Raw genomic sequence first — 72089 nt, 5'->3', positions numbered from 1 at the left:
ATCCTAGGGTTGATGCTAACCCTAAACCTAACACTATCCTATGGCTGATGCTAACCCTAACCCTAACCCTAACACTATCCTAGGGTTGATGCTAACCCTAACCCTAACACTATCCTAGGGCTGATGCTAACCCTAACCCTAACCCTAACACTATCCTAGGGCTGATGCTAACCCTAACCCTAACACTAACCTAGGGCTAATGCTAACCCTAACCCTAACCCTAACACTATCCTAAGTCTGATGCTAACCCTAGCCCTCACACTATCCTAGGCCTGATGATAACCCTAACCCTAACCTTAACACTATCCTAGGGCTGATGCTAACCCTAACCCTAACCCTAACACTATCCTCTAGCTGATGCTAACCCTAACCCTAGCACTATCCTAGGCCTGATGATAACCCTAACCCTAACCCTAACACTATCCTAGGGCTGATGCTAACCCTAACCCTAACCCTAACACTATACTAGGGCTGATGCTAACCCTAACGCTAAGCCTAACACTATCCTTGAACTGATGCTAACCCTAACCCTAACCCTAACACTATCCTAGGCCTGATGATAACCGTAACCTAACCCTAACACTATCCTAGGGTTTATGTTAACCCTAACCCTAACACTATCCTAGGGCTGATGCTAACCCTAACCCTAACCCTAACGCTATCCTAGGGCGGATGCTAACCCTAACCCTAACCCTAACACTATCCTAGGGCTGATGTTAACCCTAACACTAACACTATGCTAGGGCTGATGCTAACCATAACCCTAACCCTAACACTTACCTAGGGCTGATGCTAACCCTAACCCTAACTCTAACACTATCTTAGGGCTGAGGCTAACCCTAACCCAAACACTATCCTACGGCTGATGCTAACCCTAACCCTAACCCTAACACTATCCTAAGGCTGATGCTAACCCTAACACTAACACTATCCTGGGCCTGGTGCTAACCCTAACCCTAACCCTAACAGTATCCTAGGGCTGATGCTAACCCTAACCCTAATACTATCCTAGGGCTGATGCTAACCCTAACGCTAACCCTAACACTATCCTAGGGCTGATGCTAACCCTAAACCTAACCCTAACACTATCCTAGGGCTGATGCTAACCCTAACCCTAACACTATCCTAGGCCTGATGCTAACCCTAACCCTAACACTTACACTATCCTAGGGCTGATGCTAACCCTAACCCTAACCCTAACACTCTCCTAGGGCTGATGCTAACCCTAACCCTAACACGGTCCTAGGCCTGATGCTAACCCTAACCCTAACAGTATCCTAGGGCTGATGCTAACCCTAACCCTAACCCTAACACTATCCTAGGCCTGATGCTAACCCTATCCCTAACCTTAACACTCTCCTAGGGCTGAGGCTAACCCTAACCCTAACACTATCCTAGGGCTGATGCTAACCCTAACCCTAACCCTAACCCTAACAGTATCCTAAGTCTGATGCTAACCCTAGCCCTCACACTATCCTAGGCCTGATGATAACCCTAACCCTAACCTTAACACTATCCTAGGGCTGATGCTAACCCTAACCCTAACTCTAACACTATCCTAGAGCTGTTGCTAACCCTAACCCTAACACTATCCTAGGCCTGATGATAACCCTAACCCTAACCCTAACACTATCCTAGGGCTGATGCTAACCCTAACCCTAATGCTATCCTAGGGCTGATGCTAACCCTAACCCTAACCCTAACACTATCCTAGGGCTGATGCTAACCCTAACGCTAAGCCTAACACTACCCTTGAACTGATGCTAACCCTAACCCTAACCCTAACACTATCCTAGGGCGGATGCTAACCCTAACCCTAACCCTAACACTATCCTAGGGCTGATGCTAACCCTAACACTAACACTATCCTAGGGATGACTCTAACCCTAACCCTAACCCTAACACTATCCTAGGGCTGATGCTAACCCTAACCCTAACTCTAACACTATCTTAGGGCTGAGGCTAACCCTAACCCAAACACTATCCTACGGCTGATGCTAACCCTAACCCTAACCCTAACACTATCCTAAGGCTGATGCTAACCCTAACACTAACACTATCCTAGGCCTGGTGCTAACCCTAACCCTAACCCTAACACTATCCTAGGGCTGATGCTAACCCTAACCCTAATACTATCCTAGGGCTGATGCTAACCCTAACCCTAACCCAAACACTATCCTAGGGCTGATGCTAACCCTATCCCTAACCCTAACACTATCCTAGGGCTGATGCTAACCCTAACTCTAACACTATCCTGGGCCTGATGCTAAACCTAACCCTAACACTTACACTATCCTAGGGCTGATGCTAACCCTAACCCTAACCTTAACACTATCCTAGGTCTGATGATAACCCTAAACCTAACACTATCCTAGGGCTGATGCTAACCCTAACCCTAACCCTAACACTATCCTAGGGCTGATGTTAACCCTAACCCTAACACTATCCTAGGGCTGATGCTAACCCTAACCCTAACCCTACCACTCTCCTAGGGCTGATGCTAACCGTAACCCTAACACTATCCTAGGCCTGATTCTAACCCTAACCCTAACACTATCATAGGGCTGATGCTAACCCTAACCCTAACCCTAACACTATCCTAGGGCTGATGATAACCCTAAACCTAACACTATCCTAGGGCTGATGCTAACCCTAACCCTAACTCTAACACTATCTTAGGGCTGAGGCTAACCCTAACCCAAACACTATCCTACGGCTGATGCTAACCCTAACGCTAACCCTAACACTATCCTAAGGCTGATGCTAACCCTAACACTAACACTATCCTAGGCCTGGTGCTAACCCTAACCCTAACCCTAACACTATCCTAGGGCTGATGCTAACCCTAACCCTAATACTATCCTAGGGCTGATGCTAACCCTAACCCTAACCCTAACACTATCCTAGGGCTGATGCTAACCCTATCCCTAACCCTAACACTATCCTAGGGCTGATGCTAACCCTAACCCTAACACTATCCTAGGCCTGATGCTAACCCTAACCCTAACACTTACACTATCCTAGGGCTGACGCTAACCCTAACCCTAACCCTAACACTATCCTAGGTCTGATGATAACCCTAAACCTAACACTATCATAGGGCTGATGCTAACCCTAACCCTAACCCTAACACTATCCTAGGGCTGATGTTAACCCTAACCCTAACACTATCCTAGGGCTGATGCTAACCCTAACCCTAACCCTAACACTATCCTAGGGCTGATGCTAACCCTATCCCTAACCCTAACACTATCCTAGGGCTGATGCTAACCCTAACTCTAACACTATCCTGGGCCTGATGCTAAACCTAACCCTAACACTTACACTATCCTAGGGCTGATGCTAACCCTAACCCTAACCTTAACACTATCCTAGGTCTGATGATAACCCTAAACCTAACACTATCCTAGGGCTGATGCTAACCCTAACCCTAACCCTAACACTATCCTAGGGCGGATGTTAACCCTAACCCTAACACTATCCTAGGGCTGATGCTAACCCTAACCCTAACCCTACCACTCTCCTAGGGCTGATGCTAACCGTAACCCTAACACTATCCTAGGCCTGATTCTAACCCTAACCGTAACACTATCATAGGGCTGATGCTAACCCTAACCCTAACCCTAACACTATCCTAGGGCTGATGATAACCCTAAACCTAACACTATCCTAGGGCTGATGCTAACCCTAACCCTAACTCTAACACTATCTTAGGGCTGAGGCTAACCCTAACCCAAACACTATCCTACGGCTGATGCTAACCCTAACGCTAACCCTAACACTATCCTAAGGCTGATGCTAACCCTAACACTAACACTATCCTAGGCCTGGTGCTAACCCTAACCCTAACCCTAACACTATCCTAGGGCTGATGCTAACCCTAACCCTAATACTATCCTAGGGCTGATGCTAACCCTAACCCTAACCCTAACACTATCCTAGGGCTGATGCTAACCCTATCCCTAACCCTAACACTATCATAGGGCTGATGCTAACCCTAACCCTAACACTATCCTAGGCCTGATGCTAACCCTAACCCTAACACTTACACTATCCTAGGGCTGACGCTAACCCTAACCCTAACCCTAACACTATCCTAGGTCTGATGATAACCCTAAACCTAACACTATCCTAGGGCTGATGCTAACCCTAACCCTAACCCTAACACTATCCTAGGGCTGATGTTAACCCTAACCCTAACACTATCCTAGGGCTGATGCTAACCCTAACCCTAACCCTAACACTCTCCTAGGGCTGATGCTAACCGTAACCCTAACACTCTCCTAGGGCTGAGGCTAACCCTAACCCTAACACTATCCTAGGGCTGATGCTAACCCTAACCCTAATCCTAACACTATCCTAGGGCTGATGCTAACCCTAACGCTAACCCTAACACTATCCTTGAACTGATGCTAACCCTAACCCTAACCCTAACCCTAACACTATCCTAGGCCTGATGATAACCCTAACCCTAACCCTAACACTATCCTAGGGTTTATGTTAACCCTAACCCTAACACTATCCTAGGGCTGATGCTAATCTTAACCCTAACCCTAAAACTATCCTAGGGCGGATGCTAACCCTAACCTTAACCCTAGCACTATCCTAGGGCTGAAGCTAACCCTAACCCAAACACTATCCTACGGCTGATGCTAACCCTAACCCTAACACTAACACTATCCTAAGGCTGATGCTAACCCTAACACTAACACTATCCTAGGCCTGGTGCTAACCGTAACCCTAACCCTAACACTATCCTAGGGCTGATGCTAACCCTATCCCTAACCCTAACACTATCCTAGGGCTGATGCTAACCCTAACCCTAACACTATCCTAGGCCTGATGCTAACCCTAACCCTAACACTTACACTATCCTAGGGCTGATGCTAACCCTAACCCTAACCCTAACACTATCCTAGGTCTGATGATAACCCTAAACCTAACACTATCCTAGGGCTGATGCTAACCCTAACCCTAACCCTAACACTATCCTAAGTCTGATGCTAACCCTAGCCCTCACACTATCCTAGGCCTGATGATAACCCTAACTCTAACCTTAACACTATCCTAGGGCTGATGCTAACCCTAACCCTATCCCTAACACTATCCTAGAGCTGATGCTAACCCTAACCCTAACACTATCCTAGGCCTGATGATAACCCTAACCCTAACCCTAACACTATCATAGGGCTGATGCTAACCCTAACCCTAACACTATCCTAGGGCTGATGCTAACCCTAACGCTAACCCTAACACTATCCTTGAACTGATGCTAACCCTAACCCTAACCCTAACCCTAACACTATCCTAGGCCTGATGATAACCCTAACCCTAACCCTAACACTATCCTAGGGTTTATGTTAACCCTAACCCTAACACTATCCTAGGGCTGATGCTAATCTTAACCCTAACCCTAACACTATCCTAGGGCGGATGCTAACCCTAACCCTAACCCTAACACTATCCTAGGGCTGAAGCTAACCCTAACACTAACACTATCCTAGGGCTGATCCTAACCCTAACCCTAACTCTAACACTATCTTAGGGCTGAGGCTAACCCTAACCCAAACACTATCCTACGGCTGATGCTAACCCTAACGCTAACCCTAACACTATCCTAAGGCTGATGCTAACCCTAACACTAACACTATCCTAGGCCTGGTGCTAACCCTAACCCTAACCCTAACACTATCCTAGGGCTGATGCTAACCCTAAACCTAATACTATCCTAGGGCTGATGCTAACCCTAACCCTAACTCTAACACTATCCTAGGGCTGATGCTAACCCTATCCCTAACCCTAACACTATCCTAGGGCTGATGCTAACCCTAACCCTAACACTATCCTAGGCCTGATGCTAACCCTAACCCTAACACTTACACTATCCTAGGGCTGACGCTAACCCTAACCCTAACCCTAACACTATCCTAGGTCTGATGATAACCGTAACCCTAACACTATCCTAGGCCTGATTCTAACCCTAACCCTAACACTATCCTAGGGCTGATGCTAACCCTAACCCTAACCCTAACACTATCCTAGGGCTGATGTTAACCCTAACCCTAACACTATCCTAGGGCTGATGCTAACCCTAACCCTAACCCTAACACTCTCCTAGGGCTGATGCTAACCGTAACCCTAACACTATCCTAGGCCTGATTCTAACCCTAACCCTAACACTATCATAGGGCTGATGCTAACCCTAACCCTAACCCTAACACTATCCTAGGCCTGATGCTAACCCTATCCCTAACCCTAACACTCTCCTAGGGCTGAGGCTAACCCTAACCCTAACACTATCCTAGGGCTGATGCTAACCCTAACCCTAACCCTAACACTATCCTAGGGATGATGCTAACCCTAAACCTAACACTATCCTAGGGCTGATGCTAACCCTAACCCTAACCCTAACACTATCCTAGGGTTGATGCTAACCCTAACCCTAACACTATCCTAGGGCTGATGCTAACCCTAACCCTAACAGTAACACTATCCTAGGGCTGATGCTAACCCTAACGCTAAGCCTAACACTATCCTTGAACTGATGCTAACCCTAACCCTAACCCTAACACTATCCTAGGCCTGATGATAACCCTAACCTAACCCTAACACTATCCTAGGGTTTATGTTAACCCTAACCCTAACACTATCCTAGGGCTGATGCTAACCCTAACCCTAACCCTAACGCTATCCTAGGGCGGATGCTAACCCTAACCCTAACCCTAACACTATCCTAGGGCTGATGCTAACCCTAACACTAACACTATCCTAGGGCTGATGCTAACCATAACCCTAACCCTAACACTTACCTAGGGCTGATGCTAACCCTAACCCTAACTCTAACACTATCTTAGGGCTGAGGCTAACCCTAACCCAAACACTATCCTACGGCTGATGCTAACCCTAACCCTAACCCTAACACTATCCTAAGGCTGATGCTAACCCTAACACTAACACTATCCTGGGCCTGGTGCTAACCCTAACCCTAACCCTAACAGTATCCTAGGGCTGATGCTAACCCTAACCCTAATACTATCCTAGGGCTGATGCTAACCCTAACGCTAACCCTAACACTATCCTAGGGCTGATGCTAACCCTAACCTTAACCCTAACACTATCCTAGGGCTGATGCTAACCCTAACCCTAACACTATCCTAGGCCTGATGCTAACCCTAACCCTAACACTTACACTATCCTAGGGCTGATGCTAACCCTAACCCTAACCCTAACACTCTCCTAGGGCTGATGCTAACCCTAACCCTAACACTGTCCTAGGCCTGATGCTAACCCTAACCCTAACAGTATCCTAGGGCTGATGCTAACCCTAACCCTAACCCTAACACTATCCTAGGCCTTATGCTAACCCTATCCTTAAACTTAACACTCTCCTAGGGCTGAGGCTAACCCTAACCCTAACACTATCCTAGGGCTGATGCTAACCCTAACCCTAACCCTAACCCTAACAGTATCCTAAGTCTGATGCTAACCCTAGCCCTCACACTATCCTAGGCCTGATGATAACCCTAACCCTAACATTAACACTATCCTAGGGCTGATGCTAACCCTAACCCTAACCCTAACACTATCCTAGGGCTGATGCTAACCCTAACCCTAATGCTATCCTAGGGCTGATGCTAACCCTAACCCTAACCCTAACACTATCCTAGGGCTGATGCTAACCCTAACGCTAAGCCTAACACTACCCTTGAACTGATGCTAACCCTAACCCTAACCCTAACACTATCCTAGGCCTGATGATAACCCTAACCCTAACCCTAACACTATCCTAGGGTTTATGTTAACCCTAACCCTAACACTATCCTAGGGCTGATGCTAACCCTAACCCTAACCCTAACACTATCCTAGGGCGGATGCTAACCCTAACCCTAACCCTAACACTATCCTAGGGCTGATGCTAACCCTGACACACTATCCTAGGGCTGATTCTAACCCTAACCCTAACCCTAACACTATCCTAGGGCTGATGCTAACCCTAACCCTAACTCTAACACTATCTTAGGGCTGAGGCTAACCCTAACCCAAAGACTATCCTACGGCTGATGCTAACCCTAACCCTAACCCTAACACTATCCTAAGGCTGATGCTAACCCTAACACTAACACTATCCTAGGCCTGGTGCTAACCCTAACCCTAACCCTAACACTATCATAGGGCTGATGCTAACCCTAACCCTAATACTATCCTAGGGCTGATGCTAACCCTAACCCTAACCCTAACACTATCCTAGGGCTGATGCTAACCCTATCCCTAACCCTAACACTATCCTAGGGCTGATGCTAACCCTAACTCTAACACTATCCTAGGCCTGATGCTAAACCTAACCCTAACACTTACACTATCCTAGGGCTGATGCTAACCCTAACCCTAACCTTAACACTATCCTAGGTCTGATGATAACCCTAAACCTAACACTATCCTAGGGCTGATGCTAACCCTAACCCTAACCCTAACACTATCCTAGGGCTGATGTTAACCCTAACCCTAACACTATCATAGGGCTGATGCTAACCCTAACCCTAACCCTAACACTCTCCTAGGGCTGATGCTAACCGTAACCCTAACACTATCCTAGGCCTGATTCTAACCCTAACCCTAACACTATCATAGGGCTGATGCTAACCCTAACCCTAACCCTAACACTATCCTAGGCCTGATGCTAACCCTATCCCTAACCCTAACACTCTCCTACGGCTGAGGCTAACCCTAACCCTAACACTATCCTAGGGCTGATGCTAACCCTAACCCTAACCCTAACACTATCCTAGGGTTGATGCTAACCCTAAACCTAACACTATTCTAGGGCTGATGCTAACCCTAAGCCTAACCCTAACACTATCCTAGGGCTGATGCTAACCCTAACCCTAACACTATCCTAGGGCTGATGCTAACCCTAACCCTAACTCTAACACTATCCTAGGGCTGATGCTAACCCTAACCCTAACATTATCCTAGGGCTGATGCTAACCCTAACCCTAACCCTAACACTATCCTAAGTCTGATGCTAACCCTAGCCCTCACACTATCCTAGGCCTGATGATAACCCTAACCCTAACCTTAACACTATCCTAGGGCTGATGCTAACCCTAACCCTAACCCTAACACTATCCTAGAGCTGATGCTAAACCTAACCCTAGCACTATCCTAGGCCTGATGATAACCCTAACCCTAACCCTAACACTATCCTTGGGTTTATGTTAACCCTAACCCTAACACTATCCTAGGGCGGATGCTAACCCTAACCCTAACCCTAACACTATCCTAGGGCTGAAGCTAACCCTAACACTAACAGTATCCTAGGGCTGATGCTAACCGTAACCCTAAACCTAACACTATCCTAGGGCTGATGCTAACCCTAACCCTACCTCTAACACTATCTTAGGGCTGAGGCTAACGCTAACCCAAACACTATCCTACGGCTGATGCTAACCCTAACGCTAACCCTAACACTATCCTAAGGTTAATGCTAACCCTAACACTAACACTATCCTAGGCCTGGTGCTAACCCTAACCCTAACCCTAACACTATCCTAGGGCTGATGCTAACCCTAACCCTAATACTATCCTAGGGCTGATGCTAACCCTAACCCTAACCCTAACACTATCCTAGGGGTGATGCTAACCCTACCCCTAACCCTAACACTATCCTAGGGCTGATGCTAACCCTAAACCTAACACTATCCTAGGCCTGATGCTAACCCTAACCCGAACACTTACACTATCCTAGGGCTGACGCTAACCCTAACCCTAACCCTAACACTATCCTAGGCCTGATGATAACCCTAAACCTAACACTATCCTAGGGCTGATGCTAACCCTAACCCTAACCCTAACACTATCCTAGGGCTGATGTTAACCCTAAACCTAACACTATCCTAGGGCTGACGCTAACCCTAACCCTAACCCTAACACTATCCTAGAGCTGATGCTAACCCTAACCCTAACACTATCCTAGGCCTGATGATAACCCTAACCCTAACCCTAACACTATCCTAGGGCTGATGCTAACCCTAACACTATCCTAGGGCTGATGCTAACCCTAACCCTAACCATAACACTCTCCTAGGGCTGATGCTAACCCTAACCCTAACACTATCCTAGGCCTGATGCTAACCCTAACCCTAACACTATCCTAGGCCTGATGCTAAACCTATCCCTAACCATAACACTCTCCTAGGGCTGATGCTAACCCTAAACCTAACACTATCCTAGGGCTGATGCTAACCCTAACCCTAACCCTAACACTATCCTAAGTCTGATGCTAACCCTAGCCTTCACACTATCCTAGGCCTGATGATAACCCTAACTCTAACCTTAACACTATCCTAGGGCTGATGCTAACCCTAACCCTAACACTATCCTAGGGCTGATGCTAACCCTAACGCTAACCCTAACACTATCCTTGAACTGATGCTAACCCTAACCCTAACCCTAACCCTAACACTATCCTAGGCATGATGATAACCCTAACCCTAACCCTAACACTATCCTTGGGTTTATGTTAACCCTAACCCTAACACTATTCTAGGGCTGATGCTAATCTTAACCCTAACCCTAACACTATCCTAGGGCGGATGCTAACCCTAACCCTAACCCTAACACTATCCTAGGGCTGAAGCTAACCCTAACCCAAACACTATCCTACGGCTGATGCTAACCCTAACCCTAACACTAACACTATCCTAAGGCTGATGCTAACCCTAACACTAACACTATCCTAGGCCTGGTGCTAACCCTAACCCTAACCCTAACACTATCCTAGGGCTGATGATAACCCTAAACCTAATACTATCCTAGGGCTGATGCTAACCCTAACCCTAACCCTAACACTATCCTAGGGCTGATGCTAACCCTATCCCTAACCCTAACACTATCCTAGGGCTGATGCTAACCCTAACCCTAACACTATCCTAGGCCTGATGCTAACCCTAACCCTAACACTTACACTATCCTAGGGCTGATGCTAACCCTAACCCTAAACCTAACACTATCCTAGGGCTGATGCTAACCCTAACCCTAACACTATCCTAGGGCTGATGCTAACCCTAACCCTAACCCTAACACTATCCTAAGTCTGATGCTAACCCTAGCCCTCACACTATCCTAGGCCTGATGATAACCCTAACTCTAACCTTAACACTATCCTAGGGCTGATGCTAACCCTAACCCTATCCCTAACACTATCCTAGAGCTGATGCTAACCCTAACACTAACACTATCCTAGGCCTGATGATAACCCTAACCCTAACCCTAACACTATCATAGGGCTGATGCTAACCCTAACCCTAACACTATCCTTGAACTGATGCTAACCCTAACCCTAACCCTAACCCTAACACTATCCTAGGCCTGATGATAACCCTAACCCTAACCCTAACACTATCCTAGGGTTTATGTTAACCCTAACCCTAACACTATCCTAGGGCTGATGCTAACCCTAACCCTAACCCTAACACTATCCTAGGGCTGATGTTAACCCTAACCCTAACACTATCCTAGGGCTGATGCTAACCCTAACGCTAACCCTAACACTCTCCTAGGGCTGATGCTAACCGTAACCCTAACACTATCCTAGGCCTGATTCTAACCCTAACCCTAACACTATCATAGGGCTGATGCTAACCCTAACCCTAACCCTAACACTATCCTAGGCCTGATGCTAACCCTAACCCTAACCCTAACACTCTCCTAGGGCTGAGGCTAACCCTAACCCTAACACTATCCTAGGGCTGATGCTAACCCTAACCCTAACCCTAACACTATCCTAGGGTTGATGCTAACCCTAAACCTAACACTATCCTAGGGCTGATGCTAACCCTAACCCTAACCCTAACACTATCCTAGGGCTGATGCTAACCCTAACCCTAACACTATCCTAGGGCTGATGCTAACCCTAACCCTAACCCTAACACTATCCTAGGGCTGATGCTAACCCTAACCCTAACACTAACCTAGGGCTAATGCTAACCCTAACCCTAACCCTAACACTATCCTAAGTCTGATGCTAACCCTAGCCGTCACACTATCCTAGGCCTGATGATAACCCTAACCCTAACCTTAACACTATCCTAGGGCTGATGCTAACCCTAACCCTAACCCTAACACTATCCTAGAGCTGATGCTAACCCTAACCCTAGCACTATCCTAGGCCTGATGATAACCCTATCCCTAACCCTAACACTATCCTAGGGCTGATGCTAACCCTAACCCTAACCCTAACACTATACTAGGGCTGATGCTAACCCTAACGCTAAGCCTAACACTATCCTTGAACTGATGCTAACCCTAACCCTAACCCTAACACTATCCTAGGCCTGATGATAACCCTAACCTAACCCTAACACTATCCTAGGGTTTATGTTAACCCTAACCCTAACACTATCCTAGGGCTGATGCTAACCCTAACCCTAACCGTAACGCTATCCTAGGTCGGATGCTAACCCTAACCCTAACCCTAACACTATCCTAGGGCTGATGCTAACCCTAACACTAACACTATCCTAGGGCTGATGCTAACCATAACCCTAACCCTAACACTTACCTAGGGCTGATGCTAACCCTAACCCTAACTCTAACACTATCTTAGGGCTGAGGCTAACCCTAACCCAAACACTATCCTACGGCTGATGCTAACCCTAACCCTAACCCTAACACTATCCTAAGGCTGATGCTAACCCTAACACTAACACTATCCTGGGCCTGGTGCTAACCCTAACCCTAACCCTAACACTATGCTAGGGCTGATGCTAACCCTAACCCTAATACTATCCTAGGGCGGATGCTAACCCTAACCCTAACCCTAACACTATCCTAGGGCTGAAGCTAACCCTAACACTAACAGTATCCTAGGGCTGATGCTAACCGTAACCCTAAACCTAACACTATCCTAGGGCTGATGCTAACCCTAACCCTACCTCTAACACTATCTTAGGGCTGAGGCTAACGCTAACCCAAACACTATCCTACGGCTGATGCTAACCCTAACGCTAACCCTAACACTATCCTAAGGTTAATGCTAACCCTAACACTAACACTATCCTAGGCCTGGTGCTAACCCTAACCCTAACCCTAACACTATCCTAGGGCTGATGCTAACCCTAACCCTAATACTATCCTAGGGCTGATGCTAACCCTAACCCTAACCCTAACACTATCCTAGGGGTGATGCTAACCCTACCCCTAACCCTAACACTATCCTAGGGCTGATGCTAACCCTAAACCTAACACTATCCTAGGCCTGATGCTAACCCTAACCCGAACACTTACACTATCCTAGGGCTGACGCTAACCCTAACCCTAACCCTAACACTATCCTAGGCCTGATGATAACCCTAAACCTAACACTATCCTAGGGCTGATGCTAACCCTAACCCTAACCCTAACACTATCCTAGGGCTGATGTTAACCCTAAACCTAACACTATCCTAGGGCTGACGCTAACCCTAACCCTAACCCTAACACTATCCTAGAGCTGATGCTAACCCTAACCCTAACACTATCCTAGGCCTGATGATAACCCTAACCCTAACCCTAACACTATCCTAGGGCTGATGCTAACCCTAACACTATCCTAGGGCTGATGCTAACCCTAACCCTAACCATAACACTCTCCTAGGGCTGATGCTAACCCTAACCCTAACACTATCCTAGGCCTGATGCTAACCCTAACCCTAACACTATCCTAGGCCTGATGCTAAACCTATCCCTAACCATAACACTCTCCTAGGGCTGATGCTAACCCTAAACCTAACACTATCCTAGGGCTGATGCTAACCCTAACCCTAACCCTAACACTATCCTAAGTCTGATGCTAACCCTAGCCTTCACACTATCCTAGGCCTGATGATAACCCTAACTCTAACCTTAACACTATCCTAGGGCTGATGCTAACCCTAACCCTAACACTATCCTAGGGCTGATGCTAACCCTAACGCTAACCCTAACACTATCCTTGAACTGATGCTAACCCTAACCCTAACCCTAACCCTAACACTATCCTAGGCATGATGATAACCCTAACCCTAACCCTAACACTATCCTTGGGTTTATGTTAACCCTAACCCTAACACTATTCTAGGGCTGATGCTAATCTTAACCCTAACCCTAACACTATCCTAGGGCGGATGCTAACCCTAACCCTAACCCTAACACTATCCTAGGGCTGAAGCTAACCCTAACCCAAACACTATCCTACGGCTGATGCTAACCCTAACCCTAACACTAACACTATCCTAAGGCTGATGCTAACCCTAACACTAACACTATCCTAGGCCTGGTGCTAACCCTAACCCTAACCCTAACACTATCCTAGGGCTGATGATAACCCTAAACCTAATACTATCCTAGGGCTGATGCTAACCCTAACCCTAACCCTAACACTATCCTAGGGCTGATGCTAACCCTATCCCTAACCCTAACACTATCCTAGGGCTGATGCTAACCCTAACCCTAACACTATCCTAGGCCTGATGCTAACCCTAACCCTAACACTTACACTATCCTAGGGCTGATGCTAACCCTAACCCTAAACCTAACACTATCCTAGGGCTGATGCTAACCCTAACCCTAACACTATCCTAGGGCTGATGCTAACCCTAACCCTAACCCTAACACTATCCTAAGTCTGATGCTAACCCTAGCCCTCACACTATCCTAGGCCTGATGATAACCCTAACTCTAACCTTAACACTATCCTAGGGCTGATGCTAACCCTAACCCTATCCCTAACACTATCCTAGAGCTGATGCTAACCCTAACACTAACACTATCCTAGGCCTGATGATAACCCTAACCCTAACCCTAACACTATCATAGGGCTGATGCTAACCCTAACCCTAACACTATCCTTGAACTGATGCTAACCCTAACCCTAACCCTAACCCTAACACTATCCTAGGCCTGATGATAACCCTAACCCTAACCCTAACACTATCCTAGGGTTTATGTTAACCCTAACCCTAACACTATCCTAGGGCTGATGCTAACCCTAACCCTAACCCTAACACTATCCTAGGGCTGATGTTAACCCTAACCCTAACACTATCCTAGGGCTGATGCTAACCCTAACGCTAACCCTAACACTCTCCTAGGGCTGATGCTAACCGTAACCCTAACACTATCCTAGGCCTGATTCTAACCCTAACCCTAACACTATCATAGGGCTGATGCTAACCCTAACCCTAACCCTAACACTATCCTAGGCCTGATGCTAACCCTAACCCTAACCCTAACACTCTCCTAGGGCTGAGGCTAACCCTAACCCTAACACTATCCTAGGGCTGATGCTAACCCTAACCCTAACCCTAACACTATCCTAGGGTTGATGCTAACCCTAAACCTAACACTATCCTAGGGCTGATGCTAACCCTAACCCTAACCCTAACACTATCCTAGGGCTGATGCTAACCCTAACCCTAACACTATCCTAGGGCTGATGCTAACCCTAACCCTAACCCTAACACTATCCTAGGGCTGATGCTAACCCTAACCCTAACACTAACCTAGGGCTAATGCTAACCCTAACCCTAACCCTAACACTATCCTAAGTCTGATGCTAACCCTAGCCGTCACACTATCCTAGGCCTGATGATAACCCTAACCCTAACCTTAACACTATCCTAGGGCTGATGCTAACCCTAACCCTAACCCTAACACTATCCTAGAGCTGATGCTAACCCTAACCCTAGCACTATCCTAGGCCTGATGATAACCCTATCCCTAACCCTAACACTATCCTAGGGCTGATGCTAACCCTAACCCTAACCCTAACACTATACTAGGGCTGATGCTAACCCTAACGCTAAGCCTAACACTATCCTTGAACTGATGCTAACCCTAACCCTAACCCTAACACTATCCTAGGCCTGATGATAACCCTAACCTAACCCTAACACTATCCTAGGGTTTATGTTAACCCTAACCCTAACACTATCCTAGGGCTGATGCTAACCCTAACCCTAACCGTAACGCTATCCTAGGTCGGATGCTAACCCTAACCCTAACCCTAACACTATCCTAGGGCTGATGCTAACCCTAACACTAACACTATCCTAGGGCTGATGCTAACCATAACCCTAACCCTAACACTTACCTAGGGCTGATGCTAACCCTAACCCTAACTCTAACACTATCTTAGGGCTGAGGCTAACCCTAACCCAAACACTATCCTACGGCTGATGCTAACCCTAACCCTAACCCTAACACTATCCTAAGGCTGATGCTAACCCTAACACTAACACTATCCTGGGCCTGGTGCTAACCCTAACCCTAACCCTAACACTATGCTAGGGCTGATGCTAACCCTAACCCTAATACTATCCTAGGGCTGATGCTAACCCTAACGCTAACCCTAACACTATCCTAGGGCTGATGCTAACCCTAACCCTAACCCTAACACTATCCTAGGGCTGATGCTAACCCTAACCCTAACACTATCCTAGGCCTGATGCTAACCCTAACCCTAACACTTACACTATCCTAGGGCTGATGCTAACCCTAACCCTAACCCTAACATTCTCCTAGGGCTGATGCTAACCCTAACCCTAACACTGTCCTAGGCCTGATGCTAACCCTAACCCTAACAGTATCCTAGGGCTGATGCTAACCCTAACCCTAACCCTAACACTATCCTAGGCCTGATGCTAACCCTATCCCTAACCTTAACACTCTCCTAGGGGTGAGGCTAACCCTAACCCTAACACTATCCTAGGGCTGATGCTAACCCTAACCCTAACCCTAACCCTAACAGTATCCTAAGTCTGATGCTAACCCTAGCCCTCACACTATCATAGGCCTGATGATAACCCTAACCCTAACCTTAACACTATCCTAGGGCTGATGCTAACCCTAACCCTAACCCTAACACTATCCTAGAGCTGATGCTAACCCTAACCCTAACACTATCCTAGGCCTGATGATAACCCTAACCCTAACCCTAACACTATCCTAGGGCTGATGCTAACCCTAACCCTAATGCTATCCTAGGGCTGATGCTAACCCTAACCCTAACCCTAACACTATCCTAGGGCTGATGCTAACCCTAACGCTAAGCCTAACACTACCCTTGAACTGATGCTAACCCTAACCCTAACCCTAACACTATCCTAGGCCTGATGATAACCCTAACCCTAACCCTAACACTATCCTAGGGTTTATGTTAACCCTAACCCTAACACTATCCTAGGGCTGATGCTAACCCTAACCCTAACCCTAACACTATCCTAGGGCGGATGCTAACCCTAACCCTAACCCTAACACTATCCTAGGGCTGATGCTAACCCTAACACTAACACTATCCTAGGGCTGATTCTAACCCTAACCCTAACCCTAACACTATCCTAGGGCTGATGCTAACCCTAACCCTAACTCTAACACTATCTTAGGGCTGAGGCTAACCCTAACCCAAACACTATCCTACGGCTGATGCTAACCCTAACCCTAACCCTAACACTATCCTAGGGCTGATGCTAACCCTAACCCTAACCCTAACACTCTCCTAGGGCTGATGCTAACCGTAACCCTAACACTATCCTAGGCCTGATTCTAACCCTAACCCTAACACTATCATAGGGCTGATGCTAACCCTAACCCTAACCCTAACACTATCCTAGGCCTGATGGTAACCCTAACCCTAACCCTAACACTCTCCTAGGGCTGAGGCTAACCCTAACCCTAACACTATCCTAGGGCTGATGCTAACCCTAACCCTAACCCTAACACTATCCTAGGGCTGATGCTAACCCTAACGCTAAGCCTAACACTATCCTTGAACTGATGCTAACCCTAACCCTAACCCTAACACTATCCTAGGCCTGATGATAACCCTAACCTAACCCTAACACTATCCTAGGGTTTATGTTAACCCTAACCCTAACACTATCCTTGGGCTGATGCTAACCCTAACCCTAACCCCAACGCTATCCTAGGGCGGATGCTAACCCTAACCCTAACCCTAACACTATCCTAGGGCTGATGCTAACCCTAACACTAACACTATCCTAGGGCTGATGCTAACCATAACCCTAACCCTAACACTTACCTAGGGCTGATGCTAACCCTAACCCTAACTCTAACACTATCTTAGGGCTGAGGCTAACCCTAACCCAAACACTATCCTACGGCTGATGCTAACCCTAACCCTAACCCTAACACTATGCTAAGGCTGATGCTAACCCTAACACTAACACTATCCAGGGCCTGGTGCTAACCCTAACCCTAACCCTAACACTATCCTAGGGCTGATGCTAACCCTAACCTTATACTATCCTAGGGCTGATGCTAACCCTAACGCTAACCCTAACACTATCCTAGGGCTGATGCTAACCCTAACCCTAACCCTAACACTATCCTAGGGCTGATGCTAACCCTAACCCTAACACTATCCTAGGCCTGATGCTAACCCTAACCCTAACACTTACACTATCCTAGGGCTGATGCTAACCCTAACCCTAACCCTAACAGTATCCTAGGGCTGATGCTAACCCTAACCCTAACCCTAACACTATCCTAGGCCTGATGCTAACCCTATCCCTAACCTTAACACTCTCCTAGGGCTGAGGCTAACCCTAACCCTAACACTATCCTAGGGCTGATGCTAACCCTAACCCTAACCCTAACCCTAACAGTATCCTAAGTCTGATGGTAACCCTAGCCCTCACACTATCCTAGGCCTGATAATAACCCTAACCCTAACCTTAACACTATCCTAGGGCTGATGCTAACCCTAACCCTAACCCTAACACTATCCTAGAGCTGATGCTAACCCTAACCCTAACACTATCCTAGGCCTGATGATAACCCTAACCCTAACCCTAACACTATCCTAGGGCTGATGCTAACCCTAACCCTAATGCTATCCTAGGGCTGATGCTAACCCTAACCCTAACCCTAACACTATCCTAGGGCTGATGCTAACCCTAACGCTAAGCCTAACACTACCCTTGAACTGATGCTAACCCTAACCCTAACCCTAACACTATCCTAGGCCTGATGATAACCCTAACCCTAACCCTAACACTATCCTAGGGTGTATGTTAACCCTAACCCTAACACTATCCTAGGGCTGATGCTAACCCTAACCCTAACCCTAACACTATCCTAGGGCGGATGCTAACCCTAACCCTAACCCTAACACTATCTTAGGGCTGATGCTAACCCTAACCCTAGCTCTAACACTATCTTAGGGCTGAGGCTAACCCTAACCCAAACACTATCCTACGGCTGATGCTAACCCTAACCCTAACCCTAACACTATCCTAAGGCTGATGCTAACCCTAACACTAACACTATCCTAGGCCTGGTGCTAACCCTAATCCTAACCCTAACACTATCCTAGGGCTGATGCTAACCCTAACCCTAATACTATCCTAGGGCTGATGCTAACCCTAACTCTAACCCTAACACTATCCTAGGGCGGATGCTAACCCTATCCCTAACCCTAACACTATCCTAGGGCTGATGCTAACCCTAACTCTAACACTATCCTAGGCCTGATGCTAAACCAAACCCTAACACTTACACTATCCTAGGGCTGATGCTAACCCTAACCGTAACCTTAACACTATCCTAGGTCTGATGATAACCCTAAACCTAACACTATCCTAGGGCTGATGCTAACCCTAACCCTAACCCTAACACTATCCTAGGGCTGATGTTAACCCTAACCCTAACACTATCCTAGGGCTGATGCTAACCCTAACCCTAACCCTAACACTCTCCTAGGGCTGATGCTAACCGTAACCCTAACACTATCCTAGGCCTGATTCTAACCCTAACCCTAACACTATCATAGGGCTGATGCTAACCCTAACCCTAACCCTAACACTATCCTAGGCCTGATGCTAACCCTATCCCTAACCCTAACACTCTCCGACGGCTGAGGCTAACCCTAACCCTAACACTATCCTAGGGTTGATGCTAACCCTAAACCTAACACTATCCTAGGGCTGATGCTAACCCTAAGCCTAACCTTAACACTATCCTAGGGCTGATGCTAACCCTAACCCTAACACTATCCTAGGGCTGATGCTAACCCTAACAATAACCCTAACACTATCCTAGGGCTGATGCTAACCCTAACCCTAACATTATCCTAGGGCTGATGCTAACCCTAACCCTAACCCTAACACTATCCTAGGGTTGATGCTAACCCTAAACCTAACACTATCCTAGGGCTGATGCTAACCCTAAGCCTAACCCTAACACTATCCTAGGGCTGATGCTATCCCTAACCCTAACACTATCCTAGGGCTGATGCTAACCCTAACCCTAACCCTAACACTATCCTAGGGCTGATGCTAACCCTAACCCTAACCCTAACACTCTCCTAGGGCTGATGCTAACCGTAACCCTAACACTATCCTAGGCCTGATTCTAACCCTAACCCTAACACTATCATAGGGCTGATGCTAACCCTAACCCTAACCCTAACACTATCCTAGGCCTGATGGTAACCCTAACCCTAACCCTAACACTCTCCTAGGGCTGAGGCTAACCCTAACCCTAACACTATCCTAGGGCTGATGCTAACCCTAACCCTAACCCTAACACTATCCTAGGGTTGATGCTAACCCTAAACCTAACACTATCCTAGGGCTGATGCTAACCCTAACCCTAACCCTAACACTATCCTAGGGCTGATGCTAACCCTAACCCTAACACTATCCTAGGGCTGATGCTAACCCTAACCCTAACCCTAACACTATCCTAGGACTCATGCTAACCCTAACCCTAACACTAACCTAGGGCTAATGCTAACCCTAACCCTAACCCTAACACTATCCTAAGTCTGATGCTAACCCTAGCCCTCACACTATCCTAGGCCTGATGATAACCCTAACCCTAACCTTAACACTATCCTAGGGCTGATGCTAACCCTAACCCTAACCCTAACACTATCCTAGAGCTGATGCTAACCCTAACCCTAGCACTATCCTAGGCCTGATGATAACCCTAACCCTAAACCTAACACTATCCTAGGGCTGATGCTAACCCTAACCCTAACCCTAACACTATACTAGGGCTGATGCTAACCCTAACGCTAAGCCTAACACTATCCTTGAACTGATGCTAACCCTAACCCTAACCCTAACACTATCCTAGGCCTGATGATAACCCTAACCTAACCCTAACACTATCCTAGGGTTTATGTTAACCCTAACGCTAACCCTAACACTATCCTAGGGCTGATGCTAACCCTAACACTAACACTATCCTGGGCCTGGTGCTAACCCTAACCCTAACCCTAACACTATCCTAGGGCTGATGCTAACCCTAACCCTAATACTATCCTAGGGCTGATGCTAACCCTAACGCTAACCCTAACACTATCCTAGGGCTGATGCTAACCCTAACCCTAACCCTAACACTATCCTAGGGCTGATGCTAACCCTAACCCTAACACTATCCTAGGCCTGATGCTAACCCTAACCCTAACACTTACACTATCCTAGGGCTGATGCTAACCCTAACCCTAACCCTAACATTCTCCTAGGGCTGATGCTAACCCTAACCCTAACACTGTCCTAGGCCTGATGCTAACCCTAACCCTAACAGTATCCTAGGGCTGATGCTAACCCTAACCCTAACCCTAACACTATCCTAGGCCTGATGCTAACCCTATCCCTAACCTTAACACTCTCCTAGGGCTGAGGCTAACCCTAACCCTAACACTATCCTAGGGCTGATGCTAACCCTAACCCTAACCCTAACCCTAACAGTATCCTAAGTCTGATGCTAACCCTAGCCCTCACACTATCCTAGGCCTGATAATAACCCTAACCCTAACCTTAACACTATCCTAGGGCTGATGCTAACCCTAACCCTAACCCTAACACTATCCTAGAGCTGATGCTAACCCTAACCCTAACACTATCCTAGGCCTGATGATAACCCTAACCCTAACCCTAACACTATCCTAGGGCTGATGCTAACCCTAACCCTAATGCTATCCTAGGGCTGATGCTAACCCTAACGCTAAGCCTAACACTACCCTTGAACTGATGCTAACCCTAACCCTAACCCTAACACTATCCTAGGCCTGATGATAACCCTAACAATAACCCTAACACTATCCTAGGGTGTATGTTAACCCTAACCCTAACACTATCCTAGGGCTGATGCTAACCCTAACCCTAACCCTAACACTATCCTAGGGCGGATGCTAACCCTAACCCTAACCCTAACACTATCTTAGGGCTGATGCTAACCCTAACCCTAACTCTAACACTATCTTAGGGCTGAGGCTAACCCTAACCCAAACACTATCCTACGGCTGATGCTAACCCTAACCCTAACCCTAACACTATCCTAAGGCTGATGCTAACCCTAACACTAACACTATCCTAGTCCTGGTGCTAACCCTAACCCTAACCCTAACACTATCCTAGGGCTGATGGTAACCCTAACCCTAATACTATCCTAGGGCTGATGCTAACCCTAACCCTAACACTAACACTATCCTAGGGCGGATGCTAACCCTATCCCTAACCCTAACACTATCCTAGGGCTGATGCTAACCCTAACTCTAACACTATCCTAGGCCTGATGCTAAACCAAACCCTAACACTTACACTATCCTAGGGCTGATGCTAACCCTAACCGTAACCTTAACACTATCCTAGGTCTGATGATAACCCTAAACCTAACACTATCCTAGGGCTGATGCTAACCCTAACCCTAACCCTAACACTATCCTAGGGCTGATGTTAACCCTAACCCTAACACTATCCTAGGGCTGATGCTAACCCTAACCCTAACCCTAACACTCTCCTAGGGCTGATGCTAACCGTAACCCTAACACTATCCTAGGCCTGATTCTAACCCTAACCCTAACACTATCCTAGGGCTGATGCTAACCCTAACCCTAACCCTAACACTATCCTAGGGTTGATGCTAACCCTAAACCTAACACTATCCTAGGGCTGATGCTAACCCTAAGCCTAACCTTAACACTATCCTAGGGCTGATGCTAACCCTAACCCTAACACTATCCTAGGGCTGATGCTAACCCTAACAATAACCCTAACACTATCCTAGGGCTGATGCTAACCCTAACCCTAACATTATCCTAGGGCTGATGCTAACCCTAACCCTAACCCGAACACTATCCTAAGTCTGATGCTAACCCTAGCCCTCACACTATCCTAGGCCTGATGATAACCCTAACCCTAACCTTAACACTATCCTAGGGCTGATGCTAACCCTAACCCAAACCCTGACACTATCCTAGAGCTGATGCTAACCCTAACCCTAGCACTATCCTAGGCCTGATGATAACCCTAACCCTAACCCTAACACTATCCTTGGGTTTATGTTAACCCTAACCCTAACACTATTCTAGGGCTGATGCTAATCTTAACCCTAACCCTAACACTATCCTAGGGCGGATGCTAACCCTAACCCTAACCCTAAAAGTATCCTAGGGCTGAAGCTAACCCTAACCCAAACACTATCCTACGGCTGATGCTAACCCTAACCCTAACACTAACACTATCCTAAGGCTGATGCTAACCCTAACACTAACACTATCCTAGGCCTGGTGCTAACCCTAACCCTAACCCTAACACTATCCTAGGGCTGATGCTAACCCTAACCCTAACTCTAACACTATCTTAGGGCTGAGGCTAACCCTAACCCAAACACTATCCTACGGCTGATGCTAACCCTAACGCTAACCCTAACACTATCCTAAGGCTGATGCTAACCCTAACACTAACACTATCATAGGCCTGGTGCTAACCCTAACCCTAACCCTAACACTATCCTAGGGCTGATGCTAACCCTAACCCTAATACTATCCTAGGGCTGATGCTAACCCTAACCCTAACCCTAACACTATCCTAGGGTTGATGCTAACCCTATCCCTAACCCTAACACTATCCTAGGGCTGATGCTAACCCTAACCCTAACACTATCCTAGGCCTGATGCTAACCCTAACCCTAACACTTACACTATCCTAGGGCTAACGCTAACCCTAACCCTAACCCTAACACTATCCTAGGTCTGATGATAACCCTAAACCTAACACTATCCTAGGGCTGATGCTAACCCTAACCCTAACACTATCCTAGGGCTGATGTTAACCCTAACCCTAACACTATCCTAGGGCTGATGCTAACCCTAACCCTAACCCTAACACTCTCCTAGGGCTGATGCTAACCGTAACCCTAACACTATCCTAGGCCTGATTCTAACCCTAACCCTAACACTATCATACGGCTGATGCTAACCCTAACCCTAACCCTAACACTATCCTAGGCCTGATGCTAACCCTATCCCTAACCCTAACACTCTCCTAGGGCTGAGGCTAACCCTAACCCTAACACTATCCTAGGGCTGATGCTAACCCTAACCCTAACCCTAACACTATCCTAGGGTTGATGCTAACCCTAAACCTAACACTATCCTAGGGCTGATGCTAACTCTAACCCTAACCCTAACACTATCCTAGGGCTGATGCTAACCCTAACCCTAACACTATCCTAGGGCTGATGCTAACCCTAACCCTAACCCTAACACTATCCTAGGGCTGATGCTAACCCTAACCCTAACACTAACCTAGGGCTAATGCTAACCCTAACCCTAACCCTAACACTATCCTAAGTCTGATGCTAACCCTAGCCCTCACACTATCCTAGGCCTGATGATAACCCTAACCCTAACCTTAACACTATCCTAGGGCTGATGCTAACCCTAACCCTAACCCTAACACTATCCTAGAGCTGATGCTAACCCTAACCCTAGCACTATCCTAGGCCTGATGATAACCCTAACCCTAACCCTAACACTATCCTAGGGCTGATGCTAACCCTAACCCTAACCCTAACACTATACTAGGGCTGATGCTAACCCTAACGCTAAGCCTAACACTATCCTTGAACTGATGCTAACCCTAACCCTAACCCTAACACTATCCTAGGCCTGATGATAACCCTAACCTAACCCTAACCCTATCCTAGGGTTTATGTTAACCCTAACCCTAACACTATCCTAGGGCTGATGCTAACCCTAACCCTAACCCTAACGCTATCCTAGGGCGGATGCTAACCCTAACCCTAACCCTAACACTATCCTAGGGCTGATGCTAACCCTAACACTAACACTATCCTAGGGCTGATGATAACCATAACCCTAACCCTAACACTTACCTAGGGCTGATGCTAACCCTAACCCTAACTCTAACACTATCTTAGGGCTGAGGCTAACCCTAACCCAAACACTATCCTACGGCTGATGCTAACCCTAACCCTAACCCTAACACTATCCTAGGGCTGATGCTAACCTTAACACTAACACTATCCTGGGCCTGGTGCTAACCCTAACCCTAACCCTTACACTATCCTAGGGCTGATGCTAACCCTAACCCTAATACTATCCTAGGGCTGATGCTAACCCTAACGCTAACCCTAACACTATCCTAGGGCTGATGCTAACCCTAACCCTAACCCTAACACTATCCTAGGGCTGATGCTAACCCTAACCCTAACACTATCCTAGGCCTGATGCTAACCCTAACCCTAACACTTACACTATCCTAGGGCTGACGCTAACCCTAACCCTAACCCTAACACTATCCTAGGGCTTATGCTAACCCTAACCCTAACACTGTCCTAGGCCTGATGCTAACCCTAACCCTAACAGTATCCTAGGGCTGATGCTAACACTAACCCTAACCCTAACACTATCCTAGGCCTGATGCTAACCTTATCCCTAACCTTAACACTCTCCTAGGGCTGAGGCTAACCCTAACCCTAACACTATCCTAGGGCTGATGCTAACCCTAACCCTAACCCTAACCCTAACAGTATCCTAAGTCTGATGCTAACAATAGCCCTCACACTATCCTAGGCCTGATGATAACCCTAACCCTAACCTTAACACTATCCTAGGGCTGATGCTAACCCTAACCCTAACCCTAACACTATCCTAGAGCTGATGCTAACCCTAACCCTAACCCTAACACTATCCTAGGCCTGATGATAACCCTAACCCTAACCCTAACACTATCCTAGGGGTTATGTTAACCCTAACCCTAACACTATCCTAGGGCTGATGCTAACCCTAACCCTAACCCTAACACTATCCTAGGGCGGATGCTAACCCTAACCCTAACCCTAACACTATCCTAGGGCTGATGCTAACCCTAACACTAACACTATCCTAGGGCTGATTCTAACCCTAACCCTAACCCTAACACTATCCTAGGCCTGGTGCTAACCCTAACCCTAACCCTAACACTATCCTAGGGCTGATGCTAACCCTAACCCTAATACTATCCTAGGGCTGATGCTAACCCTAACCCTAACACTAACACTATCCTAGGGCTGATACTAACCCTATCCCTAACCCTAACACTATCTTAGGGCTGATGCTAACCCTAACTCTAACACTATCCTAGGCCTGATGCTAAACCTAACCCTAACACTTACACTATCCTAGGGCTGATGCTAACCCCAACTCTAACCTTAACACTATCCTAGGTCTGATGTTAACCCTAACCCTAACACTATCCTAGGGCTGATGCTAACCCTAACGCTAACCCTAACACTCTCCTAGGGCTGATGCTAACCGTAACCCTAACACTATCCTAGGCCTGATTCTAACCCTAACCCTAACACTATCATAGGGCTGATGCTAACCCTAACCCTAACCCTAACACTATCCTAGGCCTGATGCTAACCCTATCCCTAACCCTAACACTCTCCTACGGCTGAGGCTAACCCTAACCCTAACACTATCCTAGGGCTGATGCTAACCCTAACCCTAACCCTAACACTATCCTAGGGCTGATGCTAACCCTAACCCTAACCCTAACACTATCCTAGGGCTGATGCTAACCCTAACCCTAACATTATCCTAGGGCTGATGCTAACCCTAACCCTAACCCTAACACTATCCTAGGGCTGATGCTAACCCTAACCCTAACACTATCCTAGGGCTGATGCTAACCCTAACCCTAACCCTAACGCTATCCTAGGGCGGATGCTAACCCTAACCCTAACCCTAACACTATCCTAGGGCTGATGCTAACCCTAACACTAACACTATCCTAGGGCTGATGCTAACCATAACGCTAACCCTAACACTTACCTAGGGCTGATGCTAACCCTAACCCTAACTCTAACACTATCTTACGGCTGAGGCTAACCCTAACCTAAACACTATCCTACGGCTGATGCTAACCCTAACCCTAACCCTAACACTATCCTAAGGCTGATGCTAACCCTAACACTAACACTATCCTGGGCCTGGTGCTAACCCTAACCCTAACCCTAACACTATCCTAGGGCTGATGCTAACCCTAACCCTAATACTATCCTAGGGCTGATGCTAACCCTAACGCTAATCCTAACACTATCCTAGGGCTGATGCTAACCCTAACCCTAACCCTAACACTATCCTAGGGCTGATGCTAACCCTAACCCTAACACTATCCTAGGCCTGATGCTAACCCTAACCCTAACACTTACACTATCCTAGGGCTGATGCTAACCCTAACCCTAACCCTAACACTCTCCTAGGGCTGATGCTAACCCTAACCCTAACACTGTCCTAGGCCTGATGCTAACCCTAACCCTAACAGTATCCTAGGGCTGATGCTAACCCTAACCCTAACCCTAACACTATCCTAGGCCTGATGCTAACCCTATCCCTAACCTTAACACTCTCCTAGGGCTGAGGCTAACCCTAACCCTAACACTATCCTAGGGCTGATGCTAACCCTAACCCTAACCCTAACAGTATCCTAAGTCTGATGCTAACCCTAGCCCTCACACTATCCTAGGCCTGATGATAACCCTAACCCTAACCCTAACACTATCCTAGGCCTGATGATAACCCTAACCCTAACCCTAACACTATCCTAGGGCTGATGCTAACCCTAACCCTAACCCTAACACTATCCTAGAGCTGATGCTAACCCTAACCCTAACCCTAACACTATCCTAGGCCTGATGATAACCCTAACCCTAACCCTAACACTATCCTAGGGGTTATGTTAACCCTAACCCTAACACTATCCTAGGGCTGATGCTAACCCTAACCCTAACCCTAACACTATCCTAGGGCGGATGCTAACCCTAACCCTAACCCTAACACTATCCTAGGGCTGATGCTAACCCTAACACTAACACTATCCTAGGGCTGATTCTAACCCTAACCCTAACCCTAACACTATCCTAGGCCTGGTGCTAACCCTAACCCTAACCCTAACACTATCCTAGGGCTGATGCTAACCCTAACCCTAATACTATCCTAGGGCTGATGCTAACCCTAACCCTAACCCTAACACTATCCTAGGGCTGATACTAACCCTATCCCTAACCCTAACACTATCTTAGGGCTGATGCTAACCCTAACTCTAACACTATCCTAGGCCTGATGCTAAACCTAACCCTAACACTTACACTATCCTAGGGCTGATGCTAACCCCAACTCTAACCTTAACACTATCCTAGGTCTGATGATAACCCTAAACCTAACACTATCCTATGGCTGCTGCTAACCCTAACCCTAACCCTAACACTATCCTAGGGCTGATGTTAACCCTAACCCTAACACTATCCTAGGGCTGATGCTAACCCTAACGCTAACCCTAACACTCTCCTAGGGCTGATGCTAACCGTAACCCTAACACTATCCTAGGCCTGATTCTAACCCTAACCCTAACACTATCATAGGGCTGATGCTAACCCTAACCCTAACCCTAACACTATCCTAGGCCTGATGCTAACCCTATCCCTAACCCTAACACTCTCCTACGGCTGAGGCTAACCCTAACCCTAACACTATCCTAGGGCTGATGCTAACCCTAACCCTAACCCTAACACTATCCTAGGGCTGATGCTAACCCTAACCCTAACCCTAACACTATCCTAGGGCTGATGCTAACCCTAACCCTAACGTTATCCTAGGGCTGATGCTAACCCTAACCCTAACCCTAACACTATCCTAGGGCTGATGCTAACCCTAACCCTAACACTATCCTAGGGCTGATGCTAACCCTAACCCTAACCCTAACGCTATCCTAGGGCGGATGCTAACCCTAACCCTAACCCTAACACTATCCTAGGGCTGATGCTAACCCTAACACTAACACTATCCTAGGGCTGATGCTAACCATAACGCTAACCCTAACACTTACCTAGGGCTGATGCTAACCCTAACCCTAAATCTAACACTATCTTACGGCTGAGGCTAACCCTAACCCAAACACTATCCTACGGCTGATGCTAACCCTAACCCTAACCCTAACACTATCCTAAGGCTGATGCTAACCCTAACACTAACACTATCCTGGGCCTGGTGCTAACCCTAACCCTAACCCTAACACTATCCTAGGGCTGATGCTAACCCTAACCCTAATACTATCCTAGGGCTGATGCTAACCCTAACGCTAATCCTAACACTATCCTAGGGCTGATGCTAACCCTAACCCTAACCCTAACACTATCCTAGGGCTGATGCTAACCCTAACCCTAACACTATCCTAGGCCTGATGCTAACCCTAACCCTAACACTTACACTATCCTAGGGCTCATGCTAACCCTAACCCTAACCCTAACACTCTCCTAGGGCTGATGCTAACCCTAACCCTAACACTGTCCTAGGCCTGATGCTAACCCTAACCCTAACAGTATCCTAGGGCTGATGCTAACCCTAACCCTAACCCTAACACTATCCTAGGCCTGATGCTAACCCTATCCCTAACCTTAACACTCTCCTAGGGCTGAGGCTAACCCTAACCCTAACACTATCCTAGGGCTGATGCTAACCCTAACCCTAACCCTAACAGTATCCTAAGTCTGATGCTAACCCTAGCCCTCACACTATCCTAGGCCTGATGATAACCCTAACCCTAACCCTAACACTATCCTAGGCCTGATGATAACCCTAACCCTAACCCTAACACTATCCTAGGGCTGATGCTAACCCTAACCCTAATGCTATCCTAGGGCTGACGCTAACCCTAACCCTAACCCTAACACTATCCTAGGGCTGATGCTAACCCTAACGCTAAGCCTAACACTACCCTTGAACTGATGCTAACCCTAACCCTAACCCTAACACTATCCTAGGCCTGATGATAACCCTAACCCTAACCCTAACACTATCCTAGGGTTTATGTTAACCCTAACCCTAACACTATCCTAGGGCTGATGCTAACCCTAACCCTAACCCTAACACTATCCTAGGGCGGATGCTAACCCTAACCCTAACCCTAACACTATCCTAGGGCTGATGCTATCCCTAACACTAACACTATCCTAGGGCTGATTCTAACCCTAACCTTAACCCTAACACTATCCTAGGGCTGATGCTAACCCTAACCCTAACTCTAACACTATCTTAGGGCTGAGGCTAACCCTATCCCTAACCCTAACACTATCCTACGGCTGATGCTAACCCTAACCCTAACCCTAACACTATCCTAAGGCTGATGCTAACCCTAACACTAACACTATCCTAGGCCTGGTGCTAACCCTAACCCTAACCCTAACACTATCCTAGGGCTGATGCTAACCCTAACCCTAATACTATCCTAGGGCTGATGCTAACTCTAACCCTAACCCTAACACTATCCTAGGGCTGATGCTAACCCTATCCCTAACCCTAACACTATCCTAGGGCTGATGCTAACCCTAACCCTAACACTATCCTAGGCCTGATGGTAAACCTAACCCTAACACTTACACTATCCTAGGGCTGATGCTAACCCTAACCCTAACCTTAACACTATCCTAGGTCTGATGATAACCCTAAACCTAACACTATCCTAGGGCTGATGCTAACCCTAACCCTAACCCTAACATTATCCTAGGGCTGATGTTAACCCTAACCCTAACACTATCCTAGGGCTGATGCTAACCCTAACCCTAACCCTAACACTCTCCTAGGGCTGATGCTAACCGTAACCCTAACACTATCCTAGGCCTGATTCTAACCCTAACCCTAACACTATCATAGGGCTGATGCTAACCCTAACCCTAACCCTAACACTATCCTAGGCCTGATGCTAACCCTATCCCTAACCCTAACACTCTCCTACGGCTGAGGCTAACCCTAACCCTAACACTATCCTAGGGCTGATGCTAACCCTAACCCTAACCCTAACACTATCCTAGGGCTGATGCTAACCCTAACCCTAACCCTAACACTATCCTAGGGCTGATGCTAACCCTAACCCTAACGTTATCCTAGGGCTGATGCTAACCCTAACCCTAACCCTAACACTATCCTAGGGCTGATGCTAACCCTAACCCTAACACTATCCTAGGGCTGATGCTAACCCTAACCCTAACCCTAACGCTATCCTAGGGCGGATGCTAACCCTAACCCTAACCCTAACACTATCCTAGGGCTGATGCTAACCCTAACACTAACACTATCCTAGGGCTGATGCTAACCATAACGCTAACCCTAACACTTACCTAGGGCTGATGCTAACCCTAACCCTAAATCTAACACTATCTTACGGCTGAGGCTAACCCTAACCCAAACACTATCCTACGGCTGATGCTAACCCTAACCCTAACCCTAACACTATCCTAAGGCTGATGCTAACCCTAACACTAACACTATCCTGGGCCTGGTGCTAACCCTAACCCTAACCCTAACACTATCCTAGGGCTGATGCTAACCCTAACCCTAATACTATCCTAGGGCTGATGCTAACCCTAACGCTAATCCTAACACTATCCTAGGGCTGATGCTAACCCTAACCCTAACCCTAACACTATCCTAGGGCTGATGCTAACCCTAACCCTAACACTATCCTAGGCCTGATGCTAACCCTAACCCTAACACTTACACTATCCTAGGGCTCATGCTAACCCTAACCCTAACCCTAACACTCTCCTAGGGCTGATGCTAACCCTAACCCTAACACTGTCCTAGGCCTGATGCTAACCCTAACCCTAACAGTATCCTAGGGCTGATGCTAACCCTAACCCTAACCCTAACACTATCCTAGGCCTGATGCTAACCCTATCCCTAACCTTAACACTCTCCTAGGGCTGAGGCTAACCCTAACCCTAACACTATCCTAGGGCTGATGCTAACCCTAACCCTAACCCTAACAGTATCCTAAGTCTGATGCTAACCCTAGCCCTCACACTATCCTAGGCCTGATGATAACCCTAACCCTAACCCTAACACTATCCTAGGCCTGATGATAACCCTAACCCTAACCCTAACACTATCCTAGGGCTGATGCTAACCCTAACCCTAATGCTATCCTAGGGCTGACGCTAACCCTAACCCTAACCCTAACACTATCCTAGGGCTGATGCTAACCCTAACGCTAAGCCTAACACTACCCTTGAACTGATGCTAACCCTAACCCTAACCCTAACACTATCCTAGGCCTGATGATAACCCTAACCCTAACCCTAACACTATCCTAGGGTTTATGTTAACCCTAACCCTAACACTATCCTAGGGCTGATGCTAACCCTAACCCTAACCCTAACACTATCCTAGGGCGGATGCTAACCCTAACCCTAACCCTAACACTATCCTAGGGCTGATGCTATCCCTAACACTAACACTATCCTAGGGCTGATTCTAACCCTAACCTTAACCCTAACACTATCCTAGGGCTGATGCTAACCCTAACCCTAACTCTAACACTATCTTAGGGCTGAGGCTAACCCTATCCCTAACCCTAACACTATCCTACGGCTGATGCTAACCCTAACCCTAACCCTAACACTATCCTAAGGCTGATGCTAACCCTAACACTAACACTATCCTAGGCCTGGTGCTAACCCTAACCCTAACCCTAACACTATCCTAGGGCTGATGCTAACCCTAACCCTAATACTATCCTAGGGCTGATGCTAACTCTAACCCTAACCCTAACACTATCCTAGGGCTGATGCTAACCCTATCCCTAACCCTAACACTATCCTAGGGCTGATGCTAACCCTAACCCTAACACTATCCTAGGCCTGATGGTAAACCTAACCCTAACACTTACACTATCCTAGGGCTGATGCTAACCCTAACCCTAACCTTAACACTATCCTAGGTCTGATGATAACCCTAAACCTAACACTATCCTAGGGCTGATGCTAACCCTAACCCTAACCCTAACATTATCCTAGGGCTGATGTTAACCCTAACCCTAACACTATCCTAGGGCTGATGCTAACCCTAACCCTAACCCTAACACTCTCCTAGGGCTGATGCTAACCGTAACCCTAACACTATCCTAGGCCTGATTCTAACCCTAACCCTAACACTATCATAGGGCTGATGCTAACCCTAACCCTAACCCTAACACTATCCTAGGGTTGATGCTAACCCTAAACCTAACACTATCCTAGGGCTGATGCTAACCCTAAGCCTAACCCTAACACTATCCTAGGGCTGATGCTAACCGTAACCCTAACACTATCCTAGGGCTCATGCTAACCCTAACCCTAACCCTAACACTATCCTAGGGCTGATGCTAACCCTATCCCTAACACTAACCTAGGGCTAATGCTAACCCTAACCCTAACCCTAACACTATCCTAAGTCTGATGCTAACCCTAGCCCTCACACTATCCTAGGCCTGATGATAACCCTAACCCTAACCCTAACACTATCCTTGGGTTTATGTTAACCCTAACCCTAACACTATTCTAGGGATGATGCTAATCTTAACCCTAACCCTAACACTATCCTAGGGCGGATGCTAACCCTAACCCTAACCCTAACACTATCCTAGGGCTGAAGCTAACCCTAACCCAAACACTATCCTACGGCTGATGCTAACCCTAACCCTAACACTAACACTATCCTAAGGCTGATGCTAACCCTAACACTAACACTATCCTAGGCCTGGTGCTAACCCTAAACCTAACCCTAACACTATCCTAGGGCTGATGCTAACCCTAACCCTAATACTATCCTAGGGCTGATGCTAACCCTAACCCTAACCCTAACACTATCCTAGGGCTGATGCTAACCCTATCCCTAACCCTAACACTATCCTAGGGCTGATGCTAACCCTAACCCTAACACTATCCTAGGCCTGATGCTAACCCTAACCCTAACACTTACACTATCCTAGGGCTGATGCTAACCCTAACCCTAACCCTAACACTATCCTAGGTCTGATGATAACCCTAAACCTAACACTATCCTAGGGCTGATGCTAACCCTAACCCTAACCCTAACACTATCCTAGGGCTGATGTTAACCCTAACCCTAACACTATCCTAGGGCTGATGCTAACCCTAACCCTAACACTATCCTAGGGCTGATGCTAACCCTAACCCTAACCCTAACACTATCCTAAGTCTGATGCTAACCCTAGCACTCACACTATCCTAGGCCTGATGATAACCCTAACTCTAACCTTAACACTATCCTAGGGCTGATGCTAACCCTAACCCTATCCCTAACACTATCCTAGAGCTGATGCTACCCCTAACCCTAACACTATCCTAGGCCTGATGATAACCCTACCCCTAACCCTAACACTATCATAGGGCTGATGCTAACCCTAACCCTAATACTATCCTAGGGCTGATGCTAACCCTAACGCTAACCCTAACACTATCCTTGAACTGATGCTAACGCTAACCCTAACCCTAACCCTAACACTATCCTAGGCCTGATGATAACCCTAACCCTAACCCTAACACTATCCTAGGGTTTATGTTAACCCTAACCCTAACACTATCCTAGGGCTGATGCTAATCTTAACCCTAACCCTAACACTATCCTAGGGCGGATGCTAACCCTAACCCTAACCCTAACACTATCCTAGGGCTGAAGCTAACCCTAACACTAACACTATCCTAGGGCTGATGCTAACCCTAACCCTAAACCTAACACTATCCTAGGGCTGATGCTAACCCTAACCCTAACTCTAACACTATCTTAGGGCTGAGGCTAACCCTAACCCAAACACTATCCTACGGCTGATGCTAACCCTAACCCTAACCCTAACACTATCCTAGGGCTGATGCTAACCCTATCCCTAACCCTAACACTATCCTAGGGCTGATGCTAACCCTAACCCTAACACTATCCTAGGCCTGATGCTAACCCTAACCCTAACACTTACACTATCCTAGGGCTGACGCTAACCCTAACCCTAACCCTAACACTATCCTAGGTCTGATGATAACCCTAAACCTAACACTATCTTAGGGCTGATGCTAACCCTAACCCTAACCCTAACACTATCCTAGGGCTGATGTTAACCCTAACCCTAACACTATCCTAGGGCTGATGCTAACCCTAACCCTAACCCTAACACTCTCCTAGGGCTGATGCTAACCGTAACCCTAACACTATCCTAGGCCTGATTCTAACCCTAACCCTAACACTATCATAGGGCTGATGCTAACCCTAACCCTAACCCTAACACTATCCTAGGCCTGATGCTAACCCTATCCCTAACCCTAACACTCTCCTAGTGCTGAGGCTAACCCTAACCCTAACACTATCCTAGGGCTGATGCTAACCTTAACCCTAACCCTAACACTATTCTAGGGTTGATGCTAACCCTAACCCTAACACTATCCTAGGGCTGATGGTAACCCTAACCCTAACACTATCCTAGGGCTGATGCTAACCCTAACCCTAACCCTAACACTATCCTAGGGCTGATGCTAACCCTAACCCTAACACTAACCTAGGGCTGATGCTAACCCTAACCCTAACCCTAACACTATCCTAAGTCTGATGCTAACCCTAGCCCTCACACTAACCTAGGCCTGATGATAACCCTAACCCTAACCTTAACACTATCCTAGGGCTGATGCTAACCCTAACCCTAACCCTAACACTATCCTAGAGCTGATGCTAACCCTAACCCTAGCACTATCCTAGGCCTGATGATAACCCTAACCCTAACCCTAACACTATCCTAGGGCTGATGCTAACCCTAACCCTAACCCTAACACTATACAAGGGCTGATGCTAACCCTAACGCTAAGCCTAACACTATCCTTGAACTGATGCTAACCCTAACCCTAACCCTAACACTATCCTAGGCCTGATGATAACCCTAACCTAACCCTAACACTATCCTAGGGTTTATGTTAACCCTAACCCTAACACTATCCTAGGGCTGATGCTAACCCTAACCCTAACCCTAACGCTATCCTAGGGCGGATGCTAACCCTAACCCTAACCCTAACACTATCCTAGGGCTGATGCTAACCCTAACACTAACACTATCCTAGGGCTGATGCTAACCATAACGCTAACCCTAACACTTACCTAGGGCTGATGCTAACCCTAACCCTAACTCTAACACTATCTTAGGGCTGAGGCTAACCCTAACCCAAACACTATCCTACGGGTGATGCTAACCCTAACCCTAACCGTAACACTATCCTAAGGCTGATGCTAACCCTAACACTAACACTATCCTGGGCCTGGTGCTATCCCTAACCCTAACCCTAACACTATCCTAGGGCTGATGCTAACCCTAACCCTAATACTATCCTAGGGCTGATGCTAACCCTAACGCTAACCCTAACACTATCCTAGGGCTGATGCTAACCCTAACCCTAACACTAACACTATCCTAGGGCTGATGCTAACCCTAACCCTAACACTATCCTAGGCCTGATGCTAACCCTAACCCTAACACTTACACTATCCTAGGGCTGATGCTAACCCTAACCCTAACCCTAACACTCTCCTAGGGCTGATGCTAACCCTAACCCTAACACTGTCCTAGGCCTGATGCTAACCCTAACCCTAACAGTATCCTAGGGCTGATGCTAACCCTAACCCTAACCCTAACACTATCCTAGGCCTGATGCTAACCCTATCCCTAACCTTAACACTCTCCTAGGGCTGAGGCTAACCCTAAATCTAACACTATCCTAGGGCTGATGCTAACCCTAACCCTAACCCTAACCCTAACAGTATCCTAAGTCTGATGCTAACCCTAGCCCTCACACTATCCTAGGCCTGATGATAACCCTAACCCTAACCTTAACACTATCCTAGGGCTGATGCTAACCCTAACCCTAACCCTAACACTATCCTAGAGCTGATGCTAACCCTAACCCTAACACTATCCTAGGCCTGATGATAACCCTAACCCTAACCCTAACACTATCCTAGGGCTGATGCTAACCCTAACCCTAATGCTATCCTAGGGCTGATGCTAACCCTAACCCTAACCCTAACACTATCCTAGGGCTGATGCTAACCCTAACGCTAAGCCTAACACTACCCTTGAACTGATGCTAACCCTAACCCTAACCCTAACACTATCCTAGGCCTGATGATAACCCTAACCCTAACCCTAACACTATCCTAGGGTTTATGTTAACCCTAACCCTAACACTATCCTAGGGCTGATGCTAACCCTAACCCTAACCATAACACTATCCTAGGGCGGATGCTAACCCTAACCCTAACCCTAACACTATCCTAGGGCTGATGCTAACCCTAACACTAACACTATCCTAGGGCTGATTCTAACCCTAACCTTAACCCTAACACTATCCTAGGGCTGATGCTAACCCTAACCCTAACTCTAACACTATCTTAGGGCTGAGGCTAACCCTAACCCAAACACTATCCTACGGCTGATGCTAACCCTAACCCTAACCCTAACACTATCCTAAGGCTGATGCTAACCCTAACAGTAACACTATCCTAGGCCTGGTGCTAACCCTAACCCTAACCCTAACACTATCCTAGGGCTGATGCTAACCCTAACCCTAATACTATCCTAGGACTGATGCTAACTCTAACCCTAACCTTAACACTATCCTAGGGCTGATGCTAACCCTATCCCTAACCCTAACACTATCCTAGGTCTGATGCTAACCCTAACCCTAACACTATCCTAGGCCTGATGCTAAACCTAACCCTAACACTTACACTATCCTAGGGCTGATGCTAACCCTAACCCTAACCTTAACACTATCCTAGGTCTGATGATAACCCTAAACCTAACACTATCCTAGGGCTGATGCTAACCCTAACCCTAACCCTAACACTATCCTAGGGCTGATGTTAACCCTAACCATAACACTATCCTAGGGCTGATGCTAACCCTAACCCTAACCCTAACACTCTCCTAGGGCTGATGCTAACCGTAACCCTAACACTATCCTAGGCCTGATTTTAACCCTAACCCTAACACTATCATAGGGCTGATGCTAACCCTAACCCTAACCCTAACACTATCCTAGGCCTGATGCTAACCCTATCCCTAACCCTAACACTCTCCTACGGCTGAGGCTAACCCTAACCCTAACACTATCCTAGGGCTGATGCTAACCCTAACCCTAACCCTAACACTATCCTAGGGTGGATGCTAACCCTAAACCTAACACTATCCTAGGGCTGATGCTAACCCTAAGCCTAACATTAACACTATCCTAGGGCTGATGCTAACCCTAACCCTAACACTATCCTAGGGCTGATGCTCACCCTAACCCTAACCCTAACACTATCCTAGGGCTGATGCTAACCAAAACCCTAACACTAACCTAGGGCTAATGCTAACCCTAACCCTAACCCTAACACTATCCTAAGTCTGATGCTAACCCTAGCCCTCACACTATCCTAGGCCTGATGATAACCCTAACCCTAACCTTAACACTATCCTAGGGCTGATGCTAACCCTAACCCTAACCCTAACACTATCCTAGAGCTGATGCTAACCCTAACCCTAGCACTATCCTAGGCCTGATGATAACCCTAACCCTAACCCTAACACTATCCTAGGGCTGATGCTAACCCTAACCCTAACCCTAACGCTATCCTAGGGCGGATGCTAACCCTAACCCTAACCCTAACACTATCCTAGGGCTGATGCTAACCCTAACACTAACACTATCCTAGGGCTGATGCTAACCATAACCCTAACCCTAACACTTACCTAGGGCTGATGCTAACCCTAACCCTAACTCTAACACTATCTTAGGGCTGAGGCTAACCCTAACCCAAACACTATCCTACGGCTGATGCTAACCCTAACCCTAACCCTAACACTATCCTAAGGCTGATGCTAACCCTAACACTAACACTAACCTGGGCCTGGTGCTAACCCTAACCCTAACCCTAACACTATCCTAGGGCTGATGTTATCCCTAACCCTAATACTATCATAGGGCTGATGCTAACCCTAACGCTAACCCTAACACTATCCTATGGCTGATGCTAACCCTAACCCTAACCCTAACACTATCCTAGGGCTGATGCTAACCCTAACCCTAACACTATCCTAGGCCTGATGCTAACCCTAACCCTAACACTTACACTATCCTAGGGCTGATGCTAACCCTAACCCTAACCCTAACACTCTCCTAGGGCTGATGCTAACCCTAACCCTAACACTGTCCTAGGCCTGATGCTAACCCTAACCCTAACAGTATCCTAGGGCTGATGCTAACCCTAACCCTAACCCTAACACTATCCTAGGCCTGATGCTAACCCTATCCCTAACCTTAACACTCTCCTAGGGCTGAGGCTAACCCTAACCCTAACACTATCCTAGGGCTGATGCTAACCCTAACCCTAACCCTAACCCTAACCCTAACAGTATCCTAAGTCTGATGCTAACCCTAGCCCTCACACTATCCTAGGCCTGATGATAACCCTAACCCTAACCTTAACACTATCCTAGGGCTGATGCTAACCCTAACCCTAACCCTAACACTATCCTAGAGCTGATGCTAACCCTAACCCTAACACTATCCTAGGCCTGATGATAACCCTAACCCTAACCTTAACACTATCCTAGGGCTGATGCTAACCCTAACCCTAATGCTATCCTAGGGCTGATGCTAACCCTAACCCTAACCCTAACACTATCCTAGGGCTGATGCTAACCCTAACGCTAAGCCTAACACTACCCTTGAACTGATGCTAACCCTAACCCTAACCCTAACACTATCCTAGGCCTGATGATAACCCTAACCCTAACCCTAACACTATCCTAGGGTTTATGTTAACCCTAACCCTAACACTATCCTAGGGCTGATGCTAACCCTAACCCTAACCCTAACACTATCCTAGGGCGGATGCTAACCCTAACCCTAACCCTAACACTATCCTAGGGCTGATGCTAACCCTAACACTAACACTATCCTAGGGCTGATTCTAACCCTAACCTTAACCCTAACACTATCCTAGGGCGGATGCTAACCCTAACCCTAACTCTAACACTATCTTAGGGCTGAGGCTAACCCTAACCCAAACACTATCCTACGGCTGATGCTAACCCTAACCCTAACCCTAACACTATCCTAAGGCTGATGCTAACCCTAACACTAACACTAACCTGGGCCTGGTGCTAACCCTAACCCTAACCCTAACACTATCCTAGGGCTCATGTTAACCCTAACCCTAATACTATCATAGGGCTGATGCTAACCCTAACGCTAACCCTAACACTATCCTATGGCTGATGCTAACCCTAACCCTAACCCTAACACTATCCTAGGGCTGATGCTAACCCTAACCCTAACACTATCCTAGGCCTGATGCTAACCCTAACCCTAACACTTACACTATCCTAGGGCTGATGCTAACCCTAACCCTAACCCTAACACTCTCCTAGGGCTGATGCTAACCCTAACCCTAACACTGTCCTAGGCCTGATGCTAACCCTAACCCTAACAGTATCCTAGGGCTGATGCTTACCCTAACCCTAACCCTAACACTATCCTAGGCCTGATGCTAACCCTATCCCTAACCTTAACACTCTCCTAGGGCTGAGGCTAACCCTAACCCTAACACTATCCTAGGGCTGATGCTAACCCTAACCATAACCCTAACCCTAACCCTAACAGTATCCTAAGTCTGATGCTAACCCTAGCCCTCACACTATCCTAGGCCTGATGATAACCCTAACCCTAACCTTAACACTATCCTAGGGCTGATGCTAACCCTAACCCTAACCCTAACACTATCCTAGAGCTGATGCTAACCCTAACCCTAACACTATCCTAGGCCTGATGATAACCCTAACCCTAACCTTAACACTATCCTAGGGCTGATGCTAACCCTAACCCTAATGCTATCCTAGGGCTGATGCTAACCCTAACGCTAAGCCTAACATTACCCTTGAACTGATGCTAACCCTAACCCTAACCCTAACACTATCCTAGGCCTGATGATAACCCTAACCCTAACCCTAACACTATCCTAGGGTTTATGTTAACCCTAACCCTAACACTATCCTAGGGCTGATGCTAACCCTAACCCTAACCCTAACACTATCCTAGGGCGGATGCTAACCCTAACCCTAACCCTAACACTATCCTAGGGCTGATGCTAACCCTAACACTAACACTATCCTAGGGCTGATTCTAACCCTAACCCTAACCCTAACACTATCCTAGGGCGGATGCTAACCCTAACCCTAACTCTAACACTATCTTAGGGCTGAGGCTAACCCTAACCCAAACACTATCCTACGGGTGATGCTAACCCTAACCCTAACCCTAACACTATCCTAAGGCTGATGCTAACCCTAACACTAACACTATCCTAGGCCTGGTGCTAACCCTAACCCTAACCCTAACACTATCCTAGGGCTGATGCTAACCCTAAACCTAATACTATCCTAGGGCTGATGCTAACCCTAACCCTAACCCTAACACTATCCTAGGGCTGATGCTAACCCTATCCCTAACCCTAACACTATCCTAGGGCTGATGCTAACCCTAACTCTAACACTATCCTAGGCCTGATGCTAAACCTAACCCTAACACTTACACTATCCTAGGGCTGATGCTAACCCTAACCTTAACCTTAACACTAACCTAGGTCTGATGATAACCCTAAACCTAACACTATCCTAGGGCTGATGCTAACCCTAACCCTAACCCTAACACTATCCTAGGGCTGATGTTAACCCTAACCCTAACACTATCCTAGGGCTGATGCTAACCCTAACCCTAACCCTAACACTATCCTAGGGCTGATGCTAACCCTAACCCTAACCCTAACACTATCCTAGGCCTGATGCTAACCCTATCCCTAACCCTAACACTCTCCTACGGCTGAGGCTAACCCTAACCCTAACACTATCCTAGGGCTGATGCTAACCCTAACCCTAACCCTAACACTATCCTAGGGTTGATGCTAACCCTAAACCTAACACTATCCTAGGACTGATGCTAACCCTAAGCCTAACCCTAACACTATCCTAGGGCTGATGCTAACCCTAACCCTAACACTATCCTAGGCCTGATGCTAACCCTAACCCTAACAGTATCCTAGGGCTGATGCTAACCCTAACCCTAACCCTAACACTATCCTAGGCCTGATGCTAACCCTATCCCTAACCTTAACACTCTCCTAGGGCTGAGGCTAACCCTAACCCTAACACTATCCTAGGGCTGATGCTAACCCTAACCATAACCCTAACCCTAACCCTAACAGTATCCTAAGTCTGATGCTAACCCTAGCCCTCACACTATCCTAGGCATGATGATAACCCTAACCCTAACCTTAACACTATCCTAGGGCTGATGCTAACCCTAACCCTAACCCTAACACTATCCTAGAGCTGATGCTAACCCTAACCCTAACACTATCCTGGCCTGATGATAACCCTAACCCTAACCTTAACACTATCCTAGGGCTGATGCTAACCCTAACCCTAATGCTATCCTAGGGCTGATGCTAACCATAACCCTAACCCTAACACTATCCTAGGGCTGATGCTAACCATAACGCTAAGCCTAACACTACCCTTGAACTGATGCTAACCCTAACCCTAACACTGACACTATCCTAGGCCTGATGATAACCCTAACCCTAACCCTAACACTATCCTAGGGCTTATGTTAACCCTAACCCTAACACTATCCTAGGGCTGATGCTAACCCTAACCCTAACCCTAACACTATCCTAGGGCGTATGCTAACCCTAACCCTAACCCTAACACTATCCTAGGGCTGATGCTAACCCTAACACTAACACTATCCTAGGGCTGATTCCAACCCTAACCCTAACCCTAACACTATCCTAGGGCGGATGCTAACCCTAACCCTAACTCTAACACTATCATAGGGCTGAGGCTAACCCTAACCTAAACACTATCCTACGGCTGATGCTAACCCTAACCCTAACCCTAACACTATCCTAAGGCTGATGCTAACCCTAACACTAACACTATCCTAGGCCTGGTGCTAACCCTAACCCTAACCCTAACACTATCCTAGGGCTGATGCTAACCCTAACCCTAATACTATCCTAGGGCTGATGCTAACCCTAACCCTAACCCTAACACTATCCTAGGGCTGATGCTAACCCTATCCCTAACCCTAACACTATCCTAGGGCTGATGCTAACCCTAACTCTAACACTATCCTAGGCCTGATGCTAAACCTAACCCTAACACTTACACTATCCTAGGGCTGATGCTAACCCTAACCCTAACCTTAACACTATCCTAGGTCTGATGATAACCCTAAACCTAACACTATCCTAGGGCTGATGCTAACCCTAACCCTAACCCTAACACTATCCTAGGGCTGATGTTAACCCTAACCCTAACACTATCCTAGGGCTGATGCTAACCCTAACCCTAACCCTAACACTCTCCTAGGGCTGATGCTAACCGTAACCCTAACACTATCCTAGGCCTGATTCTAACCCTAACCCTAACACTATCATAGGGCTGATGCTAACCCTAACCCTAACCCTAACACTATCCTAGGCCTGATGCTAACCCTATCCCTAACCCTAACACTCTCCTACGGCTGAGGCTAACCCTAACCCTAACACTATCCTAGGGCTGATGCTAACCCTAACCCTAACCCTAACACTATCCTAGGGTTGATGCTAACCCTAAACCTAACACTATCGTAGGACTGATGCTAACCCTAAGCCTAACCCTAACACTATCCTAGGGCTGATGCTAACCCTAACCCTAACCCTAACACTATCCTAGGGCTGATGCTAACCCTAACCCTAACATTATCCTAGGGCTGATGCTAACCCTAACCCTAACCCTAACACTATCCTAAGTCTGATGCTAACCCTAGCCCTCACACTATCCTAGGCCTGATGATAACCCTAACCCTAACCTTAACACTATCCTAGGGCTGATGCTAACCCTAACCCTAACCCTAACACTATCCTAGAGCTGATGCTAACCCTAACCCTAGCACTATCCTAGGCCTGATGATAACCCTAACCCTAACCCTAACACTATCCTTGGGTTTATGTTAACCCTAACCCTAACACTATTCTAGGGCTGATGCTAATCTTAACCCTAACCCTAACACTATCCTAGGGCGGATGCTAACCCTAACCCTAACCCTAACACTATCCTAGGGCTGAAGCTAACCCTAACCCAAACACTATCCTACGGCTGATGCTAACCCCAACCCTAACACTAACACTATCCTAAGGCTGATGGTAACCCTAACACTAACACTATCCTAGGCCTGGTGCTAACCCTAACCCTAACCCTAACACTATCCTAGGGCTGATGCTAACCCTAACCCTAATACTATCCTAGGGCTGATGCTAACCCTAACCTTAATCCTAACACTATCCTAGGGCTGATGCTAACCCTATCCCTAACCCTAACACTATCCTAGGGCTGATGCTAACCCTAACCCTAACACTATCCTAGGCCTGATGCTAACCCTAACCCTAACACTTACACTATCCTAGGGCTTATGCTAACCCTAACCCTAACCCTAACACTATCCTAGGTCTGATGATAACCCTAAACCTAACACTATCCTAGGGCTGATGCTAACCCTAACCCTAATCCTAACACTATCCTAGGGCTGATGCTAACCTTATCCCTAACCCTAACACTATCCTAGGGCTGATGCTAACCCTAACCCTAACACTATCCTAGGCCTGATGCTAACCCTAACCCTAACACTTACACTATCCTAGGGCTGATGCTAACCCTAACCCTAACCCTAACACTATCCTAGGTCTGATGATAACCCTAAACCTAACACTATCCTAGGGCTGATGCTCACCCTAACCCTAACCCTAACACTATCCTAGGGCTGATGTTAACCCTAACCCTAACACTATCCTAGGGCTGATGCTAACCCTAACCCTAACACTATCCTAGGGCTGATGCTAACCCTAACCCTAACCCTAACACTATCCTAAGTCTGATGCTAACCCTAGCCCTCACACTATCCTAGGCCTGATGATAACCCTAACTCTAACCTTAACACTATCCTAGGGCTGATGCTAACCCTAACCCTATCCCTAACACTATCCTAGAGCTGATGCTAACCCTAACCCTAACACTATCCTAGGCCTGATGATAACCCTAACCCTAACCCTAACACTATCCTAGGGCTGATGCTAACCCTAACCCTAACACTATCCTAGGGCTGATGCTAACCCTAACGCTAACCCTAACACTATCCTTGAACTGATGCTAACCCTAACCCTAACCCTAACCCTAACACTATCCTAGGCCTGATGATAACCCTAACCCTAACCCTAACACTATCCTAGGGTTTATGTTAACCCTAACCCTAACACTATCCTAGGGCTGATGCTAATCTTAACCCTAACACTAACACTATCCTAGAGCGGATGCTAACCCTAACCCTAACCCTAACACTATCCTAGGGCTGAAGCTAACCCTAACACTAACACTATCCTAGGGCTGATGCTAACCCTAACCCTAAACCTAACACTATCCTAGGGCTGATGCTAACCCTAACCCTAACTCTAACACTATCTTAGGGCTGAGGCTAACCCTAACCCAAACACTATCCTACGGCTGATGCTAACCCTAACGCTAACCCTAACACTATCCTAAGGCTGATGCTAACCCTAACACTAACACTATCCTAGGCCTGGTGCTAACCCTAACCCTAACCCTAACACTATCCTAGGGCTGATGCTAACCCTAACCCTAATACTATCCTAGGGCTGATGCTAACCCTAACCCTAACCCTAACACTATCCTAGGGCTGATGCTAACCCTAACCCTAACCCTAACACTATCCTAGGGTTGATGCTAACCCTAAACCTAACACTATCCTAGGGCTGATGCTAACCCTAAGTCTAACCCTAACACTATCCTAGGGCTGATGCTAACCCTAACCCTAACACTATCCTAGGGCTGATGCTAACCCTAACCCTAACCCTAACACTATCCTACGGCTGATGCTAACCCTAACCCTAACACTAACCTAGCGCTAATGCTAACCCTAACCCTAACCCTAACACTATCCTAAGTCTGATGCTAACCCTAGCCCTCACAATATCCTAGGGCTCATGATAACCCTAACCCTAACCTTAACACTATCCTAGGGCTGATGCTAACCCTAACCCTAACCCTAACACTATCCTAGAGCTGATGCTAACCCTAACCCTAGCACTATCCTAGGCCTGATGATAACCCTAACCCTAACCCTAACACTATCCTAGGGCTTATGCTAACCCTAACCCTAACATTATCCTAGGGCTGATGCTAACCCTAACCCTAACCCTAACACTGTCCTAAGTCTGATGCTAACCCTAGCCCTCACACTATCCTAGGCCTGATGATAACCCTAACCCTAACCTTAACACTATCCTAGGCCTGATGCTAAACCTAACCCTAACACTTACACTATCCTAGGGCTGATGCTAACCCTAACCCTAACCTTAACACTATCCTATGTCTGATGATAACCCTAAACCTAACACTATCCTAGGGCTGATGCTAACCCTAACCCTAACCCTAACACTATCCTAGGGCTGATGTTAACCCTAACCCTAACACTATCCTAGGGCTGATGCTAACCCTAACCCTAACCCTAACACTCTCCTAGGGCTGATGCTAACCGTAACCCTAACACTATCCTAGGCCTGATTCTAACCCTAACCCTAACACTATCATAGGGCTGATGCTAACCCTAACCCTAACCCTAACACTATCCTAGGCCTGATGCTAACCCTATCCCTAACCCTAACACTCTCCTACGGCTGAGGCTAACCCTAACCCTAACACTATCCTAGGGCTGATGCTAACCCTAACCCTAACCCTAACACTATCCTAGGGTTGATGCTAACCCTAAACCTAACACTATCCTAGGGCTGATGCTAACCCTAAGCCTAACCCTAACACTATCCTTGGGCTGATGCTAACCCTAATCCTAACACTATCCTAGGGCTGATGCTAACACTAACCCTAACCCTAACACTATCCTAGGGCTGATGCTAACCCTTACCCTAACATTATCCTAGGGCTGCTGCTAACCCTAACCCTAACCCTAACACTATCCTAAGTCTGATGCTAACCCTAGCCCTCACACTATCCTAGGCCTGATGATAACCCTAACCCTAACCTTAACACTATCCTAGGCCTGATGCTAAACCTAACCCTAACACTTACACTATCCTAGGGCTGCTGCTAACCCTAACCCTAACCTTAACATTATCCTAGGTCTGATGATAACCCTAAACCTAACACTATCCTAGGGCTGATGCTAACCCTAACCCTAACCCTAACACTATCCTAGGGCTGATGTTAACCCTAACCCTAACACTATCCTAGGGCTGATGCTAACCCTAACCCTAACCCTAACACTCTCCTAGGGCTGATGCTAACCGTAACCCTAACACTATCCTAGGCCTGATTCTAACCCTAACCCTAACACTATCATAGGGCTGATGCTAACCCTAACCCTAACCCTAACACTATCCTAGGCCTGATGCTAACCCTATCCCTAACCCTAACACTCTCCTACGGCTGAGGCTAACCCTAACCCTAACACTATCCTAGGGCTGATGCCAACCCTAACCCTAACCCTAACACTATCCTAGGGTTTATGTTAACCCTAACCCTAAGACTATCCTAGGGCTGATGCTAACCCTAACCCTAACCCTAACACTATCCTAGGGCGGATGCTAACCCTAACTCTAACCCTAACACTATCCTAGGGCTGATGCTAACCCTAACACTAACACTATCCTAGGGCTGATGCTAACCATAACCCTAACCCTAACACTATCCTAGGGCTGATTCTAACCCTAACCCTAACTCTAACACTATCTTAGGGCTGAGGCTAACCCTAACCCAAACACTATCCTACGGCTGATGCTAACCCTAACCCTAACCCTAACACTATCCTAAGGCTGATGCTAACCCTAACACTAACACTATCCTAGGCCTGATGCTAACCCTAACCCTAACACTTACACTATCCTAGGGCTGATGCTAACCCTAACCCTAACCCTAACACTCTCCTAGGGCTGATGCTAACCCTAACCCTAACACTGTCCTAGGCCTGATGCTAACCCTAACCCTAACAGTATCCTAGGGCTGATGCTAACCCTAACCCTAACCCTAACACTATCCTAGGCCTGATGCTAACCCTATCCCTAACCTTAACACTCTCCTAGGGCTGAGGCTAACCCTAACCCTAACACTATCCTAGGGCTGATGCTAACCCTAACCCTAACCCTAACAGTATCCTAAGTCTGATGCTAACCCTAGCCCTCACACTATCCTAGGCCTGATGATAACCCTAACCCTAACCTTAACACTATCCTAGGGCTGAGGCTAACCCTAACCCTAACCCTAACACTATCCTAGAGCCGATGCTAACCCTAACCCTAACACTATCCTAGGCCTGATGATAACCCTAACCCTAACCCTAACACTATCCTAGGGCTGATGCTAACCCTAACCCTAACGCTATCCTAGGGCTGATGCTAACCCTAACCCTAACCCTAACACTATCCTAGGGCTGATGCTAACCCTAACGCTAAGCCTAACACTATCCTAGGGCTGATGCTAACCCTAACCCTAACCCTAACACTATCCTAGGCCTGATGATAACCCTAACCCTAACCCTAACACTATCCTAGGGTTTATGTTAACCCTAACCCTAACACTATCCTAGGGCTGATGCTAACCCTAACCCTAACCCTAACACTATCCTAGGGCGGATGCTAACCCTAACCCTAACCCTAACACTATCCTAGGGCTGATGCTAACCCTAACACTAACACTATCCTAGGGCTGATTCTAACCCTAACCCTAACCCTAACACTACCCTAGGGCTGATGCTAACCCTAACCCTAACTCTAACACTATCTTAGGGCTGAGGCTAACCCTAACCCAAACACTATCCTACGGCTGATGCTAACCCTAACCCTAACCCTGACACTATCCTAAGGCTGATGCTAACCCTAACACTAACACTATCCTGGGCCTGGTGCTAACCCTATCCCTAACCCTAACACTATCCTAGGGCTGATGCTAACCCTAACCCTAATACTATCCTAGGGCTGATGCTAAATCTAACCCTAACCCTAACACTCTCCTAGGGCTGATGCTAACCCTAACCCTAACCCTAACACTATCCTATGCCTGATGCTAACCCTAACCCTAACACTTACACTATCCTAGGGCTGATGCTAACCCTAACCCTAACCCTAACACTATCCTAGGTCTGATGCTAACCCTAAACCTAACACTGTCCTAGGGCTGATGCTAACCCTAACCCTAACCCTAACACTATCCTAGGGCTGATGTTAACCCTAACCCTATCACTATCCTAGGGCTGATGCTAACCGTAACCCTAACCCTAACACTCTCCTAGGGCTGATGCTAACCCTATCCCTAACACTATCCTAGGCCTGATGCTAACCCTAACCCTAACACTATCCTAGGGCTGATGATAACCCTAACCCTAACACTAACACTATCCTAGGCCTGATGCTAACCCTATCCCTAACCCTAACACTCTCCTAGGGCTGAGGCTAACCCTAACCCTAACACTATCCTAGGGCTGATGCTAACCCTAACCCTATCCCTAACACTATCCTACGGTTGATGCTAACCCTAACCCTAACACTATCCTAGGGCTGATGCTAACCCTAACCCTAACCCTAACACTATCCTAGAGCTGATGATAACCCTAACCCTAGCACTATCCTAGGCCTGATGATAACCCTAAGCCTAACCCTAATACTATCCTAGGGTTTATGTTAACCCTAACCCTAACACTATCCTAGGGCTGATGCTAACCCTAACCCTAACACTATCCTAAGGCGGATGCTAACCCTAACCCTAACCCTAACACTATCCTAGGGCTGATGCTAACCCTAACACTGACACTATCCTAGGGCTGATGCTAACCCTAACCCTAACCCTAACACTATCCTAGGGCTGATGCTAACCCTAACCCCAACTCTAACACTATCTTAGGGCTGAGGCTAACCCTAACCCAAACACTATCCTACGGCTGATGCTAACACTAACCCTAACCCTAACACTATCCTAAGGCTGATGCTAACCCTAACACTAACACTATCCTAGGCCTGGTGCTAACCCTAACCCTAACCCTAACACTATCCTAGGGCTGATGCTAACCCTAACCCTAATACTATCCTAGGGCTGATGCTAACCCTAACCCTAACCCTAACACTATCCTAGGGCTGATGCTAACCCTATCCCTAACCCTAACACTATCCTAGGGCTGATGCTAACCCTAACCCTAACACTATCCTAGGCCTGATGCTAACCCTAACCCTAACACTTACACTATCCTAGGGCTGATGCTAAACCTAACCCTAACCCTAACACTATCCTAGGTCTGATGCTAACCCTAAACATAACACTATCCTAGGGCTGATGCTAACCCTAACCCTAACCCTAACACTATCCTAGGGCTGATGTTAACCCTAACCCTAACACTATCCTAGGGCTGATGCTAACCCTAACCCTAAAACTAACACTCTCCTAGGGCTGATGCTAACCGTAACCCTAACACTATCCTAGGCCTGATGCTAACCCTAAACCTAACACTATCATAGGGCTGATGCTAACCCTAATCCTAACCCTAACACTATCCTAGGCCTGATGCTAACCCTATCCCTAACCCTAACACTCTCCTAGGCTGAGGATAACCCTAACCCTAACACTATCATAGGGCTAATGCCAACCCTAACCCTAACCCTAACACTATCCTAGGGTTGATGCTAACCCTAACCCTAACACTATCCTTGGGCTGATGCTAACCCTAACCCTAACCCTAACACTATCCTAGGGCTGATGCTAACCCTAACCCTAACACTATCCTAGAGCTCATGCTAACCCTAACCCTAACCCTAACACTATCCTAGGGCTGATGCTAACCCTAACCCTAACACTATCCTAGGGCTGATGCTAACCCTAACCCTAACCCTAACACTATCCTAAGTCTGATGCTAACCCTAGCCCTCACACTATCCTAGGCCTGATGATAACCCTAACCCTAACCTTAACACTATCCTAGGGCTGATGCTAACCCTAACCCTAACCCTAACACTATCCTAGAGCTGATGCTAACCCTAACCCTCACACTATCCTAGGCCTGATGATAACCCTAACCCTAACCCTAACACTATCCTAGGGCTGATGCTAACACTAACCCTAACACTATCCTAGGGCTGATGCTAACCCTAACGCTAAGCCTAACACTATCCTTGAACTGATGCTAACCCTAACCCTAACCCTAACACTATCCTAGGCCTGATGATAACCCTAACCCTAACCCTAACACTATCCTAGGTTTTATGTTAACCCTAACCCAAACACTATCCTAGGGCTGATGCTAACCCTAACCCTAACCCTAACACTATCCTAAGGCTGATGCAAACCCTAACACTAACAATATCCTAGGCCTGGTGCTAACCCTAACCCTAACCCTAACACTATCCTAGGGCTGATGCTAACCCTAACCCTAATACTATCCTAGGGCTGATGCTAACCCTAACCCTAACACTTACACTATCCTAGGGCTGATGCTAACCCTAACCCTAACACTATCCTAGGCCTGATGCTAACCCTAACCCTAACACTTACACTATCCTAGGGCTGATGCTAACCTTAACCCTAACCCTAACACTCTCCTAGGGCTGATGCTAACCCTAACCCTAACACTGTCCTAGGCCTGATGCTAACCCTAACCCTAACAGTATCCTAGGGCTGATGCTAACCCTAACCCTAACCCTAACACTATCCTAGGCCTGATGCTAACCCTATCCCTAACCTTAACACTCTCCTAGGGCTGAGGCTAACCCTAACCCTAACACTATCCTAGGGCTGATGCTAACCCTAACCCTAACCCTAACAGTATCCTAAGTCTGATGCTAACCCTAGCCCTCACACTATCCTAGGCCTGATGATAACCCTAACCCTAACCTTAACACTATCCTAGGGCTGATGCTAACCCTAACCCTAACGCTCTCCTAGGACTGATGCTAACCCTAACCCTAACCCTAACACTATCCTAGGGCTGATGCTAACCCTAACGCTAAGCCTAACACTACCCTTGAACTGATGCTAACCCTAACCCTAACCCTAACACTATCCTATGCCTGATGATAACCCTAACCCTAACCCTAACACTATCCTAGGGTTTATGTTAACCCTAACCCTAACACTATCCTAGGGCTGATGCTAACCCTAACCCTAACCCTCACACTATCCTAGGGCGGATGCTAACCCTAACCCTAACCCTAACACTATCCTAGGGCTGATGCTAACCCTAACACTAACACTATCCTAGGGCTGATTCTAACCCTAACCCTAACCCTAACACTATCCTAGGGCTGATGCTAACCCTAACCCTAACTCTAACACTATCTTAGGGCTGAGGCTAACCCTAACCCAAACACTATCCTACGGCTGATGGTAACCCTAACCCTAACCCTAACACTATCCTAAGGCTGATGCTAACCCTAACACTAACACTATCCTGGGCCTGGTGCTAACTCTATCCCTAACCCTAACACTATCCTAGGGCTGATGCTAACCCTAAACCTAATACTATCCTAGGGCTGATGCTAACCCTAACCCTAACCCTAACACTCTCCTAGGGCTGATGCTAACCCTAACCCTAACCCTAACACTATCCTAGGGCTGATGCTAACCCTAACCCTAACACTATCCTAGGCCTGATGCTAGCCCTAACCCTAACACTTACACTATCCTAGGGCTGATGCTAACCCTAACCCTAACCCTAACACTATCCTAGGTCTGATGCTAACCCTAAACCTAACACTGTCCTAGGGCTGATGATAACCCTAACCCTAACCCTAACACTATCCTAGGGCTGATGTTAACCCTAACCCTATCACTATCCTAGGGCTGATGCTAACCGTATCCCTAACCGTAACACTCTCCTAGGGCTGATGCTAACCCTATCCCTAACACTATCCTAGGCCTGATGCTAACCCTAACCCTAACACTATCCTAGGGCTGATGCTAACCCTAACCCTAACACTAACACTATCCTAGGCCTGATACTAACCCTATCCCTAACCCTAACACTCTCCTAGGGCTGAGGCTAACCCTAACCCTAACACTATCCTAGGGCTGATGCTAACCCTAACCCTAACCCTAACACTATCCTAGGGCTGATGCTAACCCTAACCCTAACCCTAACACTATCCTAGAGCTGATGATAACCCTAACCCTAGCACTATCCTAGGCCTGATGATAACCCTAACCCTAACCCTAACACTATCCTAGGGTTTATGTTAACCCTAACCCTAACACTATCCTAGGGCTGATGCTAACCCTAACCCTAACCCTAACACTATCCTAAGGTGGATGCTAACCCTAACCCTAACCCTAACACTATCCTAGGGCTGATGCTAACCCTAACACTAACACTATCCTAGGGCTGATGCTAACCCTAACCCTAACCCTAACACTATCCTAGGGCTGATGCTAACCCTAACCCTAACTCTAACACTATCTTAGGGCTGAGGCTAACCCTAACCCAAACACTATCCTACGGCTGATGCTAACCCTAACCCTAACCCTAACACTATCCTAAGGCTGATGCTAACCCTAACACTGACACTATCCTAGGCCTGGTGCTAACCCTAACCCTAACCCTAACACTATCCTAGGGCTGATGCTAACCCTAACCCTAATACTATCCTAGGGCTGATGCTAACCCTAACCCTAACCCTAACACTATCCTAGGGCTGATGCTAACCCTATCCCTAACGCTAACACTATCCTAGGGCTGATGCTAACCCTAACCCTAACACTATCCTAGGCCTGATGCTAACCCTAACCCTAACACTTACACTATCCTAGGGCTGATGCTAACCCTAACCCTAACCCTAACACTATCCTAGGGCTGATGTTAACCCTAACCCTAACACTATCCTAGGGCTGATGCTAACCCTAACCCTAACCGTAACACTCTCCTAGGGCTGATGCTAACCGTAACCCTAACACTATCCTAGGCCTGATGCTAACCCTAACCCTAACACTATCATAGGGCTGATGCTAACCCTAACCCTAACCCTAACACTATCCTAGGCCTGATGCTAACCCTATCCCTAACCCTAACACTCTCCTAGGGCTGAGGATAACCCTAACCCTAACACTATCCTAGGGCTGATGCTAACCCTAACCCTAACCCTAACACTATCCTAGGGTTGACGCTAACCCTAACCCTAACACTATCCTTGGGCTGATGCTAACCCTAACCCTAACCCTAACACTATCCTAGGGCTGATGCTAACCCTAACCCTAACACTATCCTAGAGCTCATGCTAACCCTAACCCTAACCCTAACACTATCCTAGGGCTGATGCTAACCCTAACCCTAACCCTAACACTATCCTAGGGCTGATGCTAACCCTAGCCCTCACACTATCCTAGGCCTGATGATAACCCTAACCCTAACCTTAACACTATCCTAGGGCTGATGCTAACCCTAACCCTAACCCTAACACTATCCTAGAGCTGATGCTAACCCTAACCCTAACACTATCCTAGGCCTGATGAAAACCCTAACCCTAACCCTAACACTATCCTAGGGCTGATGCTAACACTAATCCTAACACTATCCTAGGGCTGATGCTAACCCTAACGCTAAGCCTAACACTATCCTTGAACTGATGCTAACCCTAACCCTAACCCTAACACTATCCTAGGCCTGATGATAACCCTAACCCTAACCCTAACACTATCCTAGGTTTTATGTTAACCCTAACCTTAACACTATCCTAGGGAAGATGCTAACCCTAACCCTAACCCTAACAGTATCCTAGGGCGGATGCTAACCCTAACCCTAACACTATCCTAGGTCTGATGCTAACCCTAACCCTAACCCTAACACTATCCTAGGGTTGATGCTAACCCTAACCCTAACACTATCCTAGGGCTGATGCTAACCCTAACCCTAACACTAACACTATCCTAGGGCTGATGCTAAACCTAACCCTAACACTATCCTAGGTCTGATGCTAACCCTAACCCTAACCCTAACACTATCCTAGGGCTGATGCTAACCCTAACCCTAACACTATCCTAGGGCTGATGCTAACCCTAACCCTAACCCTAACACTATCCTAGGGCTGATGCTAACCCTAACCCTAACACTATCCTAGGGCTGATGCTAACCCTAACCCTAACACTATCCTAGGGGTGATGCTAACCCTAACCCTAACCCTAACACTATCCTAGGGCTGATGCTAACCCTAACCCTAACACTATCCTAGGCCTGATGCTAACCCTAACCCTAACCCTAACACTATCCTAGGCCTGATGCTAACCCTAACCCTAACACTTACACTATCCTAGGGCTGATGCTAACCCTAACCCTAACCCTAACACTATCCTAGGTCTGATGCTAACCCTAAACCTAACACTATCCTAGGGCTGAAGCTAACCCTAACACTACCACTATCCTAGGGCTGATGCTAACCCTAACCCTAACCTTAACACTATCCTAGGTCTGATGATAACCCTAAACCTAACACTATCCTAGGGCTGATGCTAACCCTAACCCTAACCCTAACACTATCCTAGGGCTCATGTTAACCCTAATCCTAACACTATCCTAGGGCTGATGCCAACCCTAACCCTAACCCTAACACTCTCCTAGGGCTGATGCTAACCGTAACCCTAACACTATCCTAGGCCTGATGCTAACCCTAACCCTAACACTATCATAGGGCTGATGCTAACCCTAACACTAACCCTAACACAATCCTAGGCCTGATGCTAACCCTGTCCCTAACCCTAACACTCTCCTAGGGCTGAGGCTAACCCTAACCCTAACACTATCCTAGGGCTGATGCTAACCCTAACCCTAACCCTAACACTATTCTAGGGCTGATGTTAACCCTAACCCTAACACTATCCTAGGGCTGATGCCAACCCTAACACTAACCCTAACACTATCCTAGGGCTGATGCTAACCCTAACCCTAACACTATCCTAGGTATGATGCTAACCCTAACCCTAACCCTAACACTATCCTAGGGTTGATGCTAACCCTAACCCTAACACTATTCTAGGGCTGATGCTAACCCTAACCCTAACACTAACACTATCCTAGGGCTGATGCTAACCCTAACCCTAACACTATCCTAGGGCTGATGCTAACCCTAACCCTAACACTATCCTAGGGCTGATGCTAACCCTAACCCTAACCCTAACACTATCCTAGGGCTGATGCTAACCCTAACCCTAACACTATCCTAGGCCTGATGCTAACCCTAACCCTAACCCTAACACTATCCTAGGCCTGATGCTAACCCTAACCCTAACACTTACACTATCCTAGGGCTGATGCTAACCCTAACCCTAACCCTAACACTATCCTAGGTCTGATGCTAACCCTAAACCTAACACTATCCTAGGGCTGAAGCTAACCCTAACACTACCACTATCCTAGGGCTGATGCTAACCCTAACCCTAAACCTAACACTATCCTAGGGCTGATGCTAACCCTAACCCTAACTCTAACACTATCTTAGGGCTGAGGCTAACCCTAACCCAAACACTATCCTACGGCTGATGCTAACCCTAACCCTAACCCTAACACTATCCTAAGGCTGATGCTAACCCTAACACTAACACTATCCTAGGCCTGGTGCTAACCCTAACCCTAACCCTAACACTATCCTAGGGCTGATGCTAACCCTAACCCTAATACTATCCTAGGGCTGATGCTAACCCTAACCCTAACCCTAACACTATCCTAGGGCTGATGCTAACCCTATCCCTAACCCTAACACTATCCTAGGGCTGATGCTAACCCTAACCCTAACACTATCCTAGGCCTGATGCTAACCCTAACCCTAACACTTACACTATCCTAGGGCTGATGCTAACCCTAACCCTAACCCTAACTCTATCCTAGGTCTGATGATAACCCTAAACCTAACACTATCCTAGGGCTGATGCTAAGCCTAACCCTAACCCTAACTCTATCCTAGGGCTGATGTTAACCCTAACCCTAACATTATGCTAGGGCTGATGCCAACCCTAACCCTAACCCTAACACTCTCCTAGGGCTGATGCTAACCGTAACCCTAACACTATCCTAGGCCTGATGCTAACCCTAACCGTAACACTATCATAGGGCTGATGCTAACCCTAACCCTAAACCTAACACTATCCTAGGCCTGATGCTAACCCTATCCCTAACCCTAACACTCTCCTAGGGCTGAGGCTAACCCTAACCCTAACACTATCCTAGGGCTGATGTTAACCCTAACCCTAACACTATCCTAGGGCTGATGCTAACCCTAACCCTAACACTAACACTATCCTAGGGCTGATGCTAACCCTAACCCTAACACTATCCTAGGTATGATGCTAACCCAAACCCTAACACTATCATAGGGCTGATGCTAACCCTAACCCTAACCCTAACACTATCCTAGGCCTGATGCTAACCCTATCCCTAACCCTAACACTCTCCTAGGGCTGAGGATAACCCTAACCCTAACACTATCCTAGGGTTGATGCTAACCCTAACCCTAACACTATCCTTGGGCTGATGCTAACCCTAACCCTAACCCTAACACTATCCTAGGGCTGATGCTAACCCTAACCCTAACACTATCCTAGAGCTCATGCTAACCCTAACCCTAACCCTAACACTATCCTAGGGCTGATGCTAACCCTAACCCTAACACTATCCTAGGGCTGATGCTAACCCTAACCCTAACCCTAACACTATCCTAAGTCTGATGCTAACCCTAGCCCTCACACTATCCTAGGCCTGATGATAACCCTAACCCTAACCTTAACACTATCCTAGGGCTGATGCTAACCCTAACCCTAACACTAACACTATCCTAGAGCTGATGCTAACCCTAACCCTAACACTATCCTAGGCCTGATGATAACCCTAACCCTAACCCTAACGGTATCCTAGGGCTGATGCTAACACTAATCCTAACACTATCCTAGGGCTGATGCTAACCCTAACGCTAAGCCTAACACTATCCTTGAACTGATGCTAACCCTATCCCTAACCATAACACTATCCTAGGCCTGATGATAACCCTAACCCTAACCCTAACACTATCCTAGGTTTTATGTTAACCCTAACCTTAACACTATCCTAGGGCTGATGCTAACCCTAACCCTAACCCTAACACTATCCTAGGGCGGATGCTAACCCTAACCCTAACCCTAACACTATCCTAGGGCTGATGCTAACCCTAACCCTAACACTATCCTAGGTCTGATGCTAACCCTAACCCTAACCCTAACACTATCCTAGGGTTGATGCTAACCCTAACCCTAACACTATCCTTGGGCTGATGCTAACCCTAACCCTAACACTAACACTATCCTAGGGCTGATGCTAACCCTAACCCTAACACTATCCTAGGTCTGATGCTAACCCTAACCCTAACCCTAACACTATCCTAGGGCTGATGCTAACCCTAACCCTAACACTATCCTAGGGCTGATGCTAACCCTAAACCTAACCCTAACACTATCCTAGGGCTGATGCTAACCCTAACCCTAACACTATCCTAGGGCTGATGCTAACCCTAACCCTAACACTATCCTAGGGCTGATGCTAACCCTAACCCTAACACTATCCTAGGGGTGATGCTAACCCTAACCCTAACCCTAACACTATCCTAGGGCTGATGCTAACCCTAACCCTAACACTATCCTAGGCCTGATGCTAACCCTAACCCTAACCCTAACACTATCCTAGGCCTGATGCTAACCCTAACCCTAACACTTACACTATCCTAGGGCTGATGCTAACCCTAACCCTAACCCTAACACTATCCTAGGTCTGATGCTAACCCTAAACCTAACACTATCCTAGGGCTGAAGCTAACCCTAACACTACCACTATCCTAGGGCTGATGCTAACCCTAACCCTAACCTTAACACTATCCTAGGTCTGATGATAACCCTAAACCTAACACTATCCTAGGGCTGATGCTAACCCTAACCCTAACCCTAACACTATCCTAGGGCTCATGTTAACCCTAACCCTAACACTATCCTAGGGCTGATGCCAACCCTAACCCTAACCCTAACACTCTCCTAGGGCTGATGCTAACCGTAACCCTAACACTATCCTAGGCCTGATGCTAACCCTAACCCTAACACTATCATAGGGCTGATGCTAACCCTAACACTAACCCTAACACAATCCTAGGCCTGATGCTAACCCTATCCCTAACCCTAACACTCTCCTAGGGCTGAGGCTAACCCTAACCCTAACACTATCCTAGGGCTGATGCTAACCCTAACCCTAACCCTAACACTATTCTAGGGCTGATGTTAACCCTAACCCTAACACTATCCTAGGGCTGATGCCAACCCTAACCCTAACCCTAACACTATCCTAGGGCTGATGCTAACCCTAACCCTAACACTATCCTAGGTATGATGCTAACCCTAACCCTAACCCTAACACTATCCTAGGGTTGATGCTAACCCTAACCCTAACACTATTCTAGGGCTGATGCTAACCCTAACCCTAACACTAACACTATCCTAGGGCTGATGCTAACCCTAACCCTAACACTATCCTAGGGCTGATGCTAACCCTAACCCTAACACTATCCTAGGGCTGATGCTAACCCTAACCCTAACCCTAACACTATCCTAGGGCTGATGCTAACCCTAACCCTAACACTATCCTAGGCCTGATCCTAACCCTAACCCTAACCCTAACACTATCCTAGGCCTGATGCTAACCCTAACCCTAACACTTACACTATCCTAGGGCTGATGCTAACCCTAACCCTAACCCTAACACTATCCTAGGTCTGATGCTAACCCTAAACCTAACACTATCCTAGGGCTGAAGCTAACCCTAACACTACCACTATCCTAGGGCTGATGCTAACCCTAACCCTAAACCTAACACTATCCTAGGGCTGATGCTAACCCTAACCCTAACTCTAACACTATCTTAGGGCTGAGGCTAACCCTAACCCAAACACTATCCTACGGCTGATGCTAACCCTAACCCTAACCCTAACACTATCCTAAGGCTGATGCTAACCCTAACACTAACACTATCCTAGGCCTGGTGCTAACCCTAACCCTAACCCTAACACTATCCTAGGGCTGATGCTAACCCTAACCCTAATACTATCCTAGGGCTGATGCTAACCCTAACCCTAACCCTAACACTATCCTAGGGCTGATGCTAACCCTAGCCCTCACACTATCCTAGGCCTGATGATAACCCTAACCCTAACCTTAACACTATCCTAGGGCTGATGCTAACCCTAACCCTAACCCTAACACTATCCTAGAGCTGATGCTAACCCTAACCCTAACACTATCCTAGGCCTGATGAAAACCCTAACCCTAACCCTAACACTATCCTAGGGCTGATGCTAACACTAATCCTAACACTATCCTAGGGCTGATGCTAACCCTAACGCTAAGCCTAACACTATCCTTGAACTGATGCTAACCCTAACCCTAACCCTAACACTATCCTAGGCCTGATGATAACCCTAACCCTAACCCTAACACTATCCTAGGTTTTATGTTAACCCTAACCTTAACACTATCCTAGGGAAGATGCTAACCCTAACCCTAACCCTAACAGTATCCTAGGGCGGATGCTAACCCTAACCCTAACACTATCCTAGGTCTGATGCTAACCCTAACCCTAACCCTAACACTATCCTAGGGTTGATGCTAACCCTAACCCTAACACTATCCTAGGGCTGATGCTAACCCTAACCCTAACACTAACACTATCCTAGGGCTGATGCTAAACCTAACCCTAACACTATCCTAGGTCTGATGCTAACCCTAACCCTAACCCTAACACTATCCTAGGGCTGATGCTAACCCTAACCCTAACACTATCCTAGGGCTGATGCTAACCCTAACCCTAACCCTAACACTATCCTAGGGCTGATGCTAACCCTAACCCTAACACTATCCTAGGGCTGATGCTAACCCTAACCCTAACACTATCCTAGGGGTGATGCTAACCCTAACCCTAACCCTAACACTATCCTAGGGCTGATGCTAACCCTAACCCTAACACTATCCTAGGCCTGATGCTAACCCTAACCCTAACCCTAACACTATCCTAGGCCTGATGCTAACCCTAACCCTAACACTTACACTATCCTAGGGCTGATGCTAACCCTAACCCTAACCCTAACACTATCCTAGGTCTGATGCTAACCCTAAACCTAACACTATCCTAGGGCTGAAGCTAACCCTAACACTACCACTATCCTAGGGCTGATGCTAACCCTAACCCTAACCTTAACACTATCCTAGGTCTGATGATAACCCTAAACCTAACACTATCCTAGGGCTGATGCTAACCCTAACCCTAACCCTAACACTATCCTAGGGCTCATGTTAACCCTAATCCTAACACTATCCTAGGGCTGATGCCAACCCTAACCCTAACCCTAACACTCTCCTAGGGCTGATGCTAACCGTAACCCTAACACTATCCTAGGCCTGATGCTAACCCTAACCCTAACACTATCATAGGGCTGATGCTAACCCTAACACTAACCCTAACACAATCCTAGGCCTGATGCTAACCCTGTCCCTAACCCTAACACTCTCCTAGGGCTGAGGCTAACCCTAACCCTAACACTATCCTAGGGCTGATGCTAACCCTAACCCTAACCCTAACACTATTCTAGGGCTGATGTTAACCCTAACCCTAACACTATCCTAGGGCTGATGCCAACCCTAACACTAACCCTAACACTATCCTAGGGCTGATGCTAACCCTAACCCTAACACTATCCTAGGTATGATGCTAACCCTAACCCTAACCCTAACACTATCCTAGGGTTGATGCTAACCCTAACCCTAACACTATTCTAGGGCTGATGCTAACCCTAACCCTAACACTAACACTATCCTAGGGCTGATGCTAACCCTAACCCTAACACTATCCTAGGGCTGATGCTAACCCTAACCCTAACACTATCCTAGGGCTGATGCTAACCCTAACCCTAACCCTAACACTATCCTAGGGCTGATGCTAACCCTAACCCTAACACTATCCTAGGCCTGATGCTAACCCTAACCCTAACCCTAACACTATCCTAGGCCTGATGCTAACCCTAACCCTAACACTTACACTATCCTAGGGCTGATGCTAACCCTAACCCTAACCCTAACACTATCCTAGGTCTGATGCTAACCCTAAACCTAACACTATCCTAGGGCTGAAGCTAACCCTAACACTACCACTATCCTAGGGCTGATGCTAACCCTAACCCTAAACCTAACACTATCCTAGGGCTGATGCTAACCCTAACCCTAACTCTAACACTATCTTAGGGCTGAGGCTAACCCTAACCCAAACACTATCCTACGGCTGATGCTAACCCTAACCCTAACCCTAACACTATCCTAAGGCTGATGCTAACCCTAACACTAACACTATCCTAGGCCTGGTGCTAACCCTAACCCTAACCCTAACACTATCCTAGGGCTGATGCTAACCCTAACCCTAATACTATCCTAGGGCTGATGCTAACCCTAACCCTAACCCTAACACTATCCTAGGGCTGATGCTAACCCTATCCCTAACCCTAACACTATCCTAGGGCTGATGCTAACCCTAACCCTAACACTATCCTAGGCCTGATGCTAACCCTAACCCTAACACTTACACTATCCTAGGGCTGATGCTAACCCTAACCCTAACCCTAACTCTATCCTAGGTCTGATGATAACCCTAAACCTAACACTATCCTAGGGCTGATGCTAAGCCTAACCCTAACCCTAACTCTATCCTAGGGCTGATGTTAACCCTAACCCTAACATTATGCTAGGGCTGATGCCAACCCTAACCCTAACCCTAACACTCTCCTAGGGCTGATGCTAACCGTAACCCTAACACTATCCTAGGCCTGATGCTAACCCTAACCGTAACACTATCATAGGGCTGATGCTAACCCTAACCCTAAACCTAACACTATCCTAGGCCTGATGCTAACCCTATCCCTAACCCTAACACTCTCCTAGGGCTGAGGCTAACCCTAACCCTAACACTATCCTAGGGCTGATGTTAACCCTAACCCTAACACTATCCTAGGGCTGATGCTAACCCTAACCCTAACACTAACACTATCCTAGGGCTGATGCTAACCCTAACCCTAACACTATCCTAGGTATGATGCTAACCCAAACCCTAACACTATCATAGGGCTGATGCTAACCCTAACCCTAACCCTAACACTATCCTAGGCCTGATGCTAACCCTATCCCTAACCCTAACACTCTCCTAGGGCTGAGGATAACCCTAACCCTAACACTATCCTAGGGTTGATGCTAACCCTAACCCTAACACTATCCTTGGGCTGATGCTAACCCTAACCCTAACCCTAACACTATCCTAGGGCTGATGCTAACCCTAACCCTAACACTATCCTAGAGCTCATGCTAACCCTAACCCTAACCCTAACACTATCCTAGGGCTGATGCTAACCCTAACCCTAACACTATCCTAGGGCTGATGCTAACCCTAACCCTAACCCTAACACTATCCTAAGTCTGATGCTAACCCTAGCCCTCACACTATCCTAGGCCTGATGATAACCCTAACCCTAACCTTAACACTATCCTAGGGCTGATGCTAACCCTAACCCTAACACTAACACTATCCTAGAGCTGATGCTAACCCTAACCCTAACACTATCCTAGGCCTGATGATAACCCTAACCCTAACCCTAACGGTATCCTAGGGCTGATGCTAACACTAATCCTAACACTATCCTAGGGCTGATGCTAACCCTAACGCTAAGCCTAACACTATCCTTGAACTGATGCTAACCCTATCCCTAACCATAACACTATCCTAGGCCTGATGATAACCCTAACCCTAACCCTAACACTATCCTAGGTTTTATGTTAACCCTAACCTTAACACTATCCTAGGGCTGATGCTAACCCTAACCCTAACCCTAACACTATCCTAGGGCGGATGCTAACCCTAACCCTAACCCTAACACTATCCTAGGGCTGATGCTAACCCTAACCCTAACACTATCCTAGGTCTGATGCTAACCCTAACCCTAACCCTAACACTATCCTAGGGTTGATGCTAACCCTAACCCTAACACTATCCTAGGGCTGATGCTAACCCTAACCCTAACACTAACACTATCCTAGGGCTGATGCTAACCCTAACCCTAACACTATCCTAGGTCTGATGCTAACCCTAACCCTAACCCTAACACTATCCTAGGGCTGATGCTAACCCTAACCCTAACACTATCCTAGGGCTGATGCTAACCCTAAACCTAACCCTAACACTATCCTAGGGCTGATGCTAACCCTAACCCTAACACTATCCTAGGGCTGATGCTAACCCTAACCCTAACACTATCCTAGGGCTGATGCTAACCCTAACCCTAACACTATCCTAGGGGTGATGCTAACCCTAACCCTAACCCTAACACTATCCTAGGGCTGATGCTAACCCTAACCCTAACACTATCCTAGGCCTGATGCTAACCCTAACCCTAACCCTAACACTATCCTAGGCCTGATGCTAACCCTAACCCTAACACTTACACTATCCTAGGGCTGATGCTAACCCTAACCCTAACCCTAACACTATCCTAGGTCTGATGCTAACCCTAAACCTAACACTATCCTAGGGCTGAAGCTAACCCTAACACTACCACTATCCTAGGGCTGATGCTAACCCTAACCCTAACCTTAACACTATCCTAGGTCTGATGATAACCCTAAACCTAACACTATCCTAGGGCTGATGCTAACCCTAACCCTAACCCTAACACTATCCTAGGGCTCATGTTAACCCTAACCCTAACACTATCCTAGGGCTGATGCCAACCCTAACCCTAACCCTAACACTCTCCTAGGGCTGATGCTAACCGTAACCCTAACACTATCCTAGGCCTGATGCTAACCCTAACCCTAACACTATCATAGGGCTGATGCTAACCCTAACACTAACCCTAACACAATCCTAGGCCTGATGCTAACCCTATCCCTAACCCTAACACTCTCCTAGGGCTGAGGCTAACCCTAACCCTAACACTATCCTAGGGCTGATGCTAACCCTAACCCTAACCCTAACACTATTCTAGGGCTGATGTTAACCCTAACCCTAACACTATCCTAGGGCTGATGCCAACCCTAACCCTAACCCTAACACTATCCTAGGGCTGATGCTAACCCTAACCCTAACACTATCCTAGGTATGATGCTAACCCTAACCCTAACCCTAACACTATCCTAGGGTTGATGCTAACCCTAACCCTAACACTATTCTAGGGCTGATGCTAACCCTAACCCTAACACTAACACTATCCTAGGGCTGATGCTAACCCTAACCCTAACACTATCCTAGGGCTGATGCTAACCCTAACCCTAACACTATCCTAGGGCTGATGCTAACCCTAACCCTAACCCTAACACTATCCTAGGGCTGATGCTAACCCTAACCCTAACACTATCCTAGGCCTGATGCTAACCCTAACCCTAACCCTAACACTATCCTAGGCCTGATGCTAACCCTAACCCTAACACTTACACTATCCTAGGGCTGATGCTAACCCTAACCCTAACCCTAACACTATCCTAGGTCTGATGCTAACCCTAAACCTAACACTATCCTAGGGCTGAAGCTAACCCTAACACTACCACTATCCTAGGGCTGATGCTAACCCTAACCCTAAACCTAACACTATCCTAGGGCTGATGCTAACCCTAACCCTAACTCTAACACTATCTTAGGGCTGAGGCTAACCCTAACCCAAACACTATCCTACGGCTGATGCTAACCCTAACCCTAACCCTAACACTATCCTAAGGCTGATGCTAACCCTAACACTAACACTATCCTAGGCCTGGTGCTAACCCTAACCCTAACCCTAACACTATCCTAGGGCTGATGCTAACCCTAACCCTAATACTATCCTAGGGCTGATGCTAACCCTAACCCTAACCCTAACACTATCCTAGGGCTGATGCTAACCCTATCCCTAACCCTAACACTATCCTAGGGCTGATGCTAACCCTAACCCTAACACTATCCTAGGCCTGATGCTAACCCTAACCCTAACACTTACACTATCCTAGGGCTGATGCTAACCCTAACCCTAACCCTAACTCTATCCTAGGTCTGATGATAACCCTAAACCTAACACTATCCTAGGGCTGATGCTAACCCTAACCCTAACCCTAACTCTATCCTAGGGCTGATGTTAACCCTAACCCTAACATTATGCTAGGGCTGATGCCAACCCTAACCCTAACCCTAACACTCTCCTAGGGCTGATGCTAACCGTAACCCTAACACTATCCTAGGCCTGATGCTAACCCTAACCGTAACACTATCCTAGGCCTGATGCTAACCCTATCCCTAACCCTAACACTCTCCTAGGGCTGAGGCTAACCCTAACCCTAACACTATCCTAGGGCTGATGTTAACCCTAACCCTAACACTATCCTAGGGCTGATGCTAACCCTAACCCTAACACTAACACTATCCTAGGGCTGATGCTAACCCTAACCCTAACACTATCCTAGGTATGATGCTAACCCAAACCCTAACACTATCATAGGGCTGATGCTAACCCTAACCCTAACCCTAACACTATCCTAGGCCTGATGCTAACCCTATCCCTAACCCTAACACTCTCCTAGGGCTGAGGATAACCCTAACCCTAACACTATCCTAGGGTTGATGCTAACCCTAACCCTAACACTATCCTTGGGCTGATGCTAACCCTAACCCTAACCCTAACACTATCCTAGGGCTGATGCTAACCCTAACCCTAACACTATCCTAGAGCTCATGCTAACCCTAACCCTAACCCTAACACTATCCTAGGGCTGATGCTAACCCTAACCCTAACACTATCCTAGGGCTGATGCTAACCCTAACCCTAACCCTAACACTATCCTAAGTCTGATGCTAACCCTAGCCCTCACACTATCCTAGGCCTGATGATAACCCTAACCCTAACCTTAACACTATCCTAGGGCTGATGCTAACCCTAACCCTAACACTAACACTATCCTAGAGCTGATGCTAACCCTAACCCTAACACTATCCTAGGCCTGATGATAACCCTAACCCTAACACTAACGGTATCCTAGGGCTGATGCTAACACTAATCCTAACACTATCCTAGGGCTGATGCTAACCCTAACGCTAAGCCTAACACTATCCTTGAACTGATGCTAACCCTATCCCTAACCCTAACACTATCCTAGGCCTGATGATAACCCTAACCCTAACCCTAACACTATCCTAGGTTTTATGTTAACCCTAACCTTAACACTATCCTAGGGCTGATGCTAACCCTAACCATAACCCTAACACTATCCTAGGGCGGATGCTAACCCTAACCCTAACCCTAACACTATCCTAGGGCTGATGCTAACCCTAACCCTAACACTATCCTAGGTCTGATGCTAACCCTAACCCTAACCCTAACACTATCCTAGGGTTGATGCTAACCCTAACCCTAACACTATCCTAGGGCTGATGCTAACCCTAACCCTAACCCTAACACTCTCCTAGGGCTGATGCTAACCCTAACCCTAACACTATCCTAGGTCTGATGCTAACCCTAACCCTAACCCTAACACTATCCTAGGGCTGATGCTAACCCTAACCCTAACACTATCCTAGGGCTGATGCTAACCCTAAACCTAACCCTAACACTATCCTAGGGCTGATGCTAACCCTAACCCTAACACTATCCTAGGGCTGATGCTAACCCTAACCCTAACACTATCCTAGGGCTGATGCTAACCCTAACCCTAACACTATCCTAGGGGTGATGCTAACCCTAACCCTAACCCTAACACTATCCTAGGGCTGATGCTAACCCTAACCCTAACACTATCCTAGGCCTGATGCTAACCCTAACCCTAACCCTAACACTATCCTAGGCCTGATGCTAACCCTAACCCTAACACTTACACTATCCTAAGGCTGATGCTAACCCTAACCCTAACCCTAACACTATCCTAGGTCTGATGCTAACCCTAAACCTAACACTATCCTAGGGCTGAAGCTAACCCTAACACTACCACTATCCTAGGGCTGATGCTAACCCTAACCCTAACCTTAACACTATCCTAGGTCTGATGATAACCCTAAACCTAACACTATCCTAGAGCTGATGCTAACCCTAACCCTAACCCTAACACTATCCTAGGGCTCATGTTAACCCTAACCCTAACACTATCCTAGGGCTGATGCCAACCCTAACCCTAACCCTAACACTCTCCTAGGGCTGATGCTAACCGTAACCCTAACACTATCCTAGGCCTGATGCTAACCCTAACCCTAACACTATCATAGGGCTGATGCTAACCCTAACACTAACCCTAACACAATCCTAGGCCTGATGCTAACCCTATCCCTAACCCTAACACTCTCCTAGGGCTGAGGCTAACCCTAACCCTAACACTATCCTAGGGCTGATGCTAACCCTAACCCTAACCCTAACACTATTCTAGGGCTGATGTTAACCCTAACCCTAACACTATCCTAGGGCTGATGCCAACCCTAACCCTAACCCTAACACTATCCTAGGGCTGATGCTAACCCTAACCCTAACACTATCCTAGGTATGATGCTAACCCTAACCCTAACCCTAACACTATCCTAGGGTTGATGCTAACCCTAACCCTAACACTATTCTAGGGCTGATGCTAACCCTAACCCTAACACTAACACTATCCTAGGGCTGATGCTAACCCTAACCCTAACACTATCCTAGGGCTGATGCTAACCCTAACCCTAACACTATCCTAGGGCTGATGCTAACCCTAACCCTAACCCTAACACTATCCTAGGGCTGATGCTAACCCTAACCCTAACACTATCCTAGGCCTGATGCTAACCCTAACCCTAACCCTAACACTATCCTAGGCCTGATGCTAACCCTAACCCTAACACTTACACTATCCTAGGGCTGATGCTAACCCTAACCCTAACCCTAACACTATCCTAGGTCTGATGCTAACCCTAAACCTAACACTATCCTAGGGCTGAAGCTAACCCTAACACTACCACTATCCTAGGGCTGATGCTAACCCTAACCCTAAACCTAACACTATCCTAGGGCTGATGCTAACCCTAACCCTAACTCTAACACTATCTTAGGGCTGAGGCTAACCCTAACCCAAACACTATCCTACGGCTGATGCTAACCCTAACCCTAACCCTAACACTATCCTAAGGCTGATGCTAACCCTAACACTAACACTATCCTAGGCCTGGTGCTAACCCTAACCCTAACCCTAACACTATCCTAGGGCTGATGCTAACCCTAACCCTAATACTATCCTAGGGCTGATGCTAACCCTAACCCTAACCCTAACACTATCCTAGGGCTGATGCTAACCCTATCCCTAACCCTAACACTATCCTAGGGCTGATGCTAACCCTAACCCTAACACTATCCTAGGCCTGATGCTAACCCTAACCCTAACACTTACACTATCCTAGGGCTGATGCTAACCCTAACCCTAACCCTAACTCTATCCTAGGTCTGATGATAACCCTAAACCTAACACTATCCTAGGGCTGATGCTAACCCTAACCCTAACCCTAACTCTATCCTAGGGCTGATGTTAACCCTAACCCTAACATTATGCTAGGGCTGATGCCAACCCTAACCCTAACCCTAACACTCTCCTAGGGCTGATGCTAACCGTAACCCTAACACTATCCTAGGCCTGATGCTAACCCTAACCGTAACACTATCATAGGGCTGATGCTAACCCTAACCCTAAACCTAACACTATCCTAGGCCTGATGCTAACCCTATCCCTAACCCTAACACTCTCCTAGGGCTGAGGCTAACCCTAACCCTAACACTATCCTAGGGCTGATGTTAACCCTAACCCTAACACTATCCTAGGGCTGATGCTAACCCTAACCCTAACACTAACACTATCCTAGGGCTGATGCTAACCCTAACCCTAACACTATCCTAGGTATGATGCTAACCCAAACCCTAACACTATCATAGGGCTGATGCTAACCCTAACCCTAACCCTAACACTATCCTAGGCCTGATGCTAACCCTATCCCTAACCCTAACACTCTCCTAGGGCTGAGGATAACCCTAACCCTAACACTATCCTAGGGTTGATGCTAACCCTAACCCTAACACTATCCTTGGGCTGATGCTAACCCTAACCCTAACCCTAACACTATCCTAGGGCTGATGCTAACCCTAACCCTAACACTATCCTAGAGCTCATGCTAACCCTAACCCTAACCCTAACACTATCCTAGGGCTGATGCTAACCCTAACCCTAACACTATCCTAGGGCTGATGCTAACCCTAACCCTAACCCTAACACTATCCTAAGTCTGATGCTAACCCTAGCCCTCACACTATCCTAGGCCTGATGATAACCCTAACCCTAACCTTAACACTATCCTAGGGCTGATGCTAACCCTAACCCTAACACTAACACTATCCTAGAGCTGATGCTAACCCTAACCCTAACACTATCCTAGGCCTGATGATAACCCTAACCCTAACCCTAACGGTATCCTTGGGCTGATGCTAACACTAATCCTAACACTATCCTAGGGCTGATGCTAACCCTAACGCTAAGCCTAACACTATCCTTGAACTGATGCTAACCCTATCCCTAACCCTAACACTATCCTAGGCCTGATGATAACCCTAACCCTAACCCTAACACTATCCTAGGTTTTATGTTAACCCTAACCTTAACACTATCCTAGGGCTGATGCTAACCCTAACCCTAACCCTAACACTATCCTAGGGCGGATGCTAACCCTAACCCTAACCCTAACACTATCCTAGGGCTGATGCTAACCCTAACCCTAACACTATCCTAGGTCTGATGCTAACCCTAACCCTAACCCTAACACTATCCTAGGGTTGATGCTAACCCTAACCCTAACACTATCCTAGGGCTGATGCTAACCCTAACCCTAACACTAACACTATCCTAGGGCTGATGCTAACCCTAACCCTAACACTATCCTAGGTCTGATGCTAACCCTAACCCTAACCCTAACACTATCCTAGGGCTGATGCTAACCCTAACCCTAACACTATCCTAGGGCTGATGCTAACCCTAAACCTAACCCTAACACTATCCTAGGGCTGATGCTAACCCTAACCCTAACACTATCCTAGGGCTGATGCTAACCCTAACCCTAACACTATCCTAGGGCTGATGCTAACCCTAACCCTAACCCTGACACTATCCTAGGGCTGATGCTAACCCTAACCCTAACACTATCCTAGGCCTGATGCTAACCCTAACCCTAACCCTAACACTATCCTAGGCCTGATGCTAACCCTAACCCTAACACTTACACTATCCTAGGGCTGATGCTAACCCTAACCCTAACCCTAACACTATCCTAGGTCTGATGCTAACCCTAAACCTAACACTATCCTAGGGCTGAAGCTAACCCTAACATTACCACTATCCTAGGGCTGATGCTAACCCTAACCCTAAACCTAACACTATCCTAGGGCTGATGCTAACCCTAACCTTAACTCTAACACTATCTTAGGGCTGAGGCTAACCCTAACCCAACACTATCCTACGGCTGATGCTAACCCTAACCCTAACCCTAACACTATCCTAAGGCTGATGCTAACCCTAACATTAACACTATCCTAGGCCTGGTGCTAACCCTAACCCTAACCCTAACACTATCCTAGGGCTGATGCTAACCCTAACCCTAATACTATCCTAGGGCTCATGCTAACCCTAACCCTAACCCTAACACTATCCTAGGGCTGATGCTAACCCTATCCCTAACCCCAACATTATCCTAGGGCTGATGCTAACCCTAACCCTAACACTATCCTAGGCCTGATGCTAACCCTAACCCTAACACTTACACTATCCTAG

Source organism: Lemur catta, chromosome 12 (genome assembly GCF_020740605.2).
Source record: "Lemur catta isolate mLemCat1 chromosome 12, mLemCat1.pri, whole genome shotgun sequence".
Taxonomy (NCBI): Eukaryota; Metazoa; Chordata; class Mammalia; order Primates; family Lemuridae; genus Lemur; species Lemur catta.
Note: the sequence above shows the minus strand (reverse complement) of the source record.